The following is a 60,948-nucleotide window of genomic DNA, read 5'->3' on the forward strand; positions in this document are numbered from 1 at the left end:
CTCCCCCATATTTTGTCCACAAGGAAATTCCTGGTGAGCTGTTGAAACTTCACCATGGTGATACAAATCCATAGCTTATCTTTACAGTTGCGGTCACCCCACAGGCACAAATGCATTTCTGATTGTTCCCCTACCCCATTTTGTCTGTGTTATCTTATGTAAAATGCAGAGTCCCCATATTTTTCCTCTGCCCCCTGCTGTTGATGTGAGAACTGTGTGCTTTTCAGTATCCAGCCCTTTCCCCTTTAAATTTGGAGCCCTCAAAATCAGAGAAAGGCATAGAGCTGTCTCCTGGGTGCATCTTCAACTTTGGCAAATAAATCTCCTAAAATTACTGAGACCTGTCTCATCATTCTTTGGTTGACAATAACAAGACCTCTGCTAGCCGGGCCTCCTCTTTTCTCCCTCCCATAACCCATGTTGCCAGTACAATCTGTTTTGCCAAGACTTAAGTCTCTCATTTTTTTTCTATAAACTTAGATGGTTTACACGTTGCTCTGTGGTTCTCCCCTACACATGGTCATAAGTTTGTGTGCCTTTTCTCTTTCTAATCTGCCTTTTGTTGGGTGAATTTTTAGTGAACTTCAGAAGGTAGAGAAAATTTTTCCCTTGGCCCCCACCAGCATGATCGCTCTCCCACAGAAAGACCCAAATTAAGTGGCCCTACATCTAACGCCATGGCCCCCCTTGAGTGAAATATTTCTCACTGTGTTTTAGGAAATGTCATAAATAAGTTTTTTTTTAACACCGTCGGACCATAAAGGATTGATCTACTGGTAGACACTTATTCTCAATCAGAGCTTTTCCCAAGGGAATTTGTCATGTGGAAAAAAGCTCAAGGAATGGCCAGGCATTGTGGCTCATGCCTGTAATCCCAGCACTTTGGGAGGCTGAGGTGGGCGAATCACCTGAGGTTGGGAGTTTGAGACGAGCCTGACCAACGTGGAGAAACCCTGTCTCTACTAAAAATACAAAATTAGCCGGGCATGGTGGTGCATGCCTGTAATCCCACCTACTCGGGAGGCTGAGGCAAGAGAATAACTTGAACCCGGGAGGCAGAGGTTGCAGTGAGCCAAGATCATGCCATTGCACTCTAGCCTGGGCAATAAGAGCGAAACTCCATCTCAAAAAAAAAAAAAAGTCAAGGAATATGGGAGTCATGGGGGCTTGGATGTATTGCTGGGGGGCTCTAGAGAAATGGAGGAGCACAGGTTGCTGGGGCTAAGATATCCTGAGCTGCACTGGTTTCTGAGCTATTCAAATCCCAGTTGTTTCACCCTTTATTTTTGGAGTCACCCAGGATCCTTTTAGCAACCACCTTTCACTTGCATTTAAGCCTGTTTTTACGGTTGCAAACACACAAAACACACTTAAATAAGATGCTGTAACAGTAGTTCTCAAATCACAGCAACAACTCTAGTAGTTGTGTCCTAGGAAATTAAAATTCTGTGTTACCTACTTGCTATGGTTTGATGTGTTCTCCAAAGTCCATGTGTTGGAAACTTAATCCTCAATGCAATAGTGTTGAGATGTGGGACCCTTAAGTGATAATTAGATCATGAGGGATTTGCCTCATTCATTAATTATTGCTGTTATCTCAGAGGTGAGTTAGTTATCGGGGATTGAAATCCTGATAAAAAGATGAGTTTGTTCTCTCTGTCTCTCTCTCTCTCTCCACTCTAGAATTGTAAAAAACTAATCTCTATTCTGCATAAATTACCCAGTCTCAGGTATTCCATTATATTAGCAGGAAATGGACTAAGACACTACTTTATAAAATTTTGCAGTTTCCAATGTTCAGCTTTTCCTTGATCCGGCTTCATCTATATTTTTCTTTGCTTGTTACTGATGGTGAAATTTTCCTGTTGTCTCTCATTTATGGCTTACACTATCACATGCTCTCTACTACTTCATGCCTTCTATTTCCTTCTGTTGCTTTTTTGTAAGCATCTCTTTTCATGTGTCTCATTTTTAGGCTCTCTAAGACATATCGTAAAACTCACTTGATTCCTCACTGTCATGCATAGAGCTCTGTCTGGGGGAAGTTCTCCCTCCTGACCTGCTACGCCATTACCCAGCCAAAGGAGCGCGGCCTTTGCTTTATTTGCACATTCCTGTTTTAAATAGTCATGCCCAGAATTATGTGGCTACTTGGCGCACATAATGAAAAATCTGGTTTTTGAAGTCATGCATAAAATTAAAATATCTTTGTATTTGGTTGTCTGACATCCACTGTGGTCTCTGTTTCAGCACCTCATTGGGATTATTGAACTCATTAAATTCTTTACATGAACTTGAATTGTTCATAGAAATCTCTAGCCGTTTCCCTGGTTAAACAGGATAATCTTTTTTTTTTTCACTAAAGAACATTCGTGGTGGTTTAGTGATGAGGTTAATATTCCCCTCTTGTCCACCTCCACATTGGAAAAACCACGTTGGACTGAGTTTTGAGGAGCAAAGAACTAATCACTTGACCAAAGGGGCCCTGTATCCCCACAAGCCCTGGGTATTTTTCTCTCATAGAGAGAAGAGGGTCTATATGGATACCTGAAAATGTGATTTTATATATTCTTGGCATCCAGGGGAGAAAAATCAAAAAGCAAAGAAGCTACAGTTATCTCCCCAGAAATTAATGGGTCATGTCAAGACTATAGGTTTTCATTTCCTTCTGTTGCTTGTTAGAATGATGTTCTTGTGGGAAACTGGAGTTCCACAGTTCCCATTTCTTCTTGACTCCCTACCCTAGCTAAGTACTTTATTCTTAAGAGACTGGCACCAAGTCACTTGGTCCTATTATGGAAATGCAAGGTTTGTCTTTTGAATGGATTTCTGAAGACAATGGGTAAAACATTAAAGTTGATTTAATTGCTTGCCTGTCTGGGCAAGGAGTTTGGTTTTTGCTGAACATTCCCCTTAGTAAAATGGCAGGATGGTTTTGCTTGCCATTGAAACTAACCAAACATTTAATCCTTTTCCCTTTAGAGAAAAAAGAAAAAAAAAAAGGTGCAGCTCACTGCCAGTGCCCATTTAGTTTTACATTAACATGTTCTTTGAGGTTGAAGCAAATCTGACCGATTTTCAATGTAAAAATTACATATAAAAACTGTTCTCGGAGTTATTTCTAAACAGAACTAAGATCAGAATTGTTTGAATCATCAGAATCGTCTCTTTTGAAAAATCGATTCATCAAATGAATCTTCAGCCAACAACTGTTCAAGAAGGATGCAAATATCACAGGTAAGAATCCTACATTTTCTAAGATGTGACATTGTCAGTGATCTGAAAATATGATTACTATATTTTGTAAATGGAAATACCATTACAAAAACAGAAAGCTATAAAAGGAATGATGTCTTTTGTTTCCAAAGTCAACATACTAGAGTGATTCAAAAACAATAATAAGTCAGGTGCGGTGGCTCATGCCTTTAATCCTAACATTTTGGGCGGCTGACGCTGGTGGATCACTTGAGGTTGAGAGTTCGAGACCAGCCTGGCCAACCTCGTCTGGCCAGTGAATGGTGGTGAAACCTCGTCTCTACTGAAAATACAAAAATTAGCCAGGTATGGTGGCATGTGTCTGTAGTCCCCGCTACTCGGGAGGCTGAGGCAGGTAGAATCACTTGAACCTGGGAGGCGGACGTTGCAGTGAACTGATATTGCACCACTGCACTCCAGCCTGGTCAACAGAGCAAGAATCTGTCTCAAATAATAATAACCATAATCATAATCATAAAAGCGAGATATTTTGTGGCAAAGTTTTCTCAGGGTAAACTGCCGCCACAAGTGCCACTGGTGAGAATTCTTGGGTCAAATGAAAAAAGGGTTAAATGCAAGGCAGGTCATCAGCAAAGTACAGTACCTGTTTGTGAGTTGATTTTCTCTCCAGTCCGACATATTCCTCAATATGATTTTTAAATAGAATAGGGATCTCACTGGAGGATATGCAAGTAATTTAAATTTGTTCATACATATAGGCAGGGCCCAGAGAGATTAAGAGCACATGTGGTTTAAATGCTGTTATCTCTGCTTTGTGAATAGCGTGGTAAGTTGAAAATATTTGCCATTGAAGCAAGGGACTATTTGCCTCAAGGTTAAATCAGACAAGAAGAGCTTCAGATGCCTGGTCTGCAGTGATGAGTAGAACAGGCCCTTCTGCTGTTGGGTGCAGACATTTCTCCTCCACCTTCTTTAAGGCATTAACAGTCACTAGACGTGTTCATGTAAAGGTGTCTCGATAGTGTTAACTCCAGTCTCCTTGTGAGTCTTGCTGACTCACCATGACTAGAGGACTTGGATGGCATGCTAGACCTTCCAGTAGCCAGCCTGGATCATTGCACTTGTTCTGAGTTGCACAGGTGTTTTACTTTTGTGCCAGGTGGTTGGAAATAGGCACATAAAATGCAGCTATTTGTTTTAAAATCATTTCATTTATTGATGCTCTTGTCCAGTGTGTCTCAGGGTGGTATCTGCCTTCCCAGGAGGCAGGAGTGGGGCCCCCAACTGAGGAGCTCATGGTGCACTCTTAGCTTTTAAGACTTGTCATACAGGGTGCAATAAAACAAAATGTGCCACTTAAAATGTACTTTTTTGGTATATTTTGATCTTGCTGTTAAGAGGGGCTACAATTCAGAGAGGCTGCAGACACAGAAATAGCCCTGAAAAGCTTTCTTCTCTGGCAGAGATTTGCAAGTGCTGAGGAAATACACGTTAGTGAAGTGAACAGAGGATAAAAGCGTTTCTCTGAGGCACACCCCAACCCCGCCTTATCTGCCTAATTGGATCAAGGAAAGATTAACTCCCAGGAAAAACAGACTAAGATCCTATGCTTTAAAGGTCTGACTGAGAAACTTCTCCATAGGCCACTGTCTATCTTCCTCAGGGCAGCTTGGGGAGCCCCTGAGAGACTCACATCTGTGTGGGGACAGCCTTGGCTCACCATGCATACCTCTCTCTCTCCCCCATTACCTGAGACCCCACCTCCCCGAGAGACACCAAGCCCCTATTCTCTCTGTAGCCTCAGGATGTGATGAAATCTTCAATCATCTGGTCCTGCTTGGAGTCTCATATTTGCTGCTCCATGTACATGTATATGAATTTATATGCATTTTATGTTAATTATTCCATTGTCAGTGTATCTTATGTAATCAAGTCACCAAAACTTTAGAAGGGCGAGGAAAGAAAATTCTCTTTGCACCTGCAGGGGTATCTGCATGGTATGCAAAGCAGAAAAGTTAAAGTGAAATAATGAATCAGAGTCAGGGAATGAGCAAACGTGACCTGGACAATGGCAATGAAGGAATTGTGCATGGCCTCTATACTGGAATTTACATAACTGAGGTCCATCAGTGCCAAGATCTTTGTCTTTTTTCTTTCCTTCCCTCTCACTGCACATGTCCGGACATAGGCCGGTAAGAGCGTCTGGTTAAGATGTGGAGTAAGAACATCTGGTTAAGATGTGGAGATGGGAAACACTGTATGGGAATGTGAATGAGTGTGTGAAAATGTTAAAAATCGTGTTGAGAAAAAAAACTTTCCTTGTGCAAGTATACTTACTTGCATAATTATCACCTTTAGTTTTGTAAATATAAGATTTCTCAGAGCCTGGCTGGGTGCGGTAGCTAATGTCTGTAATCCCAGCACGCTGGAAGGCTAAGGCAAGTGGATTGCTTGAGGCCAGGAGTTCATGACCAGCCTGGCCAACATGGTGAAACCCCATCTTTAATAAAAATACAAAAATTAGCTGGGCATGGTGGCATGCACCTCTAGTCCCAGCTACTCATGAGGCTGAGGCAGAAGAATCGTTTGAACCCAGGAGGTGCAGGTTGCAGTAAGCTGAGATTGTACCACTGCACCACTCCAGCCTGGGTGACAGACTGAGACTCCGTCTCAAACAAACAAACAAACAAACAAACAAAGATTTCACAGAGCCTGCCATTGAATGTGTAGTGTTTAGGAAGGATGGAAGGATCTTAAGGAAGCCACTATCTGTGTCTCACTTTCTTCGTAGTGTTAGATGAACTTTCTCGTTGACCCCTGACAGGAAGAGCCTCTGTATTGGACCACCATGTTTGTGCTCACTATGTAGTAACAAACCAACACACCAAAATAGCAGGAGTTGCCACTGACAAAGAGTTGAATGATCAAATGACGGCCAAAGGAGGAGGTAGGATGCAACCTCAAATTCACTGCCCCAAGGAGTTTTAGAATGGGGTTTTCAAGGGACTTTTGGCAGATAGAGGGCTGAGGAGTTGGGGGGTTGCTGATTAGTTAGGGTGTGGGGGATGAAAACATAAAGATATAGTAAGTGCATTCTAGGATCAAATCAGTTCCTTAAAGTGGGTATTTACGCAGGATGGTATCAGTGGATCTGTTGGAATGCAGGATCTGGAAAATATGGAAAATTTGAAACTTCTTCACATTACAGAAGTTATCTATAGACATTAGGGCCTTGTAATACAGGCTATAAGCTGTAAGCAGCTATAAGAAAGTGGCCTGTGGGGCCCAGCTGGTTAATGTTTAACTACCCTTCACCTCAAAAGCTTATGATTTTGCTAAAAACCTAGACATTCATTCAGTCTTATTGATTTTATAAGGATGGTGTCACCTTCATTAAACACATTTGTTCTGAGGGACAGTTGGTCTGCAGTGGCCATTGACTTATGTGGCCAAAATGCTTGCATTGACCAAAAACTTTCTTTCACATGAATAAAAATATTCCTCTAAAATAAGCACTTGTTTTGAGAGTCTCTGAAAAACAATCATTGTATATAAGAAATATATTTTGTGGTTAATGACATAATTTTACTTAGGGAAGGCTGTTTCTCTCAGTACATCGTTCAACTTTGGCACCAGCCAACATTCTCAGGACTCCCATAAAGCCAACCAACTAAGCAAAATCCTGAATATTGTTCACTAATCCTGATTCTGCCTCCTTTCTAGGTGTGAATTCAAAGGCAGCATTACTCCCCATTTTGTTCCCTGTCCTGTGTCTCTCCCCTGAGGCTTCTCTGCAAAGCATCACTGCCCAGCTTAGCATCTGTCCTGGGCACTGGTAATAATGTGGTACCATTCATCCTCTCCTAGCATTTGATCACTCATCAGGAGCCCTCAGCTCCATGGGGAAGAGGACAGAAGAAGAAACCAGCGAGCTCCTGATTTCTTGCTTCTTTCTGTCAGTATTTTTTCTAATATCTCCAAGTTGCAAGAGAGAAGTAGAAGCTACATGGCATTCACCCTAAACCTACTTGCATGATGCATTCTGTTTGTCTTAGAAGGATCATTATACTTTATCATAAGAGGAAAAAACATTCTCCATTCTAGCAATTCTCTGGATGATTCTGCCTTAAATAGAGGGAGTTTTACTGTCTAGATTGAGCTTCTGCTCCTTGGTCCACTCCTCTTGAAACTTTACTGAGGTTGTTTATTAAATCTAGGAGTCTTTTTGAGGAACCTTTAGGGTTTTCTAGGTATATAATCCTGTCATCAGCAAACAAAAATAATCTGACTTCTTATTTTTGCTACTTAAATGCCTTTTACTTATTTTCTTTACCTGATTGCCATGAATAGTACTTCCAATTTTGTGTTGAATAGGAGTGGTGGAGTGGACATCCTTGTCTTGTTCCAGTTCTTAGGGGAAAGGTTTTCAAGTTTTCTCCATGCAATATGACATTGGCTGTTAATTTGTCCTAGATGTCCCTTATTATTTTGAGTCATGTTCCCTTGATGTCTAGTTTACTGAGAGTTTTTATCATAAAGGTTTTATGTTGCATTTTATCAAAACTCGGCATCTGTTGGGATGATCTTTTTTTTTTTGCTTTTAATCATGTTTATATGGTGAATCGTGGTGTAATCATGTTCAGTGATTTGTGTATGTTTAATCATCCTTGCATCCCTGGAATGAAATCCATTTCGTCATGATGAATTATCTTTTTGATGTGCTATTGGATTTAGTTTGCTAGTATTTTGTTAAGAATATTTGTGACCATGTTTTCCAAGGATATGTTCCTCTAGTTTTATTTTTCTGTTCTGTGTTTGCCTGATTTTGGTATCAGGATGATACTAGTTTAGTAGAACAATTAGGGAGGAATGCCTCCACAATTTTTTAAAAGAGATTCCATAAAATTGGTACCAGCTCTTCTTTGCATGTGTGGCAGAATTGAGTTGTGAATCCCTCTGGTCCCATGCTATTTTTCACTAGAAAATTTTTAATTACTGATTTGATTTAATTAGAGTAGTTTTCATTACTCATTATGGGTCTGCTCTGGATTTCTATTTCTTCCTGATTCAATGTTGGGAGGTTGTGTGTTTCCAGGAATTTATCTATATTCTCTATTTTTTTTATTATTATAATTTAAGTTTTAGGGTACATGTGCACAACGTGCAGGTTTGTTACATATGTATACATGTGCCATGTTGGTGTGCTGCACCCATTAAATTGTCATTTAGCATTAGATATATCTCCTAATGCTATCCCTCCCCATTCCCCCCACCCCACAACAGTCCCCGGTGTGTGATGTTCCCCTTCCTGTGTCCATGTGTTCTCATTGTTCAATTCTCACCTATGAGTGAGAACATGCGGTGTTTGGTTTTTTGTCCTTGTGATAGTTGACTGAGAATGATGGTTTCCAGTTTCATCCATGTCCCTAAAAAGGGCATGAACTCATCATTTTTTATGGCTGCATAGTATTCCATGGTGTATAGGTGCCACATTTTCTTAATCCAATCTATCGTTGTTGGACATTTGGGTTGGTTCCAAGTCTTTGCTATTGTGAATAGTGCCACAATAAACATACGTGTGCATGTGTCTTTATAGCAGCATGATTTATAATCCTTTGGGTATACACCCAGTAATGGGATGGCTGGGTCAAATGGTATTTCTAGTTCTAGATCCCTGAGGAATTGCCACACTGACTTCCACAATGGTTGAACTAGTTTACAGTCCCACCAACAGTGTAAAAGTGTTCCTATTTCTCCACATCCTCTCCAGCACCTGTTGTTTCCTGACTTTTTAATGATCACCATTCTAACTGGTGTGAGATGGTATCTCATTGTGGTTTTGATTTGTATTTCTCTGATGGCCAGTGATGATGAGCATTTTTTCATGTGTTTTTTGGGTGCATAAATGTCTTCTTTTGAGAAGTGTCTGTTCATATACTTTGCCCACTTTTTGATGGGGTTGTTTGTTTTTTTCCTGTAAATTTGTTTGAGTTCATTGTAGATTCTGGATATTAGCCCTTTGTCAGATAAGTAGGCTGCAAAAATTTTCTCCCATTCTGTAGGTTGCCTGTTCACTCTGATGTAATTTCTTTTGCTGTCAGAAGCTCTTTAGTTTAATTAGATCCCATTTGTCAATTTTGGCTTTTGTTGCCATTGCTTTTGGCGTTTTAGACATGAAGTCCTTGCCCATGCCTATGTCCTCAATGGTATTGCCTAGGTTTTCTTCTAGGGTTTTTATGGTTTTAGGTCTACATGTAAGTCTTTAATCCATCTTGAATTAATTTTTGTATAAGGTGTAAGGAAGGGATCCAGTTTCAGCTTTCTACATATGGCTAGCCAGTTTTCCCAGCACCATTTATTAAATAGGGAATCCTTTCCCCATTGCTTGTTTTTCTCAGGTTTGTCAAAGATCAGATAGTGGTAGATTTGCGGCATTATTTCTGAGGGCTCTGTTTTGTTCCATTGGTCTATATCTCTGTTTTGGTACCAGTACCATGCTGTTTGGTTACTGTAGCCTTGTAGTATAGTTTGAAGTCAGGTAGCATGATGCCTCTAGCTTTGTTCTTTTGGCTTAGGATTGACTTGGTGATGCGGGCTGTTTTTTGGTTCCATATGAACTTTAAAGTAGTTTTTTCCAGTTCTGTGAAGAAAGTCATTGGTAGCTTGATGGGGATGACATTGAATCTATAAATTACCTTGGGCAGTATGGCCATTTTCATGATATTGATTCTTCCTACCCATGAGCATGGAATATTCTTCCATTTCTTTGTATCCTCTTTTATTTCATTGAGTAGTGGTTTGTAGTTCTCCTTGAAGAGGTCCTTCACATCTCTTGTAAGTTGGATTCCTAGGTATTTTATTCTCTTTGAAGCAATTATGAATAGGAGTTTACTCATGATTTGGCTCTCTGTTTGTCTTTTATTGGTGTATAAGAATGCTTCTGATTTTTGCACATTGATTTTGTATCCTGAGACTTTGCTGAAGTTGCTTATCAGCTTGAGGAGATTTTGGGCTGAGACAATGGGGTTTTCTAGATATACAATCATGTCATCTGCAAACAGGGACAATTTGACTTCTTCTTTTCCTAATTGAATACCCTTTATTTCCTTCTCCTGCCTGATTGCCCTGGCCAGAACTTCCAACACTGTGTTGAATAGGAGTGGTGAGAGAGGGCATCCCTGTCTTGTGCCCGTTTTCAAAGGGAATGCTTCCAGTTTTTGCCCATTCAGTATGATATTGGCTGTGGGTTTGTCATAGATAGCTCTTATTATTTTGAGATACGTCCCATCAATACCTAATTTATGGAGAGTTTTTAGCATGAAGGGTTGTTGAATTTTGTCAAAGGCCTTTTCTGCATCTATTGAGATAATCATGTGGTTTTTGTCTTTGGTTCTGTTTATATGCTGGATTACATTTATTGATTTGCATATGTTGAACCAGCCTTGCATCCCAGGGATGAAGCCCACTTGATTATGGTGGATAAGCTTTTTGATGTGCTGCTGGATTGGGTTTGCCAGTATTTTATTGAGGATTTTTACATTGATTTCATCAGGGATATTGGTCTAAAATTCTCTTTTTTTGTTGCGTCTCTGCCACGCTTTGGTATCAGGATGATGCTAGCCTCATTAAATGAGTTAGGGAGGATTCCCTCTTTTTCTATTGATTGGAATAGTTTCAGAAGGAATGGTACCAGCTCTTCTTTGTACCTCTGGTAGAATTCAGCTGTGAATCCATCTGGTCCTGGACTTTTTTTGGTTGGTAAGCTATTGATTATTACCTCAATTTCAGAGCCTGTTATTGGTCTATTCAGAGATTCAACTTCTTCCTTGTTTAGTCTTGGGAGGATGTGTGTCGAGGAGTTTATCCATTTCTTCTAGATTTTCTAGTTTATTTGCATAGAGGTGTTTACAGTATTCTCTGATGGTAGTTTGTATTTCTGAGGGATCGGTGGTGATATCCCCTTTATCATTTTTTATTGCGTCTATTTGATTCTTCTCTCTTTTCTTTTTTTATTAGTCTTGCTAGCGGTCTATCAATTTTGTTGATCTTTTCAAAAAACCAGCTCCGGGTTTCATTAATTTTTTGAAGAGGTTTTTTTATCTGTATTTCCTTCAGTTCTGCTCTGATCTTAGTTATTTCTTGCCTTCTGCTAGCTTTTGAATATGTTTGCTCTTGCTTTTCTAGCTCTTTTAATTGTGATGTTAGGGTGTCAGTTTTAGATCTTTCCTGCTTTCTCTTGTGGGCATTTAGTGCTATAGATTTCCCTCTACACACTGCTTTGAATGCGTCCCAGAGATTCTGGTATGTTGTGTCTTTGTTCTCATTGGTTTCAAACAACATCTTTATTTCTGCCTTCATTTCATTATTTACCCAGTAGTCATTCAGGAGCAGGTTGTTCAGTTTCCATGTAGTTGAGCAGTTTTGAGTGAGTTTCTTAATCCTGAGTTCTAGTTTGATTGCACTGTGGTCTGAGAGACAGTTTGTTATAATTTCTGTTCTTTTACATTTGCTGAGGAGAGCTTTACTTCCAACTATGTGGTCAATTTTGGAGTTGGTGTGGTGTGGTGCTGAAAAGAATGTATGTTCTATTGATTTGGGGTGGAGAGTTCTGTAGATGTCTATTAGGTCCGCTTGGTGCAGAGCTGAGTTCAATTCCTGGGTATCCTTGTTAACTTTCTGTCTCATTGATCTGTCTAATGTTGACAGTGGGGTGTTAAAGTATCCCATTATTATTGTGTGGGAATCTAAGTCTCTTTGTAGGTCACCAAGGACTTGCTTTATGAATCTGGGTGCTCCTGTATTGGATGCATATATATTTAGGATAGTTAGCTCTTCTTGTTGAATTGATCCCTTTACCATTATGTAATGGCCTTCTTTAGATCTTTCTTGGTTTAAAGTCTGTTTTATCTGAGACTAGGATTGCAACCCCTGCCTTTTTTTGTTTTCCATTTGCTTGGCAGATCTTCCTCCATCCCTTTATTTTGAGCCTATGTGTGTCTCTGCATGTGAGATGGGTTTCCAGCACACTGATGGGTCTTGACTCTTTATCCAGTTTGCCATTCTGTCTTTTAATTGGAGCATTTAGCCCATTTACATTTAAAGTTAATATAGTTATGTGTGAATTTGATCCTGTCATTATGATGTTAGCTGGTTATTTTGCTCGATAGTTGACGCAGTTTCTTCCTAGCCTCGCTGGTCTTTACAATTTGGCATGTTTTTGCAGTGGCTGGTACTGGTTGTTCCTTTCCATGTTTAGTGCTTCCTTCAGGAGCTCCTTTAGGGCAGGCCTGGTGGTGACAAAGTCTCTATATTTTCTAATTTGTGCACGTAGAAATGTTTACAGGAGTCACTGATACTCTCTTGTATTTCTCTGATATCAGTTTTAATGTCACCTTTATCATTTCTTTCTTTTTTTTTTTTTTTTTGAGGCTCGCTCTGTTGCCCAGGCTGGAGTGCAGTGGGGGCAATCTCAGCTCACTGAAACCTTCACCTCCCAGGTTCAAGCGATTCTTCTGCCTCAGCCTTCCAAGTAGCTGGGATTACAGGCACACATCACCATGCCTGGCTACTGTTTTTTGTATTTTTAGTAGAGACCGGGTTTCACCATGTTGGCCAGGCTAGTCTCGAACTCTTGACCTCAAGTGACCCTGCCTCAATCTCCCAAAGTGCTGGGATTACAGACATAAGCCACTGTGCCCAGCCTCACCTTTATCTTTTCTGTATTGTATTTTTTTGAATATTCTCTTTTTTTTCTTTGTTAGCTAGCTGACTATCAATTTTGTTTATCCTTTCAAAGAACCAAATTTTTGTCTCATTGATCCTTTATACCTATTTTTTTTCTTGTCTCAATTTCATTTAGTTATGGTGTGACCATTCTTATTTCTTTTCTTCTGCTAACTTTGGGTTTGGTTTGCTCTTACTTTTCTACTTCCTTAGAAGTGACTTTAGGTGGTGAGTTTGAGGTCTTTCTATCTTTTCAGGGAGGCTTTAACACTATAAATTTATCTCTTAGCACTGCTTTCCCATATCCGAGAGATTTTGGCATGTTGTATGTCTATTTTCATTCATTTCAAAAAATCTGTTGAATTCTGAATTTCATTCTTTACCCAAAAGTTGTTCAGGGACACATTGTTTAATTTTTCATGCATTTGTATAGCTTTGAGAGTTCCTCTTGATATTGATTTCTAATTTTATTCAACTGCAGTCTGAAAAAATACTTGATATGATTTTGACTTTTTAATTTTATTGAGACTTGCTTTATAACCAAGGATGTGGTCAATTTTTGAGAATGGTTCATGTGCAGGTGAGAAAAATGTGTATTCTGTAGTTGTTAGGTAGAATGTTCTGTAAATGATTATGATGTCCACTTGGTTCATATTCCACCTTAAGTCCAGAGAGTTTTTTTTTTTTGGCGATTTTCTGTCTCAATGATCTGCAACATTTATAAGTGGGGTGTTGATGTCATTTACTATTATTGTACTTCTCCCAGTCTGTTTTCTTAGGTGTAGTAGTATTTCTTTTATGAATCTGGGTGCTCCAATATTGAACACATTTATATTTAGGATAGTTAAATCTTCTTGCTGTATGGAATCTTTATAATATAATGCTCTTCTCTGTCTTTTTAAAATATCATTGGTATAAAAGTCTGTTTTATCTAGTATAAGAATGGCTAGTCCTGCTTGCTGACATTGATATATCATGTAAATGAAAACAAATCTGTAGGTGTCATTAGACCTAATGGTAGATCTCCTGTAGGTAAAAGCTGTTGGGTCTTGTCCTTTTATCAAATTTTCCGTTCTATTTCTTTTAAGTGGAGGATTTAGGTAATTTATGCTCAAGGTTAACATCAATATATGAGCTTTTGTTTCTGTCATGGTCTTGTTAGCCAGTTGCTTTAGAGACTCAATTGTGCAATTACTGTATAGTAATTATGACCTGTGTACTTCGTGTCCTTTTATGATGGTATCATCATATTTTTATATTTAAGATTCCTCTGAGCATTTCCTGAAGGGCTAGTCTAGTGGTGACAAATTCCCTTAAAATTTGCTTGTCTGTGAAAGATGATTTCTCCATTTTTTTCTATAAAAAGGCTAAAAATAGGCCCCCAATATCTTCCGACTTTTAGGTTTTCTGCTGTTAAATCTGTTTAGTATAATAGGATTTTCTTTAGAGGTGATTTGTAGCTTCTCTGTAGCTGCTTTTAAAATTTGTTCGTTCTTATTGACCTTGGGTGGTCTGGTGACTATATGCCTTGTTGATGTACATTTGGCATAGTATCTTTCAGGTATTCTCTGAATTTTTTGAATCTCATTTCTAAATGTCTATCAGGATAAAGAAAATATTTCTGCATTATTTCTTCTACTATGTTTTTCAAACTTCTTACTTCCCTATCTTCCTTAGAAATGCTTATTAGTTGTAGATTTGATGGCTTTATATAATCCCATATTTCTCAAAGGCTTTGTTCATTTATAACAATTATTTTCTTTTTTAAATTTCTGACTGGATTAATTTGAAAGACTAGTCTTCAAGATATGAAATGCTTTCTTCTGCTGGTTTAGTCTACTCTCAAAGATTTAAACTGTATTTTAAAAATCCTTCAGTGAATTTTTTTGTTTTCAAATTCTTGGTTTTTTCCCAAAATAAGTATCCTTTTTTTCTTTCCTTGATTGCTTTTGTAGTTTCTTTGTGTTTGTTTTTGACCTTCTCTGGATCTTATTGAGCTTTCTTATAATCCATACTTTGAATTCTATACCTGACATTTCTCAATTTTATTTTGATTAGAGTCCATTGCTGGAGACTTAGTGTAATTTTTTGACGGTACCACAACATTCAGATTTTTTATGGTGCAAGAATTCTTGTACTGGATTTTTTTCTCATTTGGAGAAGCTGAGAGTTCTTGGTTTGAATTTACATTCATTCCGATGGAATTCTTTTCTCTATTTTTGCTTTATACCTCCGCCCTTGAGGGTGTGATTGTAGAGTATCATGAGTAGTGTATTTTGGCTTTGCTTCAATAGCCCTATGGCACTTCTGTTGGTAGGTTTTTACATTGAGTTGCGCAATTCAATTCACAGGCCAGTAGAGGGTACTTATGAGTAAGAGCCAGCTGTGCCAAAGCAGATGGGTATATACTCGATCTTTGTTTACTGTGTGAGGCTTTCTGTTGTTTCAAGTGATGGGATGGACTGTGGAATGATCAGTGCCCTGAGCTTCCTATTCAGTGTGTGACAGAGATATAGCTGGGTAGAGCTGGAGTAGCTTAATTACCTGCAAATACCCCAGTGATGAGCACAGGCACCAGCCCAAAGAGAGGTTACCAGAGAAACTTCTGTCGTAAAGCATGAAGGTCTCTGTGGGGGTTAGGAAACTGCACTGATCCACAACCTGGGTAGTCAGTAACACAATCTGTTTCCCTAATACATCCCTGTCTTGAGCCTTGTGACTCTCAGTTCAGATGCACACTGCTATCTCCAGGCCACAGTGTAGCTGAGAGCCATAAAATAAAAATCTACTGTCCCATAGCTCTCTAAGGAAGTGATAATTGGGGTAGAACCTCTTCACGCAGTTCAATATAGACAGCTTTGTGGCTCTCATGTAGTGTGAGGTGGTAATGCTGCTTCTTCATGGAGATAGAAGGAGGGGCTCCACCTTTCAGCATTTCTGTGTTGGTATCAGCTATATTGGTGTCATCTGGTTGGGTCAGCCCAGTCTCAGGACCCCAGCGAAGTGATCACATGCCAGCATTGTTATACTGGGTTGGGCAATTTTCCAATTTCAAATTTCACATTTCCCAGGCCCCTACATGGCAATGGAATGGCATGTATGAGGAAAGAAGACTGATGAGTGGTGATGAAATTACAAGACAAAGTGAGACTGTTCTGTCCTAGAAGTCAGATGAAGAAATTGTTTTAAGAAGAAAAGAGTCAAATGCTATTAATAGGACAAGTAAGATGGAGTCTCAACATTGACCATTGGGATTGACTATTGACCTTTACAAAGTCAAGAATGTTTTGATAGCATGATGGAGGCAAGAGTCAGAATAGTGTGCATTCAATAAAGTTTAGGATGAGAGTAATTAGATACAGAGTGTAGAACATACTCAAATAATGGGCTGTAAAGGGGACCAGACAATTGAGCAACCACCGAAGAAGAAAACGGAGTAAAATGAGGGTTATTTTTGTGATGACAGTAAAAACAGCATGCCTGTGTGCTCTTAGGAAGAACTTAGCAGAGAGAAAAAAACTGGTGATGCAGGAAAGAGAGAATGAGAATTGCTGAAATTATGTCCAAATTAGTTTTCTGTTCCTGCTGTAACAAATTACCACAAACATTATGGCTTGGAACACCACAAATTAATTTTCTCGAAGTTCTGGAGACTAGAATTCCAAAGTCTGGTTCAATGAGCTAATGTCAATGTGGCCACAGGCCTAAACACGTATTTTTCAGAACATATCTCTAATGTTAGGTAATACATGACTACAATTACTTTGTCATTTTTTATTTATGTCTTTAGCTTTTTGTCCTTCATATCCTCATATCCTTAATTAACAATGTTTTTGTATATGATTTTTAATAATATTTGTATTCCTTTCTCAATTGCTCTTTTATTTATTCTGTAGTTATTTTCTTTGTAGTTACTCTTGGGATTATATACAGCACCCTATAGTTATAACAATCTACTTTGAAAGCAATGCCAATTTAACTGCAATCCTATACAAAACTTCTTCCACAGCTTCGTTTCCACTTCACATTATTGATTTCATGAATTACAAATTTATACATTGTGTACATGTTAACATAGATTTATGCTTACTTGTACACATTTGTATTTTAAACCTTGAAGAAGTGTAGAATAAAACCAAACTTTCAAAAATACATATTTTCACACTTTGCCATATGTATACCTTTAGTAAAGGGCTTCATACTTCTATATGGTTTCAGGTTACTGTCTAAAATGCTTTTATTTTAAGCTGAATTAGTCCCTTTACCATTTCTTGCAAAGCAGATCTAATGGCAATGGACTCTTGCAGCTTTTATCTCACATTGTATTAATAACTTTCTAATTAAAAAAATAATTTTTGCCAGATATAGATTTCTTGGTTGGCAGTTTTATTTTTACCACATTAAAGGTATTACCTATTATGTCCTTCAAATTGTCTAATCAAAAATCTGTTGATCATCTTGAACAGAATTTATTGTTCTGTACGTAATACAGAGTAATGTTTCTCCTGCTGCTTTTAAGATAGTCTATTTGTCGTTGGCTTTTAGAGTTTGATTTTAATGTATGTGGGCCTTAGTCTTTTTATCTGAACTCCAATTCTTTAAGTTGCTCACATATTTAGATTCATGTCTGTTGCCAATTTGAGAACTTTTTGATGATTGTTTTCACCACATAATCTCTCCACCCCCATAGGCTCCTGCTTCTCCTTCTCAGAATCCAATGCTGTGTATACTACTTGGCTTGATGGTGTCCTACAAGCCCTTTAGGGTCTGTTCACATCTCTTTACTCTTTTTTTTTTTTTTTTTTTTGCCTTAGACTCAAGGATGTAAAATATCTTATCCCTAAACATGTAGATTATATCTTCATTCTGCTCAAATTGCTGTTGAAATCCTCTAGTGAGATTTTCAATTCAGTTATATCATTCAGCTCCAAAATTTGTTTGGTTTATTTTGTATAATTTCTACATCATTGTTGATATACTCATTTTTCCATATATGCCTTTCCCAATTTCCTGTAGTTCTATTTCCATATTTTTAATTGGAAATTTTAGCATATTTAAGATAGTTGTTTTAAAACCTTTCTCTACTAATTTCAGTGCTCATGGTTCTTCAAAAATAATTTCTGTCAACTCATTTTCTTTCTTATAAGGGACTGTGTTTTCCTGTTTCTTTATATACCTTATTATTTTATTTGAGCATTTCAAAATATAGACATTTTTCTAACTCTATATAGATTTGTTCTGTGTCATGACGATTATCAACTAATATGCTTGGTATGTTCTTAGTCTTAGCATAAGCCCAACATAAAACCCTAAGGCCTTGTCAGCAATTTTCTGAACTTGTATCTGCCTGGACTGTGTGTGCCCATTAGTAGTTCCCCCAAATACCTACTGTCTTTTGAATAGCTTACTATTTCAAAAATTCACACCCCAGCTTCCCCTCAATGGGTTAGATGGACTATTGCACGTCTCTTCCCCTAATCTCTTGCCCTTGGCATCATACTACATTTCTACTCAGCACCCCCATAAATAAATAAGTTTATTTTAGTCTATTTCAGATCACTTCTTGATGCGTCCATGAGACAAGTAGGGGCCTTTTGATCCACCATATTGCTGAAATCACTCTGTAAAAGCTTTCAATGATTTTATATTATATTGTATCAATGTATAATAATTAACTTATTTCTCAACTTACTTTTTGGTTATTGTTTGAGGAAAAGTAAATAGAACGAAATCAGGGCATTGCAAGTTCTGACAACTCCAAGATGTTGATAATGTATTGTGCAAACTACATTCATCATGTTCTAATCTGCCCTCCAAAGGAAGGAACAAGTGAAAACTATCCCACATGAGAATTATTCATCCATTTATATGTAATTAATTTCCAGTTTTTCCTTACAAATAATGTTTAACAAGATGACAAATTATATAAAATGGTTATCAGTTTTTTGGCTAGTTACTTCTTGATAGTCTGTAATAAACCTGGTTGAAGAACAAATACTATTAAGGCACTGCTTGCATATATTAAATGATGTCCAAACTCCAAAAACTGTTAATAATTAACACTCCAATAAAAACTACACCAGAATTTCTTTTTATTTGCACCCTTATCAGGATTACAGCTTTATCAGGACTGCACCTTCTTCAGAAATGAATATTTCTCTTACAACGCAAAGAAAGAAAAATCAAAATAAATTTTCTGATTGAAAATGTAAAAAGGCAAATATTTTTACAGTTTTGACTTTAATTTTTTATTGAGGACCAACTATTTGAAAAATTCTCATTAGTCATTCCTTTAAATTATGTGTATGTGAGAGAAAGATGTAAGATGGTTAATTATTTCAAATGATGCAGTATAAAGAAGGGGCATTATCACGGCAGAAACGAAAAAAGATATTTGTAGCTGGAGGTTTTTATAGTCTAACATATGGTTGCTATTTGTTCTACAAATCCTTTTGAATAATTTAATATAGAGATTTCGAATAGAAAATAATACTTTAGATAGAAATTAATGAGTTTATTATAACCATATATTATAATAATTTACTTAGGAATTCTCTTTGATAAGAAACAAATGAACTGAATGCAATTTTCTCCACAGACCATATAAGACTGCCTATGTACCTCCTCCTACATGCCATTGGTTAACCATCAGTCAGTTTGCAGGGGTCGGGGGAGGGGTTTCCTGCCCATTGTTTTTGTAATCTCTGAGGAGAAGAAGCAGCAAACATTTGCTAGTCAGACAAGTGACAGGGAATGGATTCCAAACACCAGTGTGTGAAGCTAAATGATGGCCACTTCATGCCTGTATTGGGATTTGGCACCTATGCACCTCCAGAGGTAAGAATAATTCCTTTTAGTTTTCTGATTTCAAAAGAATAAACCTAGTAGAAGTGAAACCCATATTGGGTTGTAAGGTTCGTGTTCCTACCTGGATGGCTCACTGGTCTAGGTTTCCTAGACTAGAAGAAAAAAGTAGGCAATCCTTGTTCTGCATTGAGGTCCATTCCTATGGTCACGTACTGCTTATTTTTCGTTTGTGCACTGTTTCGTTCTTCTGTTCATGTCTAGTTCCCAGCTTGGCAGAATATGTAAAACTCAGCATTGAAGAACACTGTCGGTCATCTCCCTCTGGTGGAGATTAATTGCAATAGGAGTGATTTCTCTGTTTCTACAACTGAAGAAATCTTTCCATCTTCCAAGAACATACGATCCAGAGAAATATTTATAGCAAAAATTACTGGATATGGTGTGCACAAAACTGTCGGCAGAGTATCACTGTTCTGATGGGCGGCAGTGAGTGCCACCCAGTATTACCGGACCTGGACTAGAGTTTCCACTGTACTACTTTCACTTTTAAAAAGAACTTCCTGAAAGAAAAAAATACAACCTCATTTTAAGTAAAATCTAGAACCTAACAAAGGAAAGTCTAAATTCTTAGTCCTTTTTTGTATGCATCATGTTTGTATCAAAGTGGTAGGAGTGGTCTTCTGACACAAAAATGAACAAAATGGAGACCTCATTTTCTAGATAGAACTTGTATTCCAAGACTGTCCTCAGGCTACTAAGTGTGTGAATAGGAACTAATTATTGAAATTTGAGTCTCTCACTTTATCAGTAAGTTGTGATGATCTACAAGGATACATTTTCTAGACCATTGACAAAAGTGGTTTAATTTTTAATATAAATTGGCATGGGCAGGAAATGAAAATAACGACACCACTGAAGCTCCAGCCTTGGTAAACCTTTGAGTGTTGGCACACTAAAGACTGCTCTCAAAAAAGATTAAAAAAAAAAAAAAAGACTGTTCTCAGGAGATGGCGGGGAGACCGTTATCTAGTTCCTTGTAATTTCAACGAAACAAGAAAGCGTCTTTAAATACATGTAAAAATGAAAACAGTTTATTTATATTTTTGTCATTAAAAAATACCTTTCAAATCTTTATCCAAATTTGGTCAATAAGTCAGTAATTTTAAATTTCACTGGAATTCTGTCTTTCCTGAAAGAGATAGCCTTATTTTTTATGGCAGAACTGTACCTTAGTAAATTCTTACAGATTTCAGTGAATTTTTAATGTACAAATCGATATCCTCAGAGTATACATCTTTACTCCTAGTGTTCAGTTCTGTTGTGTAGCCAGAATGACTGTGCAGAAAAGACTTAACATAACAGACTACTATTCACAGATGCTTTATTTCCCAAGTGAACCCTAGTTGGGTCGATGTAACTAGCATCCAGTCAAAATCTCAAGAACTGAGACACCAAAGAACATCTCTTGTAGACAGCATTTCCCAAATACGATGTTGGAGGAAGTCTGAGTGAGCATTCTGTGTAATATCACTGGGAGAGAACTCATATGAGCTTGCACCGTTTCCCTTCTATACTCCATGTGATTTTTACCATGTATAATATCACTATATTAAAAATAATTAGGACTATTTCAGTCCTGTTAACTTTTCCAACAAATCACTGAGTACCTCCATAACAGTGATCAACCAGAGATTGCCTGAGACTGAAGGTGTTTCTGGGATGCTCAACCTTTATTACTAACCAGGAAAGACTCAGGCAAACTGAGATGGACTTTTCACCCCACATACAGACAGGAGGAAAAGCTGATTCTTGTATAAAAGTCAATGCTTGTGCCTGAACTACCTCTCAGCCACAATGATCACCAGATACTACCTTTGGTTGCTCCTCCAGGTTCCGAGAAGTAAAGCTTTGGAGGTCACAAAATTAGCAATAGAAGCTGGGTTCCGCCATATAGATTCTGCTCATTTATACAATAATGAGGAGCAGGTTGGACTGGCCATCCGAAGCAAGATTGCAGATGGCAGTGTGAAGAGAGAAGACATATTCTACACTTCAAAGGTACTGTGTCTATGATGAGCTTGTGTGCACATGTATTTATTGTGATTGTGTGGAGATGACATTTCTATGACTGGATGAGTAGTTGTGGGTGAATTTTGCTTCTGGGTTGAAATTTATTCACACATATTCACATATTAAAACTGAAATCAAAATCAAGGAATGATGATCACTTTTCATTTTGGCTGTGTTCCAATTTATGACCTGAAAGTCCCTTTACTTTTTTGAGCTTCAGCTGACATCAGTGTGATTTGACATGTGCTATAGAATCACAGAGAACAATAATCATGTTATGGTTTTTCTTATCGCCTGGGTGATTTTCTAAGATTTCTTATTATTCTCTCAATTGCTATCTTTATCAGTGAGATAGAAAGCAATATAAGAAAGCTCTGGGAGTATTAAATCATACACACTTAAATTGTCCTAAATTGTGTCCAGCATAGTGAGCATGTTCAAAACTTGTTTTACCCCCCTTTTATGTTGCTTTAGTTTCTAAGCAACATAAATAGCTATTCTTAAGCATTGGGTTGAATGGATAGAAGAATTAGACTGTTAAAATGAGTTGTAAACTCTACTGAAGATAATTCAGGTAACATCATAGTTATTACTTAATACTAATTTTTACATTTTAAGAATTTACTCCTATCATTCAGTAGATGTACAAACTATACATCCAATGTATAATAAAGTTTATAAGGATAGGTCAGAGCCAAAGGAATCATGAGAAGGAAGAGAATATGTTTGCCAGCGGTCATAAATTTTGAAGCAGTAGGAAAATATCTAAATATTAGATGGCACAAAGTAATAAGATTTGCTCAAGCATTCATTCAAAATCACCTCCATTCTTTAACCTCTGCAGCTTTGGTCCACTTTTCATCGACCAGAGTTGGTCCGACCAGCCTTGGAAAACTCGCTGAAAAAAGCTCAATTGGACTATGTTGACCTCTATCTTATTCATTCTCCAATGTCTCTAAAGGTATGCAGTTTGTATGAGCATAAAATTACGCTTCTGCTGTCATTATAAACATTGTTTATCTGGATAGTTGAACAGAGCTTTTTATTAGGAGGATGTAGGGATTATCACACAGAAGAAGAACCGTAAGTGGAACACCTAATTTCCTTTCTTTCGAGTAAATTTTGAATCCTACTTCTCTAATGCACACCTACAAGAGAAGAGAGTACAGCAACCTCAAAGCCTCTTCCTCAAAAACTTGAAATTACAATAGTCTCTTTCAAGGCACTGTCTTAGTTGTGGCTTTTGAGTCCATCTCTTGGGATGTTCCCAGACAGAGTTTCATGCAGTTGTGGTGCCCAGTAAAACTGCTGCACATGTGATGCACAATGAGTTTCCACCATCTCTCCCCATTTCAAGCTGAAGCAGATTTGGTGGAAGCCACTATGCATGGTTCTTAAATTAGAAACCCTTAATGTGGACTTGCAAAGCTTTATTATTCTGCTGCCTCTTCTTTCACAATAGAGTTTGAAGCTGTATTTAGCCAGGAATTACTGTGTAGTGTATAACTTTTGATTTAAAGTTACAGAAATCTACTCAGGCTAGTTAATGCAACAGAGTTTACTGAGTTATATAAAATGGGAAGTCAAAGACATGGCTACATTTAAGGATATGAAATAGTCTACAAAAATGTATCATTTGTCTATTCTTATCTCTAAACTCCAACACTTTTTTTTTATTATTGTTGACCCAAACTTTTTCACTGGTGGCGATTATGGCTTTGGAGCAGTTCAAGGCTCATGGTCATCACCATAAGACAACACCTCTGGGTCTCCCAACTTCTGCTGACCCTATGTGATTCACAGTCCTGCCCAAAGACTATCAAGTCTTCAGGTGGTCTGATAATCCTACCGTGTACAAGAGTACAATCCATTATTTTTGGATATCAAGGTATTTCCAAATCAAAGAGAGGTACTTTAATAGAGGAAATTATAAGGGCAGAATAAAGTGACATAAGTCAACTATGAAACTTGATTAAGACCTAGAAAATGGTCCTTTTCTATACATATAATATTTGTAAGAGATTAGAGGAAGCCTGTCTCCTGAATACATTCCTTATACCTTCATATGTAAAACATTTAGCACATATCACTTTCTGGAGCATTGTACCACCTGTCTCATGGAGGATTAGTGTCCTTAAAGGTACCTGGGATTACAGCTATGAGTGGAGAAATTAATTTGTGACATCATTAAAATGACTGCTTCTATTTCAGCCAGGTGAGGAACTTTCACCAACAGATGAAAATGGAAAAGTAATATTTGACATAGTGGATCTCTGTACCACCTGGGAGGTGAGTGCTTGGCAGAGAGGACACAGAGAAGGATGACAAAAAGAGAAAATCTGTTTCCCAGGTTCAATAGGAAAGAATGGAATATGCACCATTAGATCTAGAAATTCAGAAACTTTACAAGAGTAGCTTTGGTGAGATGAAGGGAAAAACACAAAAGGAATGTTTAGAGAGTGGGGCACAAGACTTGGGGGCAAGGAGGACAGGAATCTCTTTCCTTGCTTGTGCATTAATCTATCCAGTTTCCTAAGGAAGAGATAGAAATTCTTACTCTTGCTGCCTCTATCTTCTTCCCCTATTTGCTGTTTGAATTTTTCTGTTCTTGACAATCACTGCTAGCTATTTTCATTGTCATACTTTGAAAGTTGTTGCTCTCACAGTTCTGTCTTGCATTTATCATGATTTGCAGCCAACTGCACAAATAATTCCTCACAACCCCTTTCTCCACAGGCCATGGAGAAGTGTAAGGATGCAGGATTGGCCAAGTCCATTGGGGTGTCAAACTTCAACCGCAGGCAGCTGGAGATGATCCTCAACAAGCCAGGACTCAAGTACAAGCCTGTCTGCAACCAGGTGAGCTCCCTTGGCCTTCTCTCCTTTCGGTTCTTCATGCCCCTCTTCCTGTCCTGTTGCCAAATATCTGTTTGTTTTGTCCCACTTATCTTTGTGAAGTAGAAGATTATCTAGAGAGCAAAGCTTCTGTCAAGAAAGGCATGAAGATTTCTTGTTTGTACCCTGCTTGGAAAAGTATTAGGGAAAAATTGGAATGAGTTTAATGTTGAATCGTGTGTAATATTTAGGGGAGGTCCATTTGATCAGGGAGGCCTGGAATCATCAATTAGAACTCAAGGAAGGGTGGACTTACCTCTAAGCTATGAAAGATGACCAGAAAGTGCATGGGTGAAGGTGATTTGGAGGGAATGGTGTATAGATATGAAGCTAGGAAAAGATGAAATGAGCTGTACATGAACAGAGAGTTAGAATAAGAGAAGAGAGGTGCTAGGGGTTTACATGGAATTTGGATGTCTGAATGCCTCTTCTTGATATTTCGACAATTCTTGACCAGGGGCATAGATATACTAAAAATTAGCTCCAGACAATGAAAGTCATCCATGTCAGAAAGAGAAAAATTAGGCCGGGTGCAGTGGCTTACGCCTGTAATCCCAGCACTTTGGGAGGCAAAGGCAGCTGGATCACCTGAGGTTGGGAGTTCGAGACCAGCCTGACCAACATGGAGAAAGCCCATCTCTACTAAAAATACAAAAAATTAGCTGAGTGTGGTGGCACACGCCTGTAATCCCAGCTACTTGGGAGGCTGAGGCAGGAGAATCGCTTGAACCCAGGAGGCAGAGATTGCGGTGAGCCGAGGTCACGCCATTGCACTCCAGCCTGGGCAACAAGAGTGAAACTCCGTCTCAAAAAAAAAGAAAGAGAAAAATTACCTGTTTATGGAGATAACTGTTCACAGTGGATAAAATCAACACTGAGGAACTTTAGCAGAACATAGACCTGACCTATCACTGCCCATGTCTTAGTCTGCTACTTCTCTTTGGGGTCTGTCATCCAATCAGTTGTTTAAACACATCTATTCTATGCATGGTTTTTTCATAGCTTAGGGATAAGTCCTTTTTTCCCCCTGAGTTATTGTTAATGATTCCAGGCCTCCTTGATCAAATTGACTTCCCCCAAATGTCACAAAAAAATTCAAAATTAAAGTCACTCTACCTTTTTACTAATTTACACTTTTTTATTCTTACTTTTATACAACTTAGAGCCAATGAGTAAAGATCTACAATTGAAATGTGAAGTGTATAAAATTTGTGAATTTGGCCTAATGATACAGTTCCATCATATCCAAATAGAAACATTAAGAAAATGCAGTTTTAATATTAGTCCTTCAATTTTTTGATAATTTTCAAACTTTCAGAAAATTTGATAAAAATAATATACGATTCAACATTACCATTTATATTCAAAATTGTTAACACTTTGCCACATTGCCAAATATTTATGGCAAATATTTATGTGGGTATATCTGCATAAATACATATATTTTCAAAATCTCTTTAAAATAAATTAGAAAGATGACAATTCACCTCTACAGACCTAAATAAAGTATGTCACAGAAATGAAGATATTCTTCCAGCTACAATATAATTATTGTATCTAAGGAAACTAACTGCAATGCCCTCATGTCGTTTAACATCCAGTCTATATTTGAATTTCCCATTGTTTAATGGAAATGTCTTCTATAGCACTCCCTTTTAAAACAGACTGGAAACAAGTTGTGAGCTGATCTTTTCTTTATAATCATAGGTTTTCCATTCAGCAATTACTAATAATCCACTGGGTGATAATTCCTAACAGAAGAAGTCATATTCCATGACAAATTTTCACATATGATTGTGTAAACATCACTAATACTTTTGTATTTTATGGTTATTTATTATTGTATTTATTATTTTTTGGAGTTTTTAGATAATCATTTTCAATTTTAAAACCTTATTTAACTATTCTTACGTGACATTTTACTATGAAAAAAAAATCCTTCACCAAATCAAAATGAAGAACAAATATTCCTCAAAGACAAAGTTTAATACTTTCCTCTAAATATCAATTTCCTAAGAGATTACTATAATAACCACCAATGGTGGAGGCAAATTATTTTGTTCTTTCTTGCTCTCTGATTATCTCACTCATTACTCTGGACTTGGACATTTTTCCTTAAGATTTTTAATTAATTTTTGTTAGTGCTCATTCTTACCCAATGGGTAGATTTTTTTCTTGATGCTGAAATCTATCCAAACATCACCAGTGACATTTCTTTGAAAGTAGTGCTTTTGTCTTTCAGACTTGCCCTCACGAGTCCTTGACCAAATTCTTGCTTTCTGGCACAATCTGAAGCCCAAAGGCTCTAAGAATCTTACTGTATCCCAGATATGGAACTTGTTACATCTCCTTCTAGTTGTCAAAGGTCTTTGGAAGCCAGGATCTGATTCATAGATGAGCTTCTGTTCAGAAATGGCATTTCCATTTATACTTTTAGAAGATATATAAAATTTATTTCTGTGAAAAAGATTATTACTTGACAATATCCTCAGCTCAAATATAATGCTATACTGATTATTATTCAGCTTCCTTACTTTCATCTTTTTAATATTAACATAACTATTTCATATAAATTGATGCTTCTCTCTTTTGGTCAACTGCAGGTAGAATGTCATCCGTATTTCAACCGGAGTAAATTGCTAGATTTCTGCAAGTCAAAAGATATTGTTCTGGTTGCCTATAGTGCTCTGGGATCTCAACGAGACAAACGATGGTAATAAAAACAATGGGACCTTTACATAAACCTTCATTTTGCAGAAATTTTTTTAGTCAGAGCATCCTCAGTTTCCTGTAGTTAAGTTCCAAGTGGCTCATGGAGAGGAAAGAGAATTGCATTTCTGATGAGATCTTGGATGATGCTGATGGTGATGCTTGGGGGCCTCGCTTGAGAAGCTCTGGTGCAGAGTGGACGCCTTAGTCTGTTTAGGGAGCCGCCTAACAAACTATCCCCAGCCTCAGGGCCTCAGCATTTCTGCCTTTCCTTCCAGGGTGGACCCGAACTCCCCGGTTCTCTTGGAGGACCCAGTCCTTTGTGCCTTGGCAAAAAAGCACAAGCGAACCCCAGCCCTGATTGCCCTGCGCTACCAGCTGCAGCGTGGGGTTGTGGTCCTGGCCAAGAGCTACAATGAGCAGCGCATCAGAGAGAATGTCCAGGTGAGGAGCGGGGCTGTGGGCCTCAGGGTGCCTGCACAGTGTCCTTCACACGTGTGCTTCTTTTAAGGCTCTCAGGACAGCCTTGGGCCAGCTCCATTTCCCTGTATTTCCCATATGAACGCTTTGCGTGCATCCTGAGGGTTTCTTCTACTCTACCACGGGAGAGACAGCACAGGTGCAGAGAATTAAGATGGGACCAAACCAAAAATGGAGATTTTTTTATTTCAGCATTAAGTTGACAATCTACTCTGCATCCCTGCACCAGGAACATCATTTTTTCATGTTGTTTGTTTGGTTTTGGGTTTTTTTTGAGACAGAGTCTCATTCTGTCTCCCAGGTGGGATGATTCTCCTGCCTCAGCCTCCTGAGTAGCTGGGATTACAGGTGCCTACCACCAAGCCCGGCTAATTTTTGTAATTTTTAGTAGAAAGGGTGTTTGTTTCGCCATGTTGGCCAGGCTAGTTCCAAACTCCTGACCTCAGGCAACCCACCTGCTGTGGCCTCCCAAAGTGGTACTACAGGTGTGAGCCACTGCTCCTGGCCTCCTCTTCATCTTCAGAAATGTGGAGTAGCATTAGGTGTTCTTTAGTCTACCAATCATTGTGGATTTTTTATTTCCATTTCTTTGTACACTCAGTTAAAATTTCACATATTTATTCACTTGGAGTTTTCTGTTTGTGTACTGCCTAAGTCTTTGACTCTTAGTTGCTTGTCTTTTTTTTAAGTATAGGAGACCATAATTATACTATTAAATAGAGCTGTTAAACAAATCACCCTCAACATAGGGGTTTAAGGTGAAAACCACTGATTTACTCAGGATTCTCTAGTTAGAAACTTAGCATGGCCTCAGCCTGAACTTAGTCAAGTTCTGTTCTTGGCTGGGCGCTCTCATGTGTTTGCAGGACAATGAGGTAGCTCTGCTTCAAGATGTCAATGGGACATTTGTCTGGGTGCCATTTTCTCCTCCATATAGTTCATCCTCCAGCCATCCAGCCCAGACTTCACCTCAGCACATGGCATGACCCCAAGGCAGTGAGTGGACACATGCAAAGCCTTTTCATGTCTAGGCTCAGGGCTGCCACGCCATTGCTTCTGGCAAATATTACCCACTAATGCAAGTTACAGGCCAGACTCAAGGGATGGGTAAATAGACACCACCACTTATTGGAAGGAGCTAGAAATTCATATAACCAAGCAAGTGGATACAGGGACATGTGAGTGTTGGAGGAAGTATTTCTTATTAATCTATGATGGATTAATATATGATAGGTTAATATATATGATAGATTGATATATTATAGTTTAATAAGATATATGAGATAGATTACACATATATACATATATATATTCTGGGTATTAATCATTTAGAGATTTAGATGTATTATTGAAGTACCACCTCCCAAATTGCATATGTGCTGTGATTTTCTCTGTAGTTATGTTTTCATGAACAAAAGTTGCTACTTTTCATGTAGTTAAATTATTCATGCCTCTTTCCTGTGGTTGATGAGTGGCATGTCTTTTCTTATATTGGGAACATGACAATCTTTTAATATGTTATCTTGCAAAATTGGTAATTCTCTTTACTTATAAATTAGTTGTAAATTCAAATGAATTTCTTTTTCAATACTAAGTAAAATAAATATGCACATGGAATTTCTAAATTGATATCAAAAGGTGCCACCAACAATTATTGAAAAGCGTTCACATTTGCTCACATACCTTGATTTTTTTTACCTCTACCATAAATGAAACATTCACAAATAATATTCTTGCCTCTCCTTTGTCTTCAATTGACTTATTTACTTTTCTGTACTGTCTAAATAATGAAAGGTCTTGCTACCAGAATGGTACAACTTTTTTTCTAACTCTTTATTTTATTTGATAATATCTTGATTATTCTTGACTGACTATTCTGTTATATGAAATTTTGAAACATCAACATCCACGAAAGAGTACATATTTTAGTCTTTGGTTGATATTGTATTGAAACTGCAGTTCACTGTGAAGAGAACTTTTTGACAATATTGAGACTTTCAACCTATGATGAATTTCCAACTATTTAAATGGCCTTTTAATATATATTTCATTAATTTTATAACATTCTCTACTAAACCATATGTATTTTTAAATATTTATCCATAGATACTGAAAATTATTAGAACCTCTTGATAACGTTTTCCTTTTTGTTTTGTGGATTTTCTAATGTGTAGAAATGTTAAAAGAAAAATGTAATGAACACCTTTTACCTAGACTCATTGTTAACTTGTTCATGATTTTTATTCTCTCTCTCATTCTCTGTATCACTATTACAGAGTGATTTATTCAATTTATAGATTTATTCAATTCCATGTGTTAGCAATTAGTGGCATCCTCTTGATATTTAAAGTCTCTCAAATTTAGAGAGTAAGATACACTTCAAGCCTGTATCTGTTTCCTTTAGACATGAAATTGTTAGTAATTAGACAATTCCTGCCTTGAATTATGTTGAAAACAAACGTTGTTTGCATTATACCTGTTTATTAAAGAGATATAGAAATTCAACAATATCTATCGAACTTCATATATAATCTTCTGTTATTTAAAAATTTGCCTCTAGATTCTTGTGGGCCTTCTAGGTACATGACCCTATCATGTGGGCACAATGTCAGCGCTGTTTCTTCTCCATTTTCTGTTGAAATTTTCTCTTTGTCTGCAGAGTTGTGCAGTTTCAATACATAATATCTAGGAATGGATTTCTGCTTATTTTTCATGGGCTATTCACTGACCCACCTGAGTGTTTAGAGACGACTTCTATAACTGTTTAAAACTTACCAATATTTTAAGTATTGTCTCTGCACCCTACTGTCTAATATACTTGGGGGTTCACAACTGGCAATTATGCAATCTAAAAATAATAAAAGTTTTTTATTTCTGTGATAGGTTTTTGAGTTCCAGTTGACTGCAGAGGACATGAAAGCCATAGATGGCCTAGACAGAAATCTCCACTATTTTAACAGTGATAGGTAAGTTTCCTTTGTAAATGGGTGATCTAATTTATTTTTGGAGAAGGAATGTAGGATGGGTGTTGAGAGTGACCTCCATACCAGAGGGACAGAGGCCAATGTGAGTCAGAGGTGAGACTGGAACTCTCCTGCTGGATTCACTCCAGAGCTCTGTTCTCTGGCAGGGTGAGTGGGCAGGGATCAGCATGGGTCAACCTGTGCCTCTGCTCTCCTGACTCCATGGAACTTTCCAGAGCAGCCAACATCACTACCAAGTCTGCACCTTCCATATAGGCCTGGTGTTTCTACCACTGGACATGCTGTGGATACTGCCCATGTGACTTCATTAGATGTTTCCAAATCAGTGCTTATATCACATTGTCCCAAACCTGCTCAGCTCCTTATCAAATCAAAAACATTTCCAACAACTTTGTGGTCCAGGTGCCAATTCCCACCTCCTTCATATGGAATTGCTTGCTAGATCCTGTCAATTCAGCATCTTTTATTATTTCAAATGTTTTTCCTCCTTCTCCTTGCATGTTTGTTCATGCCCCAAACTCTGCTTTTGCCTCCAGAAAGCCTTCCTTAGTGGAGTGAATAGGAGCGCTTGTCCTTGATTTCCTGCAATATGGAGCTCTCAAGGCAGAGAATTTAAAAAAATTTAAAATCAAAGAGTGTGAGTGTGGAGGCAGAAGCTCCATTGTTGTATATAATTTGTAGCTGATAAAAGATCTTTACTATTCCTTCATGGTCTAAGGTTCTAGAATTCATAGACGGTCATTCATTTAATGAGGGAAAAGCAGGAAGTTACGGCCGGGCGCAGTGGCTCACGCCTATAATCCCAGCACTTTGGGAGGCTGAGGTGGGCAGATCGACTGAGGTCAGGAGTTCGAGACCAGCCTGGCCAACATGGTGAAACACTGTCTCTACTAAAAATATAAAAATTAGCCAGGCATGGTGACACTTACCTGTAATCCCAGCTACTTGGAAGGCTGAGGCAGGAGAATCGCTTGAACCCAGGAGGCAGAGGATGCAGCAGTGAGCTGAGATCACACCACTGCACTCCAGCCTGAGTGACAGAGTGAGGCTACATCTCAAAAAAAAAAAAAAAAAGTAGGAAGTTATGTAACTGCTGGCAGTGGAAATTTTAACAAGTGATAGGGTGAGATAGTGTGTGAAAAAGCATAAGTACAGTAGCCCTTCATAAGTGCTTAAAAATTGGTAGATATCATTGTTAATATTTTTTTAGTTTCAAGGAAAATTAAGAATAAAAAAAGGAAACCATGTAAAAGAAAGGAAGAGCAGCGAGCATCAGTAATTCCTATCATCAATTAAAAATGTAATAAGCTGGTGTTTATCTGTTCCTTTATATTTCATGTTATTTCTATATAAGAATTTTTAATGCATTGTAGCTCCTTGGATATTAGACCCTATATCATATATAACAATTTACATTTCTGAATCTTACAAAATATATTGCATACAGTAGGCAGTAGCAGGTAATAAGTAAAGTAACAAAAGAAAGTATAGTCAGAGTATCTCTGCTCTCCTGACAGATGTACAGGAATATGCTTGAATATTTGACTTTGTGTGTTTTACGTGTTAACTTCCAGATAAGGGAATATGATTGAATAATTTATTATTTTGAAAATACTATATTATGAAGCCATGTTCATAAAGGTAAGAAAGGCAGATTCTACAACTAGTCAGACAACTTAACATTCACACTAATGACAGCTTCATTGAAATCACTTTACTACTCCCCTAGTAATGGAGCCATTGCATTCATATTATACATTATTCTCTTTTCAGTCTTGCTAGCCACCCTAATTATCCATATTCAGATGAATATTAACATGGAGGGCTTTGCCTGATGTCTACCAGAAGCCCTGTGTGTGGATGGTGATGCAGAGGACGTCTCTATGCCAGGGACTGGACACATCACCTCTACTTAAATCCGTCCTGTTTAGCGACTTCAGTCAACTAGAGCTGAGTCCATAGGCCAGAAAGACAATAAATTTTTATCATTTTGAAATAATTGAATGTTTTCTCAAAGATTCTTTACCTACTGTGTTCTGTAGTGTGTGTTTTCTTCTGGCTCAACAGGGCTAAAAACTGTGTGATTTGCCTGTAAGTTAGGAGTGGGGGAATAATAATCATTTATAGACATACTGTAATGGGACTGCAATGGAGCAGGTGTGGATCAGTTAGTGCCTCTTTAGCTCTTTTAGGAAGAACTCGCACAGCATGAACTCTGGAAGGTAAGCGATATTGACAGGATGACCAGCAATCCACAGGCTCCCTATAGCAGTACAAGGGTCAGAGCTCCTGGAGCCTGGGGAGGAGGCATCCCTGTGAGAGGGGTGGTCAGGGCACCCACCAAGGAGAAATAATTGAAAGAAGCTATGGGGGAGCTTAGGAGAAGGGAGTCAAGCACATCTCTGCTTGGAAAATTTGGCACTTTTTTTGATAATCATAGTTGTAAATAAAACATTCAACAATGTTTTTAAAAACCGCAGAGCTGAGAGTCCAGCCTTGACCCCCCCCAAGTGTGCCCTGTGACACCAGTGACCTTGGGGGGCTGTGGTGGGGCAGGACATCAAAGAAACAATGAACTATATGTGTACATATGCACACGTGTATGTACATATATGTGTATGTGTGCATGTATATACATATGTACACATATTTGTATATAATAAAAATCATATTTGTATATGTTTTATACATAAAATAAGGTACACTATCAAATATGAAACACAAAATATCCCAAAGTCATTACATATTACTGCCAAATTAATATTAAAATGGTAGGTAATACATCTAATCCAATTTTCAAAAATCTCAAACATCTTTTGAAAACATATGGAAAATAGCATGATGCTTTTAAACTTTGGTAACTTTTAGGACCACCTCTTACAAAGACATGTAATTATTCTGCAGTTTTTAGGGGTATAAATTTCATCAGCTAATCATGAGGATGCAAATTTTTATTTCAGATGACTCTTTTTGAAAACTTGGGACAATGTCATGGCCTATTGGTTAAGGCATTTTGAGAAGAACAGTATTTTTTGACCTGGGCACACTTGCTAACACATTCATTCTCAACTGTTCTTACGCTGTTGGCCACCTTAACCCCATCAAAGCCATGTCTCTCAGCTGATAATCATCCCCTCAAGTTTCATAGTAACCACAATCTTTTGTTAAATTATTTGTTCCTGAAAATTGGAAAAGGCCATACACTTTGGAGTTCCCTATGCCAATTTTTGGGTGATTTTCTGGCTTTACATACCACTTATAGGCCGAGAAACCCCCAAACAGTGTCTCTAGCTCTGCTTTTTTCCCCAGACTCCTGAATAGAACATGAAATTATCTACTCTAACATCCCTACATTAGTGTCTAACATTCACTGTTGGCATGCCTCAAATAAAACTGATGTCAACTACTGTCATCCTGTTCCAAATCAATTTTTTTACTCTAACTAATGATTATTTCACATCTACTGAAGTTGATTTACATAGTTATTGAAGAAAGGTTGATTTTTCTGAACTTAGTAGTCAAGTGTATAAAGCCAAAGGAAAATTTTTAATTTCTTTAGCATGCAGAACATTTCTTTTTTTAAGATGTGAAATAATTATTAGGGTGGTTATTTGTAACTACTAAATTTGCTAGAGGCTTATTCCAATTCTTCACCCTCCATTTCCACTTCCTATTTTTAAAAGAAAGTTTCTCAGAATTTCATAAAGTTCAATGCCTGGCTTCAGGAACCCTTGGAATGTAACCAAATTCTACAGAAACTACCAATCCTGTTTTCTCTACAAGAAATGCTGGAAGGCGGGTATTTCTGCATTTCCATCTGAGGTACCGGGTCCATCTCACAAAGGAGTGCCAGAGAGTGGGCACAGGTCAGTGGGTGCAGTGCACCATGCAAGAGATGAAGCAGGGCGAGGCATTGCCTCACTCGGGAAGCGCAAGGGGACAGGGAGTTCCCTTTCCTAGTCAAAGAAAGGGGTGACAGACAGCACCTGGAAAATCGGGTCATGCCCACCCTAATACTGCGCTTTTCCAACAGGCTCAAAAAACGGCGCAGCAGGAGATTATATCCCACACATGGCTCGGAGGGTCCTATGCCCACGGAGTCTCGCTGATTGCTAGCAATTGCTTGCAAACATGCTGCAAGGCAGCAGCCAGGCTGGGGGAGGGGTGCCCGCCCTTGTCAAGAGTCGCTTAGGTAAACAAAGCAGCCAGCAGCCAGGAAGCTCCAACTGGGTGGAGCCCACCACAGCTCAAGGAGGCCTGCCTGCCTCTGTAGGCCACCTCTGGGGGCAGGGCACAGACAAACAAAAAGACAGCAGTAACCACTGCAGACTTAAATGTCCCTGTCTGACAGCTTTGAAGAGAGCAGTGGTTCTCCCAGCACGCAGCTGGAGATCTGAGAAGGGGCAGACTGCCTCCTCAAGTGGGTCCCTGGTCCCTGACCCCTGACCCCCGAGCAGCCTAACTGGGAGGCACCCCCCAGTAGGGGCAGACTGACAACACACATGGCCAGGTACTCTTCTGAGACAAAGAAGAGTTAGACTCTTAAGTAAAGACTTAGACTCCCACACATTAATAATGGGAGACTTTAACTCCCCACTGTCAACATTAGACAGATCAAGGAGACAGAAAGTTAACAAAGACACCCAGGAATTGAACTCAGCTCTGCACCAAGCGGACCTAATAGACATCTACAGAACTCTCCACCCCAAATCAACAGAATATACATTTTTTTCAGCACCACACCACACCTATTCCAAAATTGACCACACAGTTGGAAGTAAAGCTCTCCTCAGCAAATGTAAAAGAACAGAAATTATAACAAACTGTCTCTCAGACCACAGTGCAATCAAACTAGAACTCAGGATTAAGAAACTCACTCAAAACTGCTCAACCACATTGAAACTGAACAACCTGCTCCTGAATGACTACTGGGAACATAACGAAATGAAGGCAGAAATAAAGATGTTCTTTGAAACCAAAGAGAACAAAGACACAACATACCAGAATCTCTGGGACACATTCAAAGCAGTGTGTAGAGGGAAATTTATACCACTAAATGCCCACAAGAGAAAGCAGGAAACATCCAAAACTGATATCCTAACATCACAATTAAAAGAACTAGAAAAGCAAGAGCAAACACATTCAAAAGCTAGCAGAAGGCAAGAAATAACTAAAATCAGAGCAGAACTGCAGGAGACAGAGACACAAAAAACCCTTCAAAAAATTAATGAATCCAGGAGCTGGTTTTGTGAAAGGATCAACAAAATTGATAAACCGCTAGCAAGACTAATAAAGAAAAAAAGAGAAGAATCAAATAGACACAATAAAAAATGATAAAGGGGATATCACCACCAATCCCACAGAAATACAAACTACCATCATAGAATACTACAAACACTTCTACACAAATAAACTGGAAAATCTAGAAGAAATGGATAAATTCCTTGACACATACACTCTCCCAAGACTAAACCAGGAAGAAGTTGAATCTCTGAATAGACCAATAACAGGAGCTGAAATTGTGGCAATAATCAATAGCTTACCAACCAAAAAGAGTCCAGGACCAGATGGATTCACAGCCGAATTCTACCAGAGGTACAAGGAGGAACTGGTACCATTCCTTCTGAAACTATTCCAATCAATAGAAAAAGAGGGAATCCTCCCTAGCTCATTTTATGAGGCCAGCATCATCCTGATACCAAAGCCAGGCAGAGACACAAACAAAAAAGAGAATTTTAGACCAATATCCTTGATGAACATTGATGCAAAAATCCTCAATAAAATACTGGCAAACCGAATCCAGCAGCACATCAAAAAGCTTATCCACCATGATCAAGTGGGCTTCATCCCTGGGATGCAAGGCTGGTTCAATATATGCAAATCAACAAATGTAATCCAGCATATAAACAGAACCAAAGACAAACACCACATGATTATCTCAATAGATGCAGAAAAGGCCTTTGACAAAATTCAACAACCCTTCATGCTAAAAACTCTCAATAAATTAGGTATTGATGGGACATATCTCAAAATAATAAGAGCTATCTATGACAAACCCACAGCCAATATCATACTGAATGGGCAAAAACTGGAAGCATTCCCTTTGAAAACTGGCCCAAGACAGGGATGCCCTCTCTCACCACTCCTATTCAACATAGTGTTGAAAGTTCTGGCCAGGGCAATCAGGCAGGAGAAGGAAATAAAGGGTATTCAATTAGGAAAAGAAGAAGTCAAATTGTCCCTGTTTGCAGATGACATGATTGTATACCTAGAAAACCCCATTGTCTCAGCCCAAAATCTCCTTAAGCTGATAAGCAACTTCAGCAAAGTCTCAGGATACAAAATCAATGTGCAAAAATCACAAGCATTCTTATACACCAACAACAGACAAACAGAGAGCCAAATCATGAGTGAACTTCCATTCACAATTGCTTCAGAGAGAATAAAATACCTAGGAATCCAACTTACAAGGGATGTGAAGGACCTCTTCAAGGTGAACTACAAACCACTGTTCAACAAAATAAAAGAGGATACAAAGAAATGGAAGAACATTCCATGCTCATGGGTAGGAAGAATCAATATCATGAAAATGGCCATACTGCCCAAGGTAATTTATAGATTCAATGCCATCCCCATCCAGCTACCAATGACTTTCTTCACAGAGTTGGAAAAAACTACTTTAAAGTTCATATGGAACCAAACAAGAGCCCGCATTGCCAAGTCAATCCTAAGCCAAAAGAAGAAAGCTGGAGGCACCACACTACCTGACTTCAAACTATACTACAAGTCTACAGTAACCAAAACAGCATGGTACTGGTACCAAAACAGAGATATAGATCAATGGAACAGTACAGAGCCCTCAGAAATAATGCCACATATCTACAACTATCTGATCTTTGAGAAACCTGAGTAAAACAAGCAATGGGAAAGGATTCCCTATTTAATAAATGGTGCTGGGAAAACTGGCTAGCCACATGTAGAAAGCTGAAACTGGATCCCTTCCTTACACCTTATACAAAAATCAATTCAAGGTGGATTAAAGACTTAAATGTTAGACCTAAAACCATAAAAACCCTAGAAGAAAACCTAGGCATTACCATTCAGGACATAGGCTTGGGCAAGGACTTCATGTCTAAAACACCAAAAGCAATGGCAACAAAAGACAAAATTGACAAATGGGATCTAATTAAACTAAAGAGCTTCTGCACAGCAAAAGAAACTACCATCAGAGTGAACAGGCAACCCACAAAATGGGAGAAAATTTTGGCCACCTACTCATCTGACAAAGGGTTAATATCCAGAATCTACAATGAACTCAAATTTACAAGAAAAAAGCAACCCCATCAAAAAGGTGGCAAAGGACATGAACAGACACTTCTCAAAAGAAGACATTTATGCAGCCAAAAAACACATGAAAAAATGCTCACCATCACTGGCCATCAGAGAAATGCAAATCAAAACCACAATGAGATACCATCTCACACCAGTTAGAATGACAATCATTAAAAAGTCAGGAAACAACAGGTGCTGGAGAGGATGTGGAGAAATAGGAACACTTTTACACTGTTGGTGGGACTGTCAACTAGTTCAATCATTGTGGAAGTCAGTGTGGCAATTCCTCAGGGATCTAGAACTAGAAATACCATTTGCCCCAGCCATCCCATTACTGGGTATATACCCAAAGGACTATAAATCATGCTGCTATAAAGACACATGCACACATATGTCTATTGCGGCACTATTCACAATAGAAAAGACTTGGAACCAACCCAAATGTCCAACAATGATAGACTGGATTAAGAAAATGTGGCACATATACACCATGGAATACTATGCAGCCATAAAAAATGATGAGTTCATGTCCTTTGTAGGTACATGGATGAAATTGGAAATCATCATTCTCAGTAAACTATCGCAAGAACAAAAAACCAAACACCGCATATTCTCACTCATAGGTGGGAATTGAACAATGAGAACACATGGACACAGGAAGGGGAACATCACACTCTGGGGACTGTTGTGGGGTGGGGGGAGGGGGGAGGGATAGCATTGGGAGATATACCTAATGCTTGATGACGAGTTAGTGGGTGCAGCGCACCAGCATGGCACATGTATGCATATGAACTAACCTGCACATTGTGCACATGTACCCTAAAACTTAAAGTATAATAATAATAAAAAATAGTAATAAATAATTAATAAAAGAAATGCTGGAGGGAATACTTCAGTTGAATAGAAGGAAGCAGACAGTAACACAAAGCCATATAGAGCTATAAACACTTCTAGTCTATGTAAATAAATATATGGCAAAATATGAAAACATGTATTTTTGAAATTTTGGTTTGTATTCTATTTTTCTTCAGAATTTAAAACATAGAAATAAGTATAATTATTTGTTAATATGTACACAATATATAATGTGCTAATGAGTGACAAAAATAATATGAAATGGGAAAAAAACCTGGGAAAATTAGTTTTTTATGAAATGGAAGTTAAATTGATGTTGATTCAATGTAAATTGTTATAACTCTATGAAGTTGTATGTCATCCAGACAGCAACTACAAAGATAATAACTGTAGAATATACTCAAGAGGAAATGAGAAGGGAATCCAAATGTCATTTAAAAAATTACACAGTCTCACAAAATAGTAGTAATGATGGATATGAAGGACAAAAGCTATAGACATGGAGAAAAACATTAAAAATGGCAAAAGTAACTCTTTTCCCGTCACTAATGACAGTCATGTGTCATGTAATGCCTGGGCTATCTTCTTGAGAAGGGCTTTGTTAGGTAACTTTTTCATTGTGTGGACATCATAGTGTATAGATAATTGTCTCAAACCTTGTCATGATCCTATCAGCGATCTTTATGTCATATTCTAAATCCTTTGTTTTCATTTCAACATTCTTCATAGCATCTTCATCAGAAGTGAAATCCATTTCACCAAACCACTTTCTTTGTTCATCCATAAAAAGCAACTTCTCATTTGTGAAAATTACATGAGACTGCAACCACTCAGTAATAGTCAATTTTCAATTCTAATTCTAGTTCTCTTGCTATTTTCACCAAATCTGCAATTACTTTCCCCACTGAAGTCCTGAATTCCTCAAAGTCATCCATCTATGAGGGCTGGAATCAACATCTTCTAAACTCCTGTTCAAGTGTATATTTTGCCCTCCTTTCATGAGTCATGAATGTTATTAGTGGCATCTAGAATACTGTATTAGCGTTCTCCAGAGGGACAGAACTAGTGGAATATATATATATATATTTATGTATATATAAAGGGGAGTTTACTAAGTATGAACTCACGTGATCACAAGGTCCCACAACAGGCCATCTGCAGGCTGAGGAGCAAAGAGAGCCAGCCCGAGTTCCAAAACGGAAGAATTTGGAGTATGATGTTCAAGGGAAGGAAGCATCTAGCACAGGAGAAAGATATAGACTGTGAGGCTAGGCCAGTCTCTCCTTTCATGTTTTTCTGCCTGCTTATATTCTAGCCATGCTGACAGCTGATTAGATTCTGCCCACCCAGATTAAGGGTGGGTCTGCCTTTTCTAGCCCACTGACTCAAATGTTAATCTCTTTTGGCCACACCCTCAGAAACACACCCAGGATCAACACTGTATTCTTCAATCCAGTGAAGATGGCACTCAGAATTAACCATCCCAAGTCTACCCTTTGTTAACTTGAACCCATACACATCTCCTGAGATCATACATAGTATTCAAATAAATACAATAATAAGGTCATAATTATGCCTAACATAATACAACTATCCTTCCTACAACCAGAAATGCACCAATCCTCACCCCAAATACTATTACATAAAGTAAACAATACTTAAATGCTGATGTGAAGTCAATAAATCTTATGTCACATGATAAAGAAAGGAAATAAAATGAAGATTTTTTTTAGTACAAGTATATACATGCACAAATATGGTTTTAACAAAAGGAGGAAATACTCACGACAATTACAGTCCTCTTTTCTGCAGCTGGTCACATGGTCATAGCCAGTATTGATGACTACCTTCTTCTACTACCCAGTATGCATACCTATGTATACCTGATATACAAGCACCTCAGCAGGTCATGTTTTTTTCCTGGTGGAGTGACCCAAACCTTCATTTTTGAAGGATCTGGGTCACTTGTAGTCCTGCTGGATTGGGCTGTTGTAGTTTCCCATTGACCTTAATCACACAGCATGGTAATACTAAGCGACGCCCTAATGCATACTCTTCCTTACCTCTGTTGTGAAGTAGTAGACTGATTTCATCTTGATAGCTCGGGTCAGTCACTCCAGCCAACACTGTACCTCCCTTCTTAGCCTGTTGACTTAAAGGTAGGAGGAACCCAAAGTGTCCAGATGACTATCTTTCAGTTTAATGGAATTGTCATTGTGTCTCCTGGTGACAGCGTTCTTCCCTCTAGAACTAAGATCTCTAGGCCAGCAGAAAGTGATGTCACGGGAACAGGAAGCAAAAATTTTGTTAGTGGATCACTAGGGGTTATGCTGAGTGGTGCCACTTCCACTTCCATCCCTTGATTCCCGGACTGTGAATCCTGGCTATGAGAGAAACAGTACTAATACATTGGACGCTGATTCAGGGTATACACAGCCTTCTGGAGAACTTTGCCCCATCCCTGCAAAGCACTGTCACCAACTTTCTAATCATGCTTCTTCCAAGTCCCTTACCATCCAGCCAAAATATTGGCTACAGGCCATGAATCACTATATAATCACACATCTGGTCATTTCTCCTTCCATGCAAAGTGCACAACCAGGTGCACTGCTTGAAGTTCTGCCCACTGGGAAGATTTCCCTTCATTGCTGTCCTTCAGGGATGTAGGACTTCAAAGGGGCTGTAGTGCTGCAGCTGTCTGCTTTTGGGTGGCCCCTGCGTATCATGCAGAACCACCTGTGAACGACTTACAAAATATAGTAATTCTTGATCACTGGAAATGTTAAATCCTGGAAAACGTAGCATTCGTTTGTGTGATATTAACATCATTTTCCCACACTTGTTGGCTGAAGATTCATTTGATGAATCCAATCTCTCCAAAATAGATGATTGTGATGATTCGTAGAATTCTGATGTTAGTTCTCTTTAGAAATAACTCCAAGAACAGTTTTTATATTTTTACATTGAAAATAAGTCAGATTTGCTTCAGCCTCAAAAAGTGTGTTTATGTAAAATTAAATGAGCACTGGCAGTGAGCTTTTTTTTTTTTTAAAACAGGAAAAGGGTTAAAAGGTGCTTCCTAAACACGAGTCTACAAAATAGCCACATTTAATTCACCGCTTAACCACTTGTAAATGTTAGTTTCCTGAGCCAAAATGAGGATTCAGGAGCAAACAATGAGGTAGCGGACTTGAGCTGCCCTCAGATAACAAGACATATTTGTACATTTGGCTCCAGGGTGGTCTTCAACTATAGGAGATACTGGTTCATGGAGATATGGGAAGAAACATATCCACCCTCAATCGAGGATTCCTGAAGCAAGCCAGGACCTGGGGTAGGATTGATACCCTCCAGATTGTCTCCAATTTGGAAAACTTTGTCACAAATGGTATGTCTGTGATTATCAGGTATTAGGATCACCCACTCAGGACATGCTGGTTCTAGGTGTGTAGAGAAATTAGAAACTGTCTTAGTCCATTGTGTTGCTATAAAGGAATACCTGAAGCTGAGTATTTATAAAGAAGAGGTTTGTTGGCTCACAGTCTGGTGGCTGTACAAGAAGCACAGCATTGGCATCTCGTAGGCCTTTGGTGAGGTCTTCAGGCTGCTTCCACTCATGGCAGAAAGGAAAGGAGAACCAGCAGGTTCTGAGTTCACAGAGTGAGAGAGGAAAGCAAGAGAGGAAAGTAAGGTGCCAGGCTCTTTTTAACAAGCAGCTATGAAAAAAGTAATAAAGCCAGAATTTACTTGTTACTGCAGGGAGAGTACCAAGCCATTCATGAGAGATCTGCCCCCACGACCATAATGACTTCACTAGGCCTCACCTCCTACATCGAAAATTCAGCATATGTTTAGGAGGGTCAAATATGCCAACCATAGCATTCTGCCCCTGATCCATAACCTCATGTTCTTCTTACATGCAAAATGTAGCCATTTCATCCAAATAGTTCCCAAAAGTTGTGACTTGGTCTAGCACCAACTTAAAATTCCAAAGTATAAAAATTCATATCAGACTCAAGGCAACTTCCTGCCAGTTATGAGCCTATGAAGTCAAAAATAAGTTATTTACTTCCAAAGTACAACCATGTTATCCATTGTGGGTAAACATTCCTTTTTCAAAAGGGAAGTTAACCAAAAAAAGGCAGGGGTAGGGACAGGAGAAACAGGACTCATGGAAATCAGAATTCCAGCAAAGCAGACATTAAACTTAAAGCTTCAAGGTAATTTCTGTTGACTTTACGTCTTGTACAACCTATGTGTCTAGATTCTTCTTGGCCTAAGTAGCATTCCTTCCTTCTGGCTGTGGGGCAGGGCCTTCTGTGAAATGGGAGTCTTATGACCTAGAGTCAAACAAGATAGGTCAGATAATTATTGTTATGGCCATAATTTACACAGAAAGGTGGAGGGAAAGTTAGAGTAGTATCTTTAGTTTTTATGGCTGGCTTTGGGAAAAATGGATTCTGATTCCTATGACCTACCTTGGGGAAGAAAGATTCTAGTTTCTGTAACTAGTTTAGAGGAAAAGAGGATTGAGATATAAGAGGGCGAGAGAAGCTCGTAGAAAAACCTTTGCTTCTGAAGCCTTTATTTGGGGCATTGTTTGCTGAGTCCTGGCATTAATAGAGTTGTATGTTGGTTCTCTTATTAATCTGCCAATCATCAATTGATTTTTAGTGAAACATCAGAGAGCAAAGGGGAAGTTTTCCCTTGGCCGCTATAGCTGCCATTTGACTGGAGGGAGATATTTTGTTTTCTTTCTATTACCGGACAGTAAACATGCCTTCCATTTCCTTGAAGAAAAATGCTATGTCTATATGCCAACACTGTTCACTCTATAAATTTCTTTAAAAAAAAAAAACAGGTGGAATGCAGGGAAGTCAGTGCCCCCTACTTATCAAATATGCAGAAGTGTGAAAGACCTTGCAGAATGGTCTCCCAATAGGCATTTACCAATTTTGATCAATTACACACTCCTTACAGGGTTTGTTTCATTCATAATCTACATCCTCTACCAGACTATAAACTCAAGGCATTTACATTTTATTTCATTTTTGCCTACTTTATTTATTGGTAAAACAATGTTTGGCACACAATGAATATTCAATAAAGTTTCGCTAGATGAATAAACGACTGAATGGCACAGTAAGCAAGAACTAACACCATGCCAGAACATGGGTAGATGATTAAGAATCTTAATAAATTAATGAGATGCACTGCTTTAAAATCAGTAAAATTTTGAAATTTTTGAATAATATTTGATAGCTTGGAAAAATACTTGTTACTTCTGTTATATATAAAAGTACATAATCTACATGTAGAAGATGATTTCATGATTGTAAAACTGCACAAAACAAGCATAAATATTTGCATAGGAAAATTATGAAGAAAAATACACCAAATGTAAATTATTCTGGAATGGAAGAATTACACATTATTTTTGTTCTCTATCTTTTCTATTTTCTAAATATTTATGTTATTTATGCACACTTTTTAAATAATTAGAAAAACAAACATCCTCATATTCAAATCTTTGTTATTTCATAAAGTGAAGAAGTGAAAGGCAGGTGAACAGAAACTATAGACTCTGCTTTCTAATCCCCTCACCAAATACAGAGATCCACTCCAAGATGCCTAAAAGGAAGAAATTCTGCTAGTATCACTCAATAGCTCATGGTCAATATTCTTCAGATAATGGATAACAAGGGTGATTAGCAGCATTGAAATAGAAAAAAAGAATATTAATTTATAATTCTTTTCCCACTCTGCGAATGCAAGTGTTTTTCCGAAGGTACAGTGAGGATTTGCTAGCATCCCATTAACATGTATCTCTAATATCTAGACATGCAAAAAGTTGTTGGGAACAGGCCCCCAAATCTGGCCATAGACAGGCCCCAAAACTAGCCATAAACAAATCTCTGCAGCACTGTGACATGCTCATGATGGCTATGACACCCACACTGAAGGTTGTTTGTTTACCGGAATGTTGGCAAGGAACAGCTGGCCCACCCAGGGCAGAAAACCACTTAAGGCATTCTTAAACCTCAAACAATAGCATGAGCGATCGGTGCCTTAAGGACATGTTCCTGCTGCAGATAACTAGCCAGAGCCCAACCCTTTGTTTCCCATTTTAGTTAATCTATAATCTAGAGAAACAATGCTTATCACTGGCTTACTGTCGATAAATATGTGGGTAAGACTCTGTGGCTCTCAGCTCTGAAGGCTGTCAGCCCCCTGATTACCACTCCACACTCTATATTTCTGTGTGTGTGTCTTTAATTCCTCTAGTGCCACTGGGTTAGGGTCTCCACGATCAAGCTGGTCTCAGCAAAAAGTGATTACTGTTTGATTAATTGTAAGAATTCTTGTTATTCAGTAATAGTAGTATTATTTGTTTTCCTTTTCCTGTGTTCTTTTTTTTCATTTTTATAATTTGTCCTTTCCAACTGAATGTGAATAATGAGTACCTTTTCAGTAGTTAGTGTGCCAGGAGCTGTGATATTGAATAGGGTCACAGAGATGAGTAAGACAAGGCTAAACACTCTCATGAGGGAGGCCACAGATTTCTACTTAAAGCCTTTCAGTATGTAAAAGTCACTTCCCACATTTTTGTTCATTCAAAAATGTCTTCTCTCAGAATCCTGGTATGGTTTCACAAAAAGAAGAGAGACTGTTCACATATTTTTGGGGGGGACTGAATCTTTATTCTCATAACTAAAATTTTTTTCCTATTTCTGAAATAGTCATATTTTTATTTTATTTTAGTTTTTGGTAATTATTCTACCAGTTTGGAGTGTAGAAGTGGAAAATATGATGCTATTACATTGCTAAGCAGCAAAATGAGCATATATTTCCAAGCCATGCTAATTATGATATTATATATGTAATGTATAAGTAATATAATGAATTAAGGGATTATAAATAGAATTTTAAGTTAATATGCTCTACAACAATCCAGGTTTTTTTTTAAGTGAAGCATAAAAAGACATAGAGGCTTTTCTTTTTTTGATTTTTGCATATAAAATCTCTGTCGGGTGCAAACACACATAAAAAATTTCATTTTTTCCCTATTTCTACACTCCCCTCCAAACTTCTTTGTGTTTGATTCCTCTTCTTTCTCCTCAATCCTGAGATCCTGCCACAGTTAATCCAATGGAACGTCACGTTTGTGAACAAACCAAAGTTAAGGGATGTTGGGTTCCCCAGAGATGGGCTTCAGATGGACAAAGATGACACTGGAGTAAGAGTCTTGCCCTGAGGATCCAGAGAAACTCTAGAGGATCTTATCTTGGTAGAGGCCATAGGGGACACCTCAGTCACTAGCACTGAGGGTCTATTAATTTCATAATTCATTTATCATTCAGGTTGGTGAGATTTATAGAGCTGAGAAAATGAGAGTTGTGACAGGTGAAGAAAGCCAAGGAAGACATAAATTTGGGAGATATAAATGGTGTCCTGAAAAGGTAATGCCACATTAAGGAGAAATGCCACTGGACTCTTACGGGAGGACATGGAAGCAGGGCCCACTGTGACTTCCCTAGGACCTATGCACATTTACCTACCTGGGCCCATCTCCATAAAAATATTAAAATTATGTCTTATGTTGCCTCGGTGGAGACACGAAGAGGGACCAGGTTTGAGTCATTATTACATATTTGTTATCATATTAATTTTTCTTTTTTTAGCATAAATTAAGACAGCCCTGTGCCTTCTAGTCTAATGGGTAAGAGGGTCCAAAGCATAGGACCCAGGCACAGGTAGTGAGGGCATCAAAAAAAGTGATTCACAATGGTGCAGACATAGGCAGTGTTACTTACAGACCAACATTCCTGTTGGGTCAGAAATTGAGCCCTGGAGGAAACCTATGGTCTGAGGGCTACAGTGAATCTCCTGTTTCACCCCATGCCTGAATTCAGGCCTGTCTTCCTGATGTAGGAAAGATGTGTCCCTCTGTTTTTGTGCATCCTGCAGAAAATGGTCTGTGAAAGAATCTGCAAGCATCACTTACAATTGTAACTTAGCATGTTGGAGATTTCCGTTGAGGCTGTCAATGGCTTTCATGTCCTCTGGAGTCAACTCAAAGTCAAAAATCTGAAAGGCAGGTGATACTCACATTAACCTTTCCCAGGACAGCAGCTTCTACCTGGGAATCCAAGGACTTTGCAAGGGGCAAAGGCAAGGATGGCATTAGGGGAGGCATTTCTATCCTCATCGGCTTCCAGGTGCACCTGGCCTGGGACCTCTTCCACCTGAGCTCTGCTTCTTCTCCATCCCACCCCTCTTCTATTCTGCACCACTTCTCAAAAGAAAGATGTGCACTCATCAATCTAAAATATTTCTAGAAAATTGCTTGAGACAGAAAAAGGAAATCACTTGTTTTAAAATGGAAAAGAAAGTGTAGACACAATACCGGCCACCTGGACTTGACCACACTTGGTCAGGCTCTTGTTTCCCCACTTCCCCGGGAACTTGATCCAGCCTTAGACTGAGCAACCCTTGAAACACGGAACAATCCCATTCAAGAAACCAACCTAGACTTAAGCAAGAGAAATTTATTCAAAGGGTAGAACTCTGAGCATAACATCTATGTGTCTCAAAGATCAGTCAGAAAACATTTTTTATAACGACAAGCAAACACAGCTGCAAATAGACAGTATTCAGGGGTCATGAGGTGAGCAAGTAGAACAGTTGATCAGGAAATGCTTTTTCTGGGGCAAACATATTAGTATAATTATGGTCTTCTACACATAGGAAGAGACAAGCAAACTAATAAAAATACCCAAAGACTTTAACAGGTACTACTATAAAGAAAACTCTAAGAGAATATATGAAATTTATACTGAGTAAAGAAGGAAATGAAAAAAATCAGCAATGATTTGGAGACTAGAGAACACCTAATCCAACTCATTTCAGAAAATCAAGAAAAGCAGATGTCCCCAGCACAGGAATGCATAATAAATTGCCAACTTAATGTTGAAACCCAAATCTCTGGTTTTGGTCCCATCCTAATTCTCTCCACCCATGCTGCCTCTTCTGTGGTAGAGTAGAAAACCTTTAGGATGTACACAAAGCATTTGTGCATAGGAAATAACCAGGAAATGGACTTAGTCCAACGGTATCCTGCTCTCACCTTACAGGAAGCACATGTGTGAAGGACACAATGCAGGAGTCCTAATGCCCACCCAACTCCTCACCTGCATGTCCTCTCTGATCTGCTGTTCATTGGAGCTCTTGACCAGGACCACAGCCCCACGCTGCAGCTGGTAGCACAGAGCAATCAGGGCTGGGGATCACTTGTGAATTTTTGCCATGACACAAAGAACTGGGTCCTCCAAAAGAACTGGTGAGTTCTGGTCCACCCTGGAAGGAAACCCAGAAATGCTGAAGCCCTGAGGCTGGATTTCAGTTTGTTAGGCGGCTCCCTAAACAGACTAAGGTGTTCATTCTGCACCAGAGTGTCTCAAGTGAGGCCCCTGAATAACAGCAGCAGCATCACCTGGGATCTCATCAGAAATGCAAATTCTCACCTTACCCTAACTCACTGAGAGTGAAATCCAGGAAAGAGAGTACCATATAATTAAAATACTTCATCCAAATGGCATTTTAGGTAAACTTCCTGATGCTCTTATTACCATAGTTCATGTCGTTGGGTTCCCAGAGCACTGTGGGCAACCAGAACGATGTCTTTTGACTTGCAGAAATCCAGCAGTTTGCTCTGGTTGAGGTAAGGATGACATTCCACCTGCAGATGACAAAGATAGAAAAACATCAGATAATATGAAAAACAGTTATGTTAATATAAAAAGATTACAGATTAAAGTAAAAGGAGGTGAATAAATATGTGTAGCGTCAAATTTGAACTGACAATATTACTGTCAACTAATTATCTTTTCCATCAAAATAAATTTTATATTGCTGTTTCCTAAAAGTATACATAGAAATGTCATTTCTGAGCACAAGCAACTCCATGGACCAGATCCAGTATCTAACTACCTTTGACCACTAGAAGGGCACACAGCCAATTCCAGCTCTGGGATAGGGTAGGATTCTGAGTTTTGGACATCAAATTGTGCCAGAAAGTAAAAATTTCTTCAAAGACTCATGAGGCCAGGTTTAAAATGCAAAATAAGTAGTTTTATAGGAATATTACTGGTAATGTTTGTATAGATTTGAACACCAAAAACAATAATAAGTAAAATCAATCATAAATTATAGCAAAAACAATTCACGGGTTCATAGTCATGAGAGATTAAAAGAGAGAGCAAAAATATTTGCCTCCACTGATGGTGATTATTGCAGTAATTTCTTTCTAGGGTATGAATAATTAAAGGGAAAGAGTTAAGCTTTTAGCACTTCTGAGAGGAATAACTATTTCTTTTCTTGACTTGGTGAGGGATTTTTTTTTCATAATAAAATGTAAAGTCAGAATAATAAAACTAGTAGTTAAAATTGAAAGTAATTACTTTAAAGCCCCAAGGAAAGAACAAATACAATAATAAAATAATAACACAATACAAAAAATTAAAACATCATTGCTATATACTCAATCATTATGTGGAAATATGTTGTGGAATATAACTTCCCCTCTTGATAATTATCATCCAGCAGATTACTAGTAATTGCAAAGGGGAAAACACGTCTCTATGAAGATTAGATCTAGCCACCATTAACTTAACCAAGTGATCAAAATTAGCATGACTAATTGTGGGGCAATCTGTCATTTCATGCTGCCTACTGTGGTGTAATTTCAGGGATACAGCAAGGTAGAGACAGTTTATCTCCAAAAATGTTTAACCTCGATGACATAAAGCATTCAAGTATAACTTCTAATTTATAGAAAAGTACCTTTTGAAAACGTAAAAAAAAAGTTAACTGATCAAAATACAGTAAGATGAAAGTCACAATTGGATTTTTTTTTGTTTTCACGATACATCTTATATTTATTTACCACTTATTTAACATCTCTCATTGTTGTATAATTTTCTCTGTAGAAGTTGTACACATCTTTTATTAGGTATACTTTTGGTACTTAGTATCTTTTTATATTATATGGTATCATTAATTTTTTTCATCTGCTGTTTATGGTTAAAAATAAGAGTTATAAAAGACCATTCAAGGAAACAATGGTAAATCTCAATACAGATGGGGTATTAAATAATCTGAGGTCATTATTGGTACTTCCTTAGATATAACAGTTGTACTGTTACTGGGAGAATATCTTCATTCCTATGCTAGCTTTGAAAGCTACCCACCCTGGTAGCTTAACACAAAGGACATAAACTTTTGGGAACTCTGTGACCCTGCCTGTCACCTGAGAAACCAGAATACCTCCCTAGGGCAACATAAAGCAAGCTCAAATCTCACAGCCGGTGCTCTTTTGCAAGAGCTGGAAACCAACCAACATAGTTCATTACAGCATCCCTGGGTAGAATAACATTGCACCCAGGAAGAAGAAAACTTGTTTGTAATCTCAGCTGTCCCTGTTGCCTGCAACTACCTGACTAACAAGAAGTCCTGAGCCTGTCCCTGAGACATGTTCACTACTATTATATCCAGCATTTGAGAAAGCCAACACAAAATGGCTATCTGTAACCAAAGAATCTCACAGAGTCTATGTCACTTCCTTGACACCATCATGAGAGCTGGTGCTGGTACCCACTGCTGGGAGACATGAAGACAGGTCACATCACACGATCCCTTGCCAATATTCCCCAGCACTAGCCCAGAGTTGGGCAACCCCACTGGGTGGCTAGACCCATAAGAGCAATAGCAATCTATCACTGTAGTCTGGCTCTCAGGATCTTCTACTCCTAGTGTAATGGAAAGAGCGTCACATCAAGACAACATCCCGTAGCACAAAAATATCCAGATAGCAGGACTTGAGTTCCAGATCTTTACACTGGTGGGAAGTTTCTTTCAGCAGAGACACAATTTCAGTGCTAGATTCAGTAGGGAAAGTCTAAACCTCTACCACCAACAGTCAAGTGGCCTTGGTGCTCATGAAGGGTCTTGTAGAAGGGGTCTTCTTTCCCCCCTTGTCCATCAGTGCAGACATAGCTAGGACTTCTCCTAAAGAAGCTCTGCATGGGTACACCTATACACAGCTTTCCTGGAACACTTCAGAATGACTGCATCCCCACAGAAGGAGCACTCCCCAGGTTCAGGCTTGCATGAGAGACAGTCACAATTTCTCCCTATTTGGAACATCAACATTTCTACAGATGAAAAGAGGTACCTGTCTGATCTCAAGATTCAGAACACTGGGACAAGAGTGAGGCTGGGAAGTGCATAGCTTTCCTGTCAACCTGGTACGGGAGCTGAGGTAGCTTCTACCCTTTACGTTGATAAGATGAATCCAATTGAGAGCTCTCCCAACCACATTGGGTACTTCATTTAACTACCTGCTTTAACTACAAATGGTTCCTATCCAGAGATACCACCTCTACTGGCCTGGGGTGGTATCCCTGGGTAGGGGATACTCAATAAATAAAATAAACTCTATAAATAAAATACTGGGAAAAAAATGAATGAATAAAAAAGTGCACAAAACAGGAGAATAAGATAAGCTTCAAGAGACTGCTGCCACTCCAATCCCATAGGAGACAGTGAACTTGCCCACACACTGAGTATATAGCTACTACAACCAGCATCTGAGGAAGCCGTGATACAAAGACTCTCTATAACCAAGGAATTCATATAAGTCTTCACACCTAATAGCACTAAGAACCCAATTAGGCTATTATAAACTATAAACATTAAAGTCAGATCCTTAAAAGGGAAAAAAGAAATTAAAGAAAAACAGGGAAATCAAAAATAAATTCAAGAACAATTAGAAGAAATAGTCTATCAAAATGAGAGGACATCAGAAAAGTAATTATGGTAATATGACAAAACAAGATTTTGTCACCCCAAAACCCTGGGGTCACCCAAATCACCCCAAAAAGATCACACTAGCTCCCCAGCAATAAATCCAAACTAAGATGAAATATTTAAAGTACCAGATAATGAATTCAGAAGGTTCATTATTAAGCTACTCAACAAGATATCACAGAAAGGTGAAAAACAACCTAAAAATTTAAAAAAAAAATTCAGGATATAAATGAAAAATTTTCCAGAGAGATAGATATCACAAAGAAAAACCAATCAGAACTTCTGGAAATGAAAGACATATTTAGGGAAATACAAAATGCAGTGGAAAGTTTCAACAATAGACTAGAACAAGTAAAGGAAAGAATTTCGGAGCTCAAAGACAAGGCTTTTGAATTAACCCAATCAGACAATAAGAAAACAGGATCAGGTTGGATGGGTGGCTCACACCTGTAATCCCAGCACTTTGGGAGGCTGAGCTGGGTGAATCACTTGAGGTCAGGAGTTCAAGATCAGCCTGGCCAACATGGTGAAACCCAGTCGCTACTAAAAATATAAAAATTAGCCTGGCATGTTGGCATGTGCCTGTAATCGCAGCTACTCAGGAGCCTGAGTCAGGAGAATCGCTTTAACCTGGGAGGAGGAGGTTGCAGCACTGAGCCAAGATCATGCACCTGCACTCCAGCAGTCTGGGCAACAAAGCAAGACTCTCAAAAAAAAAAAAAAAAAAAAAGAAATGAACAAATTATCCAAGAAATATGAGATTACGTAAAACAGCCAAACCTAAGAATAACTGGTGTTCCTGAGGAGAAGAGACGTCTAAAAGTTTGGAAAACTTACCTGAGAGAATAATTGAGAAAAACTTCCCTGGCCTGGCTAGAGATTTAGATATCCATATAGAAGAAGCTCAAAGTACTCCTCGGAAATTCATTGCAAAAATATTACCACCAAGTCACATAGTCATGAGTCTATCTAAAGTCAACATGAAGGAAATAATTCTAAGAGAGGTGAGAAAAAAGCATCAGGTAACATAAAGAAGAATCTATCAGACTAACAGGAGACTTCTCAACAGAAACCTCACAAACTAGGAGGGATTGAGGTCCTATCTTTAGCCTTCTTAAACAAAATAACTGTCAGCCAGAAATTTTGTATCCAGCAAAACTATATTTCATAAATGAAGGAGAAATATAGTCATTTTTAGAAAAACAAATGATGAAGGAATTTGACATTATCAAACCAGTTCTACAAGGCATGCTATAAGGAGTTCGAAATCTTCAAACAAAAGACTATTATACACTACAATGGAACCTCCTGAAAGCATAAAACTCACAAATCCTATAAAACAATAACACAACAACAGCAACCAAAAGTATTTAGGTAACAACTGAAATGATGAAAAGAACAGTACCTCACATCTGAATATTAACATTGAACATAAATGGCCTAAATGCTCCACTTAGAAGATACAGAATGGCAGAATGGATAATAAATCACAAACCAAATACCTGCTATCTTCAAGAGGCTCACCTAACACATAAAGATTTGGATAAGCTCAAGTTAAAAAGGTGGGAAAAGAGATTCCATGCAAATGGAAACCAAAAGTATTCAGGAGTTGCTACTCTTATATCAGACAAAACAGACTTTAAAGCAACAGCAGTTAAAAAAAAAGACAAAGAAAATCATTATATAATGATAAAAGAATCAATCCAGCAAGAACATATTACAATCTTAAATTTATATGCACCTAATACTGGAGCTCCCAGATTTATAAAACTATTACTAGCAGACTTAAGAAATGAGATAGCAACACACTAATAGTGAGGGACTCAATACTCCACTGTACAGCACTAGTCAGATAATCGAGGCAGAAAGTAAATAGGAAACAATGGATTTAACATACTATAGAAAAAAAAAATTACTAAACAGATGTTTACAGAACATTCTACCCGCCAACTGCAGAATATACGTTCTTCTCATCAGCACATGGAACATTCTCCAAGATAGACCATATGATAGGCCACAAAACAAGTCTCATTAAACTTGAGAAAATCCAAATTATATGAAGTATCTTCTCAGAACACAGCGGAATAAAACTAGAAATTGACTCTGAAAGGGACCCTCAAAACTATACAAATACATGGAAATTAAATAATCTGCTCTTGAATGATTTTGGGTTAACAATAAAATCAAAATGGCAATTAAGTAATTTTTTGAAATAAATGATAATAGTGACACAAGTTATGAAGACCTCTGGAATATAGCAAAAGCAGTGCTAAAAGGCAAGTTCATATCATTAAATGCCTACATCTAAAAGTCTGAAACAGCACAAATTGACAACCTAATATCACACCTCTATGTACTAGAGAAACAGGAACTAACTAAACCCAAAGATATCTGAAGAAAAGAAATAATATCAGAACAGAACTAAATGAAACTGAAACAAAACACCCACACAAAAGATCAATGAAAGATAAAGCTGGTTCTTCGACAAGATGAACAAACTTGATAGAGCATTAGTGAGATTAACCAAGAAAAGAAGAGAGAAGATCCAAGTAAGCTCAATTAGAAATGAAACTGGACACATTACAAATGATATCACAGAAATACAAAAAATCATTCAAAACAACTAAGAACCCCTTTATGTGCGCAAACTATAAAATCTAGAGTAAATGGATAAATTCCTGGAAACATACAACCTTCTTAGATTAGATCAGGAAGAAATAGAAACCTAGAACAGACCAATAACAAGCACCAAGAATGAATCAGTAATAAAAAATTGCCAACAAAAAAAGCCAAGGGTCAGATGGATTCACAGCAGAATTCTACTTGACATTCAAAAAGAAGTTGGTACGAATCCTACTGAAAATATTCAAAAAGATAGAGAGAGAGGGAACTCTGCCTAAATTATTCTATGAAGCCAGTATCACCCTAATACCAAAACCAGGAAAGGACATAACAAAAATAGAAAACTATAGACCAATATCCCTGGTGAACATAGATTTAAAAAAATCCTCAAGAAAATACTAGCTAACCAAATGCATCAGCATATCAAAAAGATAATACATCATGATCAAGTGGGTTCCATCCCAAGGGTGCAGGGATGGTATAACATAGGCAAGTCAATAAATATGATAGATACTACAAAGAGAATTAAAAAAGAAAAACCATATGGTTATCTCAATAGGTGCAAAAAAAGCAATTGATAAAATCCGCCATCGCTTTATGATTAAAACCCTCAACAAACTAGACATAAAAGGGACTTCCCTGAAAATAATAAAAGCCATATATGGCAAACCCAAAGCCAACATCATACTGAATGGAGAAAAGTTTAAAACATTCCCCTGAGAACTGGATCAAGACAAGGATGCCCAATTTTACCACTTCTATTAATATTAAACTTAATCCTGGAGGTCCTAGCCAGAGAAATCAGGAAAGAAAAAGTAAGAAAGGGCATTGAAATTTGAATAGAGGAAGTTAAAGTATTGCTGTTTGCCAATAATATAATCATATACCTACAAAACCCTAAAGACTCATCCAAAAGTCTCCTAGATTTGATAAACAAATTCAGTAAAGTATCGGGTTACAAAATCAATGTACAGAAATTGATTTCTGCCATAAACCAACAACAACCACGCTGAGAGTCACATTAAGAAATCAAGCCCTTTACTACAGCTGTAAATAAAATAAAATGAAATCCCTAGGAACATACTTAATCAAAGAGATGAAACATCTCTACAAGGAAAACTATAAAACACTGCTAAAAGAAATGATACATAAAACAAACAAATGGAAAAACATCCCATGCTTACAGATAGAAAGAATCAATACTCTGAAAATGGCCATATTCTAAATTCATATGAAACCACAACAGAGCCACAATAACCAAAGCAATACTAAGCAAAAAGAAGAAATCTGGAGGCAGTACATTACCAGACTTTGAATTATACTACAAGGATGAAGTTAGGAAAGGAGCATAGTATTAATATAAAAATAGGCGTTTAGATAAATGAAACAAAATAGAGAACCCAGAAATGAAGTCAAATACTGATCTTTGATAAAGCAAACAAAAACATAAATTGGGGAAAAGACTCTATTCAATAAATGGTGCTGGGATAACTGGTAAGCCACATGTAGAAGAATGAAACTGGATACCATCTCTCCTTATACACAAATCAACTCAAGATGGATCAAAAACTTAAGTCTAAGACCTGAAACCATAAAAATTCTAGAAGATAACATCGGAAAAACTCTTCCTTACATTGGCCTCGACAAAGAATTTATCTCTAAGACCCCCAAAAGCAAATGCACAAAAAACAAAAATAAATAAATGGGACCTAATTAAACTAAAATAATTCTGCACAGCAAAAGAAATAATCATGAGAGTAAAGAGACAACCTACAGAATGAGAGAAAATTTTTGCAAACTACGCTTCCAGCAAAGGACTATTGTCCAGAATCCACAAGGAACTCAAACAAGTCAGCAAGATAAAAACAAATAATCCCATCCAAAAGTGGGCAAATGACACGAATAGACATTTCTCAAAAGTAGGTATACAAACAGCCAACAAACATATGAAAAAAAGTTCAACATTACTAATAATCAGGGAAGTGCAAATTAAAACCACAGTGAGACACCACCTTACTCCTGCAAGAATGGTTATAATTTAAAAGTAAAAAAAAAAAAAACAAAACAGTAGAAGTTGGCATGAATGTAGTGAAAAGAGAACACTTTTACATTGCTGGTGGGAATGTAAATGAGTAAAACTCCTATGGAAAACAGTATGGAGATTCCTCAAAGAACTCAGAAGTAGATCTGCCATTTGATCCATCAGTCCCACTACTGGCATCTATCAAAAAGAAAAGAAGCTTGCATGAAAAAGACACATGCACACATGTGTATAGCAGTGCAATTCACAGTTGCAAAAATATAAAACCAACCTAAGAGTCCATTGACCAATGCATGAATAATGAAAATGTGTTATATGTACATCATAGAATGGTGTATATGTAAAAAGGATTGAAATAATGTCTTTTGTAGCAACTTGGATGGAGATTAAGGCCATTACTCTAAGTAATTCAGGAATGGAAAACCAAACACTGTACCTTCTCACTTATAAGTGGGAACTAAGCTATGAGGATGTAAAGACATACAGATGATATAATGGCCTTTCAGGACTCAGTGTTGGGGGAGGTTGGGATTAAGGTGAGGGATAAAAGCCTACATATTGAGTACAGTGTCCACTGATCGCCTGATGGGCTCACTTAAATCTCAGAATCATCACTATAGAATTCATTCATGTAACCAAAATCCACTTGTACCACAAAAGCCATTGAAATTAAAAAATGAGTGCATAAAAAATATTTTACTGATCTGAGCTGCGGCTCAAAAAAGTAAAGTGATTTTCAAGTAACAAATTTGAACACAACAATGATGAGAAAGACATCATTTGCCGCCTTTTTAGTTTTAATACATGAATATGTGTCAATAAATTGGAACCAATAAGCACAATTCACCCACCTACAGATCCAGTTACAGAATTGTCATCTCCACACAATCCCATTAAATACATGTGTATGCATGCTCATCATAGGCACAGTACCTTTGAAGTGTAGAATATGTCTTCTCTCTTCACACTCTCATCTGCAATCTTGCTTCGGATGGCCAGTCCAATCTGCTCCTCATTATTGTATAAATGAACAGAATCAATATGGCAGAAACCAGCTTCTATTGCTAATTTTGTAACCTCCACAACTCTATTCCTAGGAACCTGGAGGAGCAATTAAAAGTAGTATTTGGTGATCAATGAGCTCAACAGGTAGTTCAGGCACAAACAATGACCTTCACAAAAATCACATTATTCTTGCATCTTGGGTTAGTTCTATAAATGGGGTGATAAATCCATCCCAATTTGCTTTAGTCTTTCCTGCTTAGCAATAAATGTTGGGTATCCCTGGACCTCTTCAATCCCAGGTAATTCCTGGTTGATCACTAGCAATGAGTTTCCCAAGAACAACCTCAGATTCAGTCATTTGTTGGATAAATTAACAAGACTCAAATTACAATTATAAATATAGTCTTTATTATTACTATTATTATTTGAGACAGAGTCTCACTCTGTCACCCACGCTGGAGTACAGTGGCACAATCTCAGCTCACTGAAAACTCTGCCCCTCCCCTACTTCATCTCAGGCTGAAACAATCCTCTCACCTCCGTCTCCCCAAATAACTAGGACCACAGATGCGCGCTATTATGCAGGTTAAATTTTTGTATTTTTGGTAGGTACGGGGTTTCGCTATGTCGCTCAGGCTCAAGCTCCCAAACTCAAGGGATCCACCTGCCTCCGCCGCCCAAAGTGCTGTGATTACAGGCATGAGCCACTGCAGGAAGCCTCCTAATTATTTTTAATATAGTGAAATTAACACATGGAAGAAGGCACATGGAAGGAACTACAGGAAGAATACAGTGCAAGTTCCTATGATTACTCTCTCAGTGATGTTGCACAAAACACACTGACTTCCTCCAGCATCACCTTTTGAGAAAATAGGGGAAATGTTGCCTACAAGGGATGCTGTTTAGACACTTCATTCCCAAGATTTTAACGGGTACTGATTACATTGACCCAGTCTGTGTACCACACACAAAACTCCCAGTCTTGTAAACAAAGCAGATATGTAGAAACCCCACACTTTGTACAAGCAGTTAATTATAGACAGCACCCTTATTAGTTAGGAAATGGTGGGAAATTCTGGCCTCCAACTTTGAAAACAGGTACATCTATGGGTGGCAGTCTATTGTGTTCACTCTTTCCACACAGCCATTAGCCATTCTGTGTACATGACAGAACTAAATATGAGGAGTAAAGACATACACTCCAAGGATGTAGATTTATACATAAGAAATTAACTGCAACCTGTAAAAGATTAGTAAAGTATACTTTAGTCTTAAAAAATAAGGACAACTTTTTAAGGAAAGATATAATTTCAGTGAAATTTAAAATTATTGATTTATCTACCAAATTTGGATAAAGATTTGAAAGGTACATTTTTTAAACAACAAAGCCATGAATAGAACAATTTTCTATTTTAATATGAGTATTTCAGAAGCTTTCTATTTACAATGATATTAAAAGGAACTAGATGCCAGGTCTCACTGCCTTCCCCTGATACCAGCCCTGATCTTCTCTTTGCTGTGGAGGCACTCAAGGTTTACCAAGGCTAAAGCTTCCATGTTGTGCTTTTCCTTACTTCCCCTTCATGCCAATTTTCATTACAAAGTAAACCACTAGTGTTGATGGTCTTCAAGATGTCTCTCTGTAAATTCTTACAATGTACAGTTGAGAAAAGTGAGACAAATTTTATATGACTAGTCCTTATTCAAGCACTTAGTAGCCTTGGAATACACGTTTTCTTCCAGTATAGAAATAGTTCAGTCTAGAAAATAAAGTCTCCATTTTGCCTACTTTCATGTCAGGGGACCACCCATACCATTTTGATACAAATCTGATGCATATTAACATGGACCAAAAATCTAAAATTTCTCCTTCGAGGTTCTAGTTTTTTCTTAAAATAAAGTTATTTTTCCTTTTAATTTTCCTAGAGGTGAAAGTTGTACATGGGAACTTGTATTAAGTCCGAGACCAGTATTATTATTTTGTCATGCTCAAGGCCACACGGCAGCTCAGCCATACTCTCCCTAAGAGTTTTCATACACCCCGTCTCCAAACACTGTTACCACAAAGATTTTGTTCGATCGTGTATACTTGGAAGAACAAACAATTTCTTCAATTATAGAAAGAAACGGAGAAACCATTCCACTGCAGTCAGTCTCCTACAAAAGGAAATGCCAGGCAGTGTTCTTCACTGTTGAGTTTTAAATATTTTGCAAAGCTAGGAACACCCATAAACAGAAGAAAAAAACAGTGCACAAAATAAAAGTAAGCAGTACATGACCATATGACCAGACCTCAATGCAGAACAAAGATTGACTACCTTTTCTCTTTGAACATGGAATAGCTCTGGCCTATTAAAACAGACCAGGTGAGTCACGCAGAGTAACACAGGAACACAAAGCTAAAACCCAAGTCATCTACTTATTCTAGCTTTGCTCTTTTAAATGCTCAACACTGAAAATATGATTATGTTACCTCTGGAGGTGCACAGGTGCCAAATCCCAATGCAGGCATGAAATGACCATCATTTAGCTCCACACACTGATATTTGGGATCCATTGAATGTCATTCCTTTCGCTAAGCAGACACGGTTTCCTTCTTCAACATCCAGCGTTTATATTCACAGGTTGTATAAGAAATGGGCAGGCAATGCTACACTGCCCACTGTCTGGGGCTGACCAATGTCATGTAGGAAGAAGCAAGTGATGGTGTATTACACAGGCTATGAAGAAAATTGAATCCAGTGCACTTGTTTTTTATCAAAGAGAATTCTTAAGTACATTTTAATATAGTCAGAATAAAATTACTATTTTCTTGCTAAAGTAAAATTTTCCATCTGGAATATATCTATCTATCTATCTGGCTATCTATTATCTATCTATCTATCGTCTATCATCTGTCTATCTATCGTCTATCATCTGTCTATATATCTCATAAATTCCTCCAATAGATTTATAGAATTATTAATTATCATATGTTGGACTATAAAACACCTCCAGCAACGTCTCGTTTTTGTTCACGCCGTGATGATGTTTCATCTTCATTTTATGTCATATAAATGATCAATCATTTTACATCTTTCTCTCACATGACGCTATTTAAAGGAATGACTAGTAAGCATTTTTTAACAGGTGACAATAAAAAAGTTAAACATTAAAACCAAAGAAAATTTCTCCTTTTACCTTTCCATCAGCAAATATTTTGGGTTTTTTTTCTTTGCATTGTAGAAGGAATATTCATTCCTGATGAAAATTCAGTCCTGATGATGTTGTAATCCTGACAAGGGTTCAAAGGAAAAAGAAAATGCAGAAATTATGACATGATGTTTATTGGAGTATTAATTA

General features: G+C 37.9%; 2 protein-coding genes and 1 non-coding gene across 3 annotated transcripts; 1 reads left to right on the forward strand and 2 right to left on the reverse strand.

Annotated features, from left to right (window-relative positions):
• Positions 1–18,655: 18,655 nt before the first annotated feature.
• On the reverse strand, positions 18,656–18,791 carry LOC112204669 (U8 small nucleolar RNA). Its single transcript, XR_002938339.1, has one exon. It is a non-coding gene; the product is annotated as a U8 small nucleolar RNA (small nucleolar RNA).
• Positions 18,792–19,636: 845 nt separating this feature from the next.
• Positions 19,637–32,883, forward strand: AKR1C3 (aldo-keto reductase family 1 member C3). Its single transcript, XM_003312435.7, has 9 exons — positions 19,637–19,776; positions 21,637–21,804; positions 22,661–22,777; positions 24,028–24,105; positions 24,553–24,675; positions 27,315–27,424; positions 27,699–27,864; positions 30,784–30,866; positions 32,658–32,883. The coding sequence occupies exons 1-9, from the start codon at positions 19,693–19,695 to the stop codon at positions 32,698–32,700; spliced, it is 972 nt and encodes a 323-aa protein (XP_003312483.1). The 5' UTR covers positions 19,637–19,692; the 3' UTR covers positions 32,701–32,883.
• LOC100608090 (aldo-keto reductase family 1 member C4-like) lies at positions 21,111–60,632 on the reverse strand. The gene is made up of 6 exons (XM_016962563.4): positions 60,080–60,632; positions 57,535–57,702; positions 48,701–48,810; positions 41,135–48,428; positions 40,199–40,308; positions 21,111–24,837 (listed from the first exon to the last, which is right to left on the reverse strand). Exons 1-4 carry the CDS (start codon positions 60,161–60,163, stop codon positions 48,359–48,361), a joined length of 432 nt encoding a protein of 143 aa, XP_016818052.1. The 5' UTR covers positions 60,164–60,632; the 3' UTR covers positions 21,111–24,837; positions 40,199–40,308; positions 41,135–48,358.
• Between the last annotated feature and the right edge of the window lie 316 nt (positions 60,633–60,948).

This window comes from Pan troglodytes, chromosome 8 (assembly GCF_028858775.2).
Source record: "Pan troglodytes isolate AG18354 chromosome 8, NHGRI_mPanTro3-v2.0_pri, whole genome shotgun sequence".
Taxonomy (NCBI): Eukaryota; Metazoa; Chordata; class Mammalia; order Primates; family Hominidae; genus Pan; species Pan troglodytes.

Excerpts from the sequence above, each read along its gene's own strand:
- AKR1C3 (XM_003312435.7), top strand. The coding sequence starts at position 19,693 with ATGGATTCCAAACACCAGTGTGTGAAGCTAAATGATGGCCACTTCATG. Across the intron at positions 19,777-21,636 it reads GCACCTATGCACCTCCAGAG|GTTCCGAGAAGTAAAGCTTT; the intron begins GTAAGAATAATT and ends TTGCTCCTCCAG. Across the intron at positions 24,106-24,552 it reads ATCTCTGTACCACCTGGGAG|GCCATGGAGAAGTGTAAGGA; the intron begins GTGAGTGCTTGG and ends CTTTCTCCACAG.
- LOC100608090 (XM_016962563.4), bottom strand. The coding sequence starts at position 60,163 with ATGGATCCCAAATATCAGTGTGTGGAGCTAAATGATGGTCATTTCATG. Across the intron at positions 57,703-60,079 it reads GCACCTGTGCACCTCCAGAG|GTTCCTAGGAATAGAGTTGT; the intron begins GTAACATAATCA and ends TTGCTCCTCCAG. Across the intron at positions 48,811-57,534 it reads ACATATTCTACACTTCAAAG|GTGGAATGTCATCCTTACCT; the intron begins GTACTGTGCCTA and ends TGTCATCTGCAG.